Raw genomic sequence first — 72,089 nt, 5'->3', positions numbered from 1 at the left:
GAAATGGTATGTCAACCCCGTATTTACATATCTGCCACTGTGCAGGAGAATCCGTATAGGTGTTCGAGTGTTCGAACCGTAATGCGCAAGAAATGGTATGTAAACCCCGCATTTACATATCTGCCACTGTGCAGGAGAATCCGTATAGGTTTTCGAGTGTTCGAACCGTATTCCGCAAGAAATGGTATGTAAACCCCGTATTTATATATCTGCCACTGTGCAGGAGAATCCGTATAGCTGTTCGAGTGTTCGAACCGTAATGCGCAAGAAATGGTATGTAAACCCCGTATTTACATATCTGCCACTGTGCAGGAGAATCCGTATAGGTGTTCGAGTGTTCGAACCGTATTGCGCAAGAAATGGTATGTAAACCCCGTATTTACATATCTGCCACTGTGTAGGAGAATCCGTATAGGTGTTCGAGTGTTCGAACCGTATTGTGCAAGAAATGGTATGTAAACCCCGTATTTACATATCTGCCACTGTGCAGGAGAATCCGTATAGGTGTTCGAGTGTTCGAACCGTATTTCGCAAGAAATGGTAAGTAAACCTCATATTTACATATCTGCCACTGTGCAGGAGAATCCGTATAGGTGTTCGAGTGTTCGAACCGTATTGCGCAAGAAATGGTATGTAAACCCCGTATTTACATATCTGCCACTGTACAGGAGAATCCGTATAGGTGTTCGAGTGTTCGAACCGTATTGCGCAAGAAATGGTACGTAAACCCCGTATTTACATATCTGCCACTGTGCAGGAGAATCCGTATAGGTGTTCGAGTGTTCGAACCGTATTGCGCAAGAAATGGTACAGAAAACCCGTATTTACATATCTGCCACTGCGCAGGAGAATCCGTATAGCTGTGCGAGTGTTCGAACCGTAATGCGCAAGAAATGGTACGGAAAACCCGTATTTACATATCTGCCACTGCGCAGGAGAATCCGTATAGGTGTTCGAGTGTTCGAACCGTAATGCGCAAGAAATGGTATGTAATCCCCGTATTTACATATCTGCCACTGTGTAGGAGAATCCGTATAGGGGTTCGAATGTTCGAACCGTATTGCGCAAGAAATGGTATGTAAACCCCGTATTTACATATCTGCCACTGTGCAGGAGAATCCGTATAGGTGTTCGAGTGTTCGAACCGTATTGCGCAAGAAATGGTATGTAAACCCCCTATTTACATATCTGCCACTGTGCAGGAGAATCCGTATAGGTGTTCGAGTGTTCGAACCGTATTTCGCAAGAAATGGTAAGTAAACCTCATATTTACATATCTGCCACTGTGCAGGAGAATCCGTATAGGTGTTCGAGTGTTCGAACCGTATTGCGCAAGAAATGGTATGTAAACCCCGTATTTACATATCTGCCACTGTGCAGGAGAATCCGTATAGGGGTTCGAATGTTCGAACCGTATTGCGCAAGAAATGGTATGTAAACCCCGTATTTACATATCTGCCACTGTGCAGGAGAATCCGTATAGGTGTTCGAGTGTTCGAACCGTATTGCGCAAGAAATGGTATGTAAACCCCCTATTTACATATCTGCCACTGTGCAGGAGAATCCGTATAGGTGTTCGAGTGTTCGAACCGTATTGCGCAAGAAATGGTATGTAAACCCCGTATTTTCATATCTGCCACTGTGCAGGAGAATCCGTATAGGTGTTCGAGAGTTCGAACCGTATTTCGCAAGAAATGGTAAGTAGACCTCATATTTACATATCTGCCACAGTGCAGGAGAATCCGTATAGGTGTTCGAGTGTTCGAACCGTATTGCGCAAGAAATGGTATATAAACCCCGTATTTACATAGCTGCCACTGTACAGGGGAATCCGTATAGGTGTTCGAGTGTTCGAACCGTATTGCGCAAGAAATGGTACGTAAACCCCGTATTTACATATCTGCCACTGTGCAGGAGAATCCGTATAGGTGTTCGAGTGTTCGAACCGTATTGCGCAAGAAATGGTACAGAAAACCCGTATTTACATATCTGCCACTGCGCAGGAGAATCCGTATAGCTGTGCGAGTGTTCGAACCGTAATGCGCAAGAAATGGTACGGAAAACCCGTATTTACATATCTGCCACTGCGCAGGAGAATCCGTATAGGTGTTCGAGTGTTCGAACCGTAATGCGCAAGAAATGGTATGTAATCCCCGTATTTACATATCTGCCACTGTGTAGGAGAATCCGTATAGGTGTTCGAGTGTTCGAACCGTAATGCGCAAGAAATGGTATGTAAACCCCGTATTTACATATCTGCCACTGTGCAGGAGAATCCGTATTGGTGTTCGAGTGTTCGAACCGTATTGCGCAAGAAATGGTATGTAAACCCCGTATTTACATATCTGCCACTGTGCAGGAGAATCCGTATAGGTGTTCGAGTGTTCGAACCGTATTGCGCAAGAAATGGTAAGTAAACCCCGTATTTACATATCTGCCACTGTGCAGGAGAATCCGTATATGTGTTCGAGTGTTCGAACCGTATTTCGCAAGAAATGGTAAGTAAACCTCCTATTTACATATCTGCCACTGTGCAGGAGAATCCGTATAGGTGTTCGAGTTTTCGAACCGTATTGCGCAAGAAATGGTATGTAAACCCCGTATTTACATATCTGCCACTGTGCAGGAGAATCCGTATAGGTGTTCGAGTGTTCGAACCGTATTGCGCAAGAAATGGTATGTAAACCCCGTATTTACATATCTGCCACTGTGCAGGAGAATCCGTATAGGTGTTCGAATGTTCGAACCGTATTGCGCAAGAAATGGTATGTAAACCCCGTATTTACATATCTGCCACTGTGCAGGAGAATCCGTATAGGTGTTCGAGTGTTCGAACCGTATTGCGCAAGAAATGGTATATAAACCCCGTATTTACATATCTGCCACTGTGCAGGAGAATCCATATAGGTGTTCGAGTGTTCGAACCGTATTGCGCAGGAAATGGTAAGTAAACCCCGTATTTACATATCTGCCACTGTGCAGGAGAATCCGTATAGGTGTTCGAGTGTTCGAACCGTATTTCGCAAGAAATGGTAAGTAAACCTCATATTTACATATCTGCCACTGTGCACGAGAATCCGTATAGGTGTTCGAGTGTTCGAACCGTATTGCGCAAGAAATGGTATGTAAACCCCGTATTTACGTATCTGCCACTGTGCAGGAGAATCCGTATAGGGGTTCGAATGTTCGAACCGTATTGCGCAGGAAATGGTATGTAAACCCCGTATTTACATATCTGCCACTGTGCAGGAGAATCCGTATAGGTGTTCGAGTGTTCGAACCGTATTGCGCAAGAAATGGTATGTAAACCCCGTATTTACATATCTGCCACTGTGCAGGAGAATCCGTATAGGTGTTCGAGTGTTCGAACCGTATTGCGCAAGAAATGGTATGTAAACCCCGTATTTACATATCTGCCACTCTGCAGGAGAATCCGTATAGGTGTTCGAATGTTCGAACCGTATTGCGCAAGAAATGGTATGTAAACCCCGTATTTACATATCTGCCACTGTGCAGGAGAATCCGTATAGGTGTTCGAGTGTTCGAACCGTATTGCGCAAGAAATGGTATATAAACCCCGTATTTACATATCTGCCACTGTGCAGGAGAATCCATATAGGTGTTCGAGTGTTCGAACCGTATTGCGCAAGAAATGGTAAGTAAACCCTGTATTTACATATCTGCCACTGTGCAGGAGAATCCGTATAGGTGTTCGAGTGTTCGAACCGTATTTCGCAAGAAATGGTAAGTAAACCTCATATTTACATATCTGCCACTGTGCAGGAGAATCCGTATAGGTGTTCGAGTGTTCGAACCGTATTTCGCAAGAAATGGTAAGTAAACCTCATATTTACATATCTGCCACTGTGCAGGAGAATCCGTATAGGTGTTCGAGTGTTCGAACCGTATTGCGCAAGAAATGGTATGTAAACCCCGTATTTACATATCTGCCACTGTGCAGGAGAATCCGTATAGGGGTTCGAATGTTCGAACCGTATTGCGCAAGAAATGGTATGTAAACCCCGTATTTACATATCTGCCACTGTGCAGGAGAATCCGTATAGGTGTTCGAGTGTTCGAACCGTATTGCGCAAGAAATGGTATGTAAACCCCCTATTTACATATCTGCCACTGTGCAGGAGAATCCGTATAGGTGTTTGAGTGTTCGAACCGTATTGCGCAAGAAATGGTATGTAAACCCCGTATTTTCATATCTGCCACTGTGCAGGAGAATCCGTATAGGTGTTCGAGAGTTCGAACCGTATTTCGCAAGAAATGGTAAGTAAACCTCATATTTACATATCTGCCACTGTGCAGGAGAATCCGTACAGGTGTTCGAGTGTTCGAACCGTATTGCGCAAGAAATGGTATGTAAACCCCGTATTTACATATCTGCCACTGTGCAGGAGAATCCGTATAGGTGTTCGAATGTTCGAACCGTATTGCGCAAGAAATGGTATGTAAACCCCGTATTTACATATCTGCCACGGTGCAGGAGAATCCGTATAGGTGTTCGAGTGTTCGAACCGTATTGCGCAAGAAATGATACGTCAACCCCGTATTTACATATCTGCCACTGCGCAGGAGAATCCGTATCGGTGTTCGAGTGTTCGAACCGTAATGCGCAAGAAATGGTATGTCAAGCCCGTATTTACATATCTACCACTGTGCAGTAGAATCCGTATAGGTGTTCGAGTGTTCGAACCGTAATGCGCAAGAAATGGTATGTAAACCCCGCATTTACATATCTGCCACTGTGCAGGAGAATCCGTATAGGTTTTCATGTGTTCGAACCGTATTCCGCAAGAAATGGTATGTAAACCCCGTATTTACATATCTGCCACTGTGTAGGAGAATCCGTATAGGTGTTCGAGTGTTCGAACCGTATTGCGCAAGAAATGGTACGGAAAACCCGTATTTACATATCTGCCACTGCGCAGGAGAATCCGTATAGGTGTTCGAGTGTTCGAACCGTAATGCGCAAGAAATGGTATGTAAACCCCGTATTTACATATCTGCCACTGTCCAGGAGAATCCGTATAGGTGTTCGAGTGTTCGAACCGTAATGCGCAAGAAATGGTATGTAAACCCCGTATTTACATATCTGCCACTGTGCAGGGGAATCCGTATAGGTGTTCGAGTGTTCGAACCGTATTGCGCAAGAATGGGTATGTAAACACCGTATTTACATATCTGCCACTGTGCAGGAGAATCCGTATAGGTGTTCGAGTGTTCGAACCGTATTGCGCAAGAAATGGTACGTCAACCCCGTATTTACATATCTGCCACTGTGCAGGAGAATCCGTATAGGTGTTCGAGTGTTCGAACCGTATTGCAAAAGAAATGGTACGGAAACCCCGTATTTACATATCTGCCACTGCGCAGGAGAATCCGTATAGGTGTTCGAGTGTTCGAACCGTAATGCGCAAGAAATGGTATGTCAACCCCGTATTTACATATCTGCCACTGTGCAGGAGAATCCGTATAGGTGTTCGAGTGTTCGAACCGTATTGCAAAAGAAATGGTACGGAAACCCCGTATTTACATATCTGCCACTGCGCAGGAGAATCCGTATAGGTGTTCGAGTGTTCGAACCGTAATGCGCAAGAAATGGTATGTAAACCCCGCATTTACATATCTGCCACTGTGCAGGAGAATCCGTATAGGTTTTCGAGCGTTCGAACCGTATTCCGCAAGAAATGGTATGTAAACCCCGTATTTACATATCTGCCACTGTGCAGGAGAATCCGTATAGGTTTTCGAGTGTTCGAACCGTAATGCGCAAGAAATGGTATGTAAACCCCGTATTTACATATCTGCCACTGTGCAGGAGAATCCGTATAGGTGTTCGAGTGTTCGAACCGTAATGCGCAAGAAATGGTATGTAAACCCCGTATTTACATATCTGCCACTGTGCAGGAGAATCCGTATATGTGTTCGAGTGATCGAACCGTATTGCGCAAGAATGGGTATGTAAACCCCGTATTTACATATCTGCCACTGTGCAGGAGAATCCGTATAGGTGTTCGAGTGTTCGAACCGTATTGCACAAGAAATGGTACGTCAACCCCGTATTTACATATCTGCCACTGTGCAGGAGAATCCGTATAGGTGTTCGAGTGTTCGAACCGTATAGCGCAAGAATGGGTATGTAAACCCCGTATTTACATATCTGCCACTGTGCAGGAGAATCCGTATAGGTGTTCGAGTGTTCGAACCGTATTGCGCAAGAAATGGTACGTCAACCCCGTATTTACATATCTGCCACTGTGCAGGAGAATCCGTATAGGTGTTCGAGTGTTCGAACCGTATTGCAAAAGAAATGGTACGGAAACCCCGTATTTACATATCTGCCACTGCGCAGGAGAATCCGTATAGGTGTTCGAGTGTTCGAACCGTAATGCGCAAGAAATGGTATGTAAACCCCGCATTGATATATCTGCCACTGTGCAGGAGAATCCGTATAGGTTTTCGAGTGTTCGAACCGTATTCCGCCAGAAATGGTATGTAAACCCCGTATTTACATATCTGCCACTGTGCAGGAGAATCCGTATAGGTTTTCGAGTGTTCGAACCGTAATGCGCAAGAAATGGTATGTAAACCCCGTATTTACATATCTGCCACTGTGCAGGAGAATCCGTATAGGTGTTCGAGTGTTCGAACCGTATTGCGCAAGAAATGATACGTAAACCCCGTATTTACATATCTGCCACTGTGCAAGAGAATCCGTATAGGTGTTTGAGTGTTCGAACCGTATTGCGCAAAAAATGGTACGGAAAACCCGTATTTACATATCTGCCACTGCGCAGGAGAATCCGTATTGGTGTTCGAGTGTTCGAACCGTAATGCGTAAGAAATGGTATGTAAACCCCGTATTTACATATCTGCCACTGTGCAGGAGAATCCGTATAGGTGTTCGAGTGTTCGAACCGTAATGCGCAAGAAATGGTATGTAAACCCCGTATTTGCATATCTGCCACTGTGCAGGAGAATCTGTATAGGTGTTCGAGTGTTCGAACCGTATTGCGCAAGAAATGGTATGTAAACCCCGTATTTACATATCTGCCACTGTGCAGGAGAATCCGTATAGGTGTTCGAGTGTTCGAACCGTATTGCGCAAGAAATGGTATGTAAACCCCGTATTTACATATCTGCCACTGTGCAGGAGAATCCGTATAGTTGTTCGAGTGTTCGAACCGTATTGCGCAAGAAATGGTAAGTAAACCTCATATTTACATATCTGCCACTGTGCAGGAGAATCCTTATAGGTGCTCGAGTGTTCGAACCGTATTGCGCAAGAAATGGTACGTCAACCCCGTATTTACATATCTGCCACTGTGCAGGAGAATCCGTATTGGTGTTCGAGTGTTCGAACCGTATTGCAAAAGAAATGGTACGGAAACGCCGTATTTACATATCGGCCACTGCGCAGGAGAATCCGTATAGGTGTTCGAGTGTTCGAACCGTAATGCGCAAGAAATGGTATGTCAACCCCGTATTTACATATCTGCCACTGTGCAGTAGAATCCGTATAGGTGTTCGAGTGTTCGAACCGTAATGCGCAAGAAATGGTATGTAAACCCCGCATTTACATATCTGCCACTGTGCAGGAGAATCCGTATAGGTTTTCGAGTGTTCGAACCGTATTCCGCAAGAAATGGTATGTAAACCCCGTATTTACATATCTGCCACTGTGCAGGAGAATCCGTATAGGTTTTCGAGTGTTCGAACCGTAATGCGCCAGAAATGGTATGTAAACCCCGTATTTACATATCTGCCACTGTGCAGGAGAATCCGTATAGGTGTTCGAGTGTTCGAACCGTATTGCGCAAGAAATGGTATGTAAACCCCGTATTTACATATCTGCCACTGTGCAGGAGAATCCGTATAGGTGTTCGAGTGTTCGAACCGTATTGCGCAAGAAATGGTATGTAAACCCCGTATTTACATATCTGCCACTGTGCAGGAGAATCCGTATAGGTGTTCGAGTGTTCGAACCGTAATGCGCAAGAAATGGTATGTAAACCCCGTATTTACATATCTGCCACTGTGCAGGAGAATCCGTATAGGTGTTCGAGTTTTCGAACCGTATTGCGCAAGAAATGGTATGTAAACCCCGTATTTACATATCTGCCACTGTGCAGGAGAATCCGTATAGGTGTTCGAGTGTTCGAACCATATTGCGCAAGAAATGGTACGTAAACCCCGTATTTACATATCTGCCACAGTGCAGGAGAATCCGTATAGGTGTTCTAGTGTTCGAACCGTATTGCACAAGAAATGGTACGGAAAACCTGTATTTACATATCTGCCACTGCGCAGGAGAATCCGTATAGGTGTTCGAGTGTTCGAACCGTAATGCGCAAGAAATGGTATGTAATCCCCGTATTTACATATCTGCCACTGTGCAGGAGAATCCGTATAGGTGTTCGAGTGTTCGAACCGTAATGCGCAAGAAATGGTATGTAAACCCCGTATTTACATATCTGCCACTGTGCAGGAGAATCCGTACAGGTGTTCGAGTGTTCGAACCGTATTGCGCAAGAAATGGTATGTAAACCCCGTATTTACATATCTGCCACTGTGCAGGAGAATCCGTATAGGTGTTCGAGTGTTCGAACCGTATTGCGCCAGAAATGGTAAGTAAACCCCGTATTTACATATCTGCCACTGTGCAGGAGAATCCGTATAGGTTTTCGAGTGTTCGAACCGTATTCCGCAAGAAATGGTATGTAAACCCCGTATTTACATATCTGCCACTGTGCAGGAGAATCCGTATAGGTGTTCGAGTGCTCGAACCGTATTGCGGAAGAAATGGTACGGAAAACCCGTATTTACATATCTGCCACTATGCAGGAGAATCCGTATAGGTGTTCGAGTGTTCGAACTGTAATGCGCAAGAAATGGTACGTAAACCCCGTATTTACATATCTGCCACTGTGCTGGAGAATCCGTATAGGTGTTCGAGTGTTCGAACCGTAATGCGCAAGAAATGGTATGTAAACCCCGTATTTACAAATCTGCCACTGTGCAGGAGAATCTGTATAGGTGTTCGAGTGTTCGAACCGTATTGCGCAAGAAAGGGTATGTAAACCCCGTATTTACATATCTGCCACTGTGCAGGAGAATCCGTATAGGTGTTCGAGTGTTCGAACCGTATTGCGCAAGAAATGGTACGTCAATCCCGTATTTACATATCTGCCACTGTGCAGTAGAATCCGTATAGGTGTTCGAGTGTTCGAACCGTATTGCAAAAGAAATGGTACGGAAACCCCGTATTTACATATCTGCCACTGCGCAGGAGAATCCGTATAGGTGTTCGAGTGTTCGAACCGTAATGCGCAAGAAATGGTATGTCAACCCCGTATTTACATATCTGCCACTGTGCAGGAGAATCCGTATAGGTGTTCGAGTGTTCGAACCGTATTGCAAAAGAAATGGTACGGAAACCCCGTATTTACATATCTGCCACTGCGCAGGAGAATCCGTATAGGTGTTCGAGTGCTCGAACCGTAATGCGCAAGAAATGGTATGTAAACCCCGCATTTACATATCTGCCACTGTGCAGGAGAATCCGTATAGGTTTTCGAGTGTTCGAACCGTATTCCGCAAGAAATGGTATGTAAACCCCGTATTTACATATCTGCCACTGTGCAGGAGAATCCGTATAGGTTTTCGAGTGTTCGAACCGTAATGCGCAAGAAATGGTATGTAAACCCCGTATTTACATATCTGCCACTGTGCAGGAGAATCCGTATAGGTGTTCGAGTGTTCGAACCGTAATGCGCAAGAAATGGTATGTAAACCCCGTATTTACATATCTGCCACTGTGCAGGAGAATCCGTATAGGTGTTCGAGTTTTCGAACCGTATTGCGCAAGAAATGGTATGTAAACCCCGTATTTACATATCTGCCACTGTGCAGGAGAATCCGTATAGGTGTTCGAGTGTTCGAACCATATTGCGCAAGAAATGGTACGTAAACCCCGTATTTACATATCTGCCACAGTGCAGGAGAATCCGTATAGGTGTTCTAGTGTTCGAACCGTATTGCACAAGAAATGGTACGGAAAACCTGTATTTACATATCTGCCACTGCGCAGGAGAATCCGTATAGGTGTTCGAGTGTTCGAACCGTAATGCGCAAGAAATGGTATGTAATCCCCGTATTTACATATCTGCCACTGTGCAGGAGAATCCGTATAGGTGTTCGAGTGTTCGAACCGTAATGCGCAAGAAATGGTATGTAAACCCCGTATTTGCATATCTGCCACTGTGCAGGAGAATCCGTATAGGTGTTCGAGTGTTCGAACCGTATTGCGCAAGAAATGGTATGTAAACCCCGTATTTACATATCTGCCACTGTGCAGGAGAATCCGTATAGGTGTTCGAGTGTTCGGACCGTATTGCGCAAGAAATGGTACGTCAACCCCGTATTTACATATCTGCCACTGTGCAGGAGAATCCGTATAGGTGTTCGAGTGTTCGAACCGTATTGCAAAAGAAATGGTACGGAAACCCCGTATTTACATATCTGCCACTGTGCAGGAGAATCCGTACAGGTGTTCGAGTGTTCGAACCGTATTGCGCAAGAAATGGTATGTAAACCCCGTATTTACATATCTGCCACTGCGCCGGAGAATCCGTATTGGTGTTCGAGTGTTCGAACCGTAATGCGTAAGAAATGGCACGGAAAACCCGTATTTACATATCTGCCACTGCGCCGGAGAATCCGTATTGGTGTTCGAGTGTTCGAACCGTAATGCGTAAGAAATGGTATGTAAACCCCGTATTTACATATCTGCCACTGTGCAGGAGAATCCGTATAGGTGTTCGAGTGTTCGAACCGCAATGCGCAAGAAATGGTATGTAAACCCCGTATTTGCATATCTGCCACTGTGCAGGAGAATCTGTATAGGTGTTCGAGTGTTCGAACCGTAATGCGAAAGAAATGGTATGTAAACCCCGTATTTACATATCTGCCACTGTGCAGGAGAATCCGTATAGGTGTTCGAGTGTTCGAACCGTAATGCGCAAGAAATGGTATGTAATCCCCGTATTTACATATCTGCCACTGTGCAGGAGAATCCGTATAGGTGTTCGAGTGTTCGAACCGTAATGCGCAAGAAATGGTATGTAAACCCCGTATTTACATATCTGCCACTGTGCAGGAGAATCCGTATAGGTGTTCGAGTGTTCGAACCGTATTGCGCAAGAAACGGTGTGTAAACCCCGTATTTACATATCTGCCACTGTGCAGGAGAATCCGTATAGGTGTTCGAGTGTTCGAACCGTATTGCGCAAGAAATGGTAAGTAAACCCCGTATTTACATATCTGCCACTGTGCAGGAGAATCCGTATAGGTTTTCGAGTGTTCGAACCGTATTCCGCAAGAAATGGTATGTAAACCCCGTATTTACATATCTGCCACTGTGGAGGAGAATCCGTATAGGTGTTCGAGTGTTCGAACCGTATTGCGGAAGAAATGGTACGGAAAACCCGTATTTACATATCTGCCACTGTGCAGGAGAATCCGTATAGGTGTTCGAGTGTTCGAACCGTAATGCGCAAGAAATGGTACGTAAACCCCGTATTTACATATCTGCCACTGTGCAGGAGAATCCGTATAGGTGTTCGAGTGTTCGAACCGTAATGCGCAAGAAATGGTATGTAAACCGCGTATTTACAAATCTGCCACTGTGCAGGAGAATCCGTATAGGTGTTCGAGTGTTCGAACCGTATTGCGCAAGAAAGGGTATGTAAACCCCGTATTTACATATCTGCCACTGTGCAGGAGAATCCGTATAGGTGTTCGGGTGTTCGAACCGTATTGCGCAAGAAATGGTACGTCAACCCCGTATTTACATATCTGCCACTGTGCAGGAGAATCCGTATAGGTGTTCGAGTGTTCGAACCGTATTGCAAAAGAAATGGTACGGAAACCCCGTATTTACATATCTGCCACTGCGCAGGAGAATCCGTACAGGTGTTCGAGTGTTCGAACCGTAATGCGCAAGAAATTGTATGTCAACCCCGTATTTACATATCTGCCACTGTGCAGGAGAATCCGTATAGGTGTTCGAGTGTTCGAACCGTATTGCGCAAGAAATGGTACGGAAAACCCGTATTTACATATCTGCCACTGCGCCGGAGAATCCGTATTGGTGTTCGAGTGTTCGAACCGTAATGCGTAAGAAATGGTATGTAAACCCCGTATTTACATATCTGCCACTGTGCAGGAGAATCCGTATAGGTGTTCGAGTGTTCGAACCGTAATGCGCAAGAAATGGTATGTAAACCCCGTATTTGCATATCTGCCACTGTGCAGGAGAATCCGTATAGGTGTTCGAGTGTTCGAACCGTATTGCGCAAGAAATGGTATGTAAACCCCGTATTTACATATCTGCCACTGTGCAGGAGAATCCGTATAGGTGTTCGAGTGTTCGAACCGTATTGCGCAAGAAATGGTATGTAAACCCCGTATTTACATATCTGCCACTGTGCAGGAGAATCCGTATAGGTGTTCGAGTGTTCGAACCGTATTTCGCAAGAAATGGTAAGTAAACCTCATATTTACATATCTGCCACTGTGCAGGAGAATCCGTATAGGTGTTCGAGTGTTCGAACCGTATTGCGCAAGAAATGGTACGTCAACCCCGTATTTACATATCTGCCACTGTGCAGGAGAATCCGTATAGGTGTTCGAGTGTTCGAACCGTATTGCAAAAGAAATGGTACGGAAACCCCGTATTTACATATCTGCCACTGCGCAGGAGAATCCGTATAGGTGTTCGAGTGTTCGAACCGTAATGCGCAAGAAATGGGATGTCAACCCCGTATTTACATATCTGCCACTGTGTAGTAGAATCCGTATTGGTGTTCGAGTGTTCGAACCGTAATGCGCAAGAAATGGTATGTAAACCCCGCATTTACATATCTGCCATTGTGCAGGAGAATCCGTATAGGTTTTCGAGTGTTCGAACCGTATTCCGCAAGAAATGGTATGTAAACCCCGTATTTACATATCTGCCACTGGGCAGGAGAATCCGTATAGGTTTTCGAGTGTTCGAACCGTAATGCGCAAGAAATGGTATGTAAACCCCGTATTTACATATCTGCCACTGTGCAGGAGAATCCGTATAGGTGTTCGAGTGTTCGAACCGTATTGCGCAAGAAATGGTACGTCAACCCCGTATTTACATATCTGCCACTGTGCAGGAGAATCCGTATAGGTGTTCGAGTGTTCGAACCGTATTGCAAAAGAAATGGTACGGAAACCCCGTATTTACATATCTGCCACTGCGCAGGAGAATCCGTATAGGTGTTCGAGTGTTCGAACCGTAATGCGCAAGAAATGGGATGTCAACCCCGTATTTACATATCTGCCACTGTGCAGTAGAATCCGTATAGGTGTTCGAGTGTTCGAACCGTAATGCGCAAGAAATGGTATGTAAACCCCGCATTTACATATCTGCCACTGTGCAGGAGAATCCGTATAGGTTTTCGAGTGTTCGAACCGTATTCCGCAAGAAATGGTATGTAAACCCCGTATTTACATATCTGCCACTGTGCAGGAGAATCCGTATAGGTTTTCGAGTGTTCGAACCGTAATGCGCAAGAAATGGTATGTAAACCCCGTATTTACATATCTGCCACTGTGCAGGAGAATCCGTATAGGTGTTCGAGTGTTCGAACCGTATTGCGCAAGAAATGGTATGTAAACCCCGTATTTACACATCTGCCACTGTGCAGGAGAATCCGTATAGGTGTTCGAGTGTTCGAACCGTAATGCGCAAGAAATGGTATGTAAACCCCGTATTTACATATCTGCCACTGTGCAGGAGAATCCGTATAGGTGTTCGAGTGTTCGAACCGTAATGCGCAAGAAATGGTATGTAATCCCCGTATTTACATATCTGCCACTGTGCAGGAGAATCCGTATAGGTGTTCGAGTGTTCGAACCGAAATGCGCAAGAAATGGTATGTAAACCCCGTATTTACATATCTGCCACTGTGCAGGAGAATCCGTATAGGTGTTCGAGTGTTCGAACCGTATTGTGCAAGAAACGGTATGTAAACCCCGTATTTACATATCTGCCACTGTGCAGGAGAATCCGTATAGGTTTTCGAGTGTTCGAACCGTAATGCGCAAGAAATGGTATGTAAACCCCGTATTTACATATCTGCCACTGTGCAGGAGAATCCGTATAGGTGTTCGAGTGTTCGAACCGTAATGCGCAAGAAATGGTACGTAAACCCCGTATTTACATATCTGCCACTGTGCAGGAGAATCCGTATAGGTGTTCGAGTGTTCGAACCGTAATGCGCAAGAAATGGTATGTAAACCCCGTATTTACAAATCTGCCACTGTGCAGGAGAATCCGTATAGGTGTTCGAGTGTTCGAACCGTATTGCGCAAGAAATGGTATGTAAACCCCGTATTTACATATCTGCCACTGTGCAGGAGAATCCGTATAGGTGTTCGAGTGTTCGAACCGTATTGCGCAAGAAATGGTACGTCAACCCCGTATTTACATATCTGCCACTGTGCAGGAGAATCCGTATAGGTGTTCGAGTGTTCGAACCGTATTGCAAAAGAAATGGTACGGAAACCCCGTATTTACATATCTGCCACTGTGCAGGAGAATCCGTACAGGTGTTCGAGTGTTCGAACCGTATTGCGCAAGAAATGGTATGTAAACCCCGTATTTACATATCTGCCACTGCGCCGGAGAATCCGTATTGGTGTTCGAGTGTTCGAACCGTAATGCGTAAGAAATGGTACGGAAAACCCGTATTTACATATCTGCCACTGCGCCGGAGAATCCGTATTGGTGTTCGAGTGTTCGAACCGTAATGCGTAAGAAATGGTATGTAAACCCCGTATTTACATATCTGCCACTGTGCAGGAGAATCCGTATAGGTGTTCGAGTGTTCGAACCGTAATGCGCAAGAAATGGTATGTAAACCCCGTATTTGCATATCTGCCACTGTGCAGGAGAATCCGTATAGGTGTTCGAGTGTTCGAACCGTAATGCGCAAGAAATGGTATGTAAACCCCGTATTTACATATCTGCCACTGTGCAGGAGAATCCGTATAGGTTTTCGAGTGTTCGAACCGTAATGCGCAAGAAATGGTATATAAACCCCGTATTTACATATCTGCCACTGTGCAGGAGAATCCGTATAGGTGTTCGAGTGTTCGAACCGTATTGCGCAAGAAATGGTACGTCAACCCCGTATTTACATATCTGCCACTGTGCAGGAGAATCCGTATAGGTGTTCGAGTGTTCGAACTGTATTGCAAAAGAAATGGTACGGAAACCCCGTATTTACATATCTGCCACTGCGCAGGAGAATCCGTATAGGTGTTCGAGTGTTCGAACCGTAATGCGCAAGAAATGGGATGTCAACCCCGTATTTACATATCTGCCACTGTGCAGTAGAATCCGTATAGGTGTTCGAGTGTTCGAACCGTAATGCGCAAGAAATGGTATGTAAACCCCGCATTTACATATCTGCCACTGTGCAGGAGAATCCGTATAGGTTTTCGAGTGTTCGAACCGTATTCCGCAAGAAATGGTATGTAAACCCCGTATTTACATATCTGCCACTGTGCAGGAGAATCCGTATAGGTTTTCGAGTGTTCGAACCGTAATGCGCAAGAAATGGTATGTAAACCCCGTATTTACATATCTGCCACTGTGCAGGAGAATCCGTATAGGTGTTCGAGTGTTCGAACCGTATTGCGCAAGAAATGGTATGTAAACCCCGTATTTACACATCTGCCACTGTGCAGGAGAATCCGTATAGGTGTTCGAGTGTTCGAACCGTATTTCGCAAGAAATGGTAAGTAAACCTCATATTTACATATCTGCCACTGTGCAGGAGAATCCGTATAGGTGTTCGAGTGTTCGAACCGTATTGCGCAAGAAATGGTACGTCAACCCCGTATTTACATATCTGCCACTGTGCAGGAGAATCCGTATAGGTGTTCGAGTGTTCGAACCGTATTGCAAAAGAAATGGTACGGAAACCCCGTATTTACATATCTGCCACTGCGCAGGAGAATCCGTATAGGTGTTCGAGTGTTCGAACCGTAATGCGCAAGAAATGGGATGTCAACCCCGTATTTACATATCTGCCACTGTGTAGTAGAATCCGTATTGGTGTTCGAGTGTTCGAACCGTAATGCGCAAGAAATGGTATGTAAACCCCGCATTTACATATCTGCCATTGTGCAGGAGAATCCGTATAGGTTTTCGAGTGTTCGAACCGTATTCCGCAAGAAATGGTATGTAAACCCCGTATTTACATATCTGCCACTGTGCAGGAGAATCCGTATAGGTTTTCGAGTGTTCGAACCGTAATGCGCAAGAAATGGTATGTAAACCCCGTATTTACATATCTGCCACTGTGCAGGAGAATCCGTATAGGTGTTCGAGTGTTCGAACCGTATTGCGCAAGAAATGGTACGTCAACCCCGTATTTACATATCTGCCACTGTGCAGGAGAATCCGTATAGGTGTTCGAGTGTTCGAACCGTATTGCAAAAGAAATGGTACGGAAACCCCGTATTTACATATCTGCCACTGCGCAGGAGAATCCGTATAGGTGTTCGAGTGTTCGAACCGTAATGCGCAAGAAATGGGATGTCAACCCCGTATTTACATATCTGCCACTGTGCAGTAGAATCCGTATAGGTGTTCGAGTGTTCGAACCGTAATGCGCAAGAAATGGTATGTAAACCCCGCATTTACATATCTGCCACTGTGCAGGAGAATCCGTATAGGTTTTCGAGTGTTCGAACCGTATTCCGCAAGAAATGGTATGTAAACCCCGTATTTACATATCTGCCACTGTGCAGGAGAATCCGTATAGGTTTTCGAGTGTTCGAACCGTAATGCGCAAGAAATGGTATGTAAACCCCGTATTTACATATCTGCCACTGTGCAGGAGAATCCGTATAGGTGTTCGAGTGTTCGAACCGTATTGCGCAAGAAATGGTATGTAAACCCCGTATTTACACATCTGCCACTGTGCAGGAGAATCCGTATAGGTGTTCGAGTGTTCGAACCGTAATGCGCAAGAAATGGTATGTAAACCCCGTATTTACATATCTGCCACTGTGCAGGAGAATCCGTATAGGTGTTCGAGTGTTCGAACCGTAATGCGCAAGAAATGGTATGTAATCCCCGTATTTACATATCTGCCACTGTGCAGGAAAATCCGTATAGGTGTTCGAGTGTTCGAACCGAAATGCGCAAGAAATGGTATGTAAACCCCGTATTTACATATCTGCCACTGTGCAGGAGAATCCGTATAGGTGTTCGAGTGTTCGAACCGTATTGTGCAAGAAACGGTATGTAAACCCCGTATTTACATATCTGCCACTGTGCAGGAGAATCCGTATAGGTTTTCGAGTGTTCGAACCGTAATGCGCAAGAAATGGTATGTAAACCCCGTATTTACATATCTGCCACTGTGCAGGAGAATCCGTATAGGTGTTCGAGTGTTCGAACCGTAATGCGCAAGAAATGGTACGTAAACCCCGTATTTACATATCTGCCACTGTGCAGGAGAATCCGTATAGGTGTTCGAGTGTTCGAACCGTAATGCGCAAGAAATGGTATGTAAACCCCGTATTTACAAATCTGCCACTGTGCAGGAGAATCCGTATAGGTGTTCGAGTGTTCGAACCGTATTGCGCAAGAAATGGTATGTAAACCCCGTATTTACATATCTGCCACTGTGCAGGAGAATCCGTATAGGTGTTCGAGTGTTCGAACCGTATTGCGCAAGAAATGGTACGTCAACCCCGTATTTACATATCTGCCACTGTGCAGGAGAATCCGTATAGGTGTTCGAGTGTTCGAACCGTATTGCAAAAGAAATGGTACGGAAACCCCGTATTTACATATCTGCCACTGTGCAGGAGAATCCGTACAGGTGTTCGAGTGTTCGAACCGTATTGCGCAAGAAATGGTATGTAAACCCCGTATTTACATATCTGCCACTGCGCCGGAGAATCCGTATTGGTGTTCGAGTGTTCGAACCGTAATGCGTAAGAAATGGTACGGAAAACCCGTATTTACATATCTGCCACTGCGCCGGAGAATCCGTATTGGTGTTCGAGTGTTCGAACCGTAATGCGTAAGAAATGGTATGTAAACCCCGTATTTACATATCTGCCACTGTGCAGGAGAATCCGTATAGGTGTTCGAGTGTTCGAACCGTAATGCGCAAGAAATGGTATGTAAACCCCGTATTTGCATATCTGCCACTGTGCAGGAGAATCCGTATAGGTGTTCGAGTGTTCGAACCGTAATGCGCAAGAAATGGTATGTAAACCCCGTATTTACATATCTGCCACTGTGCAGGAGAATCCGTATAGGTTTTCGAGTGTTCGAACCGTAATGCGCAAGAAATGGTATATAAACCCCGTATTTACATATCTGCCACTGTGCAGGAGAATCCGTATAGGTGTTCGAGTGTTCGAACCGTATTGCGCAAGAAATGGTACGTCAACCCCGTATTTACATATCTGCCACAGTGCAGGAGAATCCGTATAGGTGTTCGAGTGTTCGAACTGTATTGCAAAAGAAATGGTACGGAAACCCCGTATTTACATATCTGCCACTGCGCAGGAGAATCCGTATAGGTGTTCGAGTGTTCGAACCGTAATGCGCAAGAAATGGGATGTCAACCCCGTATTTACATATCTGCCACTGTGCAGTAGAATCCGTATAGGTGTTCGAGTGTTCGAACCGTAATGCGCAAGAAATGGTATGTAAACCCCGCATTTACATATCTGCCACTGTGCAGGAGAATCCGTATAGGTTTTCGAGTGTTCGAACCGTATTCCGCAAGAAATGGTATGTAAACCCCGTATTTACATATCTGCCACTGTGCAGGAGAATCCGTATAGGTTTTCGAGTGTTCGAACCGTAATGCGCAAGAAATGGTATGTAAACCCCGTATTTACATATCTGCCACTGTGCAGGAGAATCCGTATAGGTGTTCGAGTGTTCGAACCGTATTGCGCAAGAAATGGTATGTAAACCCCGTATTTACACATCTGCCACTGTGCAGGAGAATCCGTATAGGTGTTCGAGTGTTCGAACCGTAATGCGCAAGAAATGGTATGTAAACCCCGTATTTACATATCTGCCACTGTGCAGGAGAATCCGTATAGGTGTTCGAGTGTTCGAACCGTAATGCGCAAGAAATGGTATGTAATCCCCGTATTTACATATCTGCCACTGTGCAGGAGAATCCGTATAGGTGTTCGAGTGTTCGAACCGTAATGCGCAAGAAATGGTATGTAAACCCCGTATTTACATATCTGCCACTGTGCAGGAGAATCCGTATAGGTGTTCGAGTGTTCGAACCGTATTGCGCAAGAAACGGTATGTAAACCCCGTATTTACATGTCTGCCACTGTGCAGGAGAATCCGTATAGGTTTTCGAGTGTTCGAACCGTAATGCGCAAGAAATGGTATGTAAACCCCGTATTTACATATCTGCCACTGTGCAGGAGAATCCGTATAGGTGTTCGAGTGTTCGAACCGTAATGCGCAAGAAATGGTACGTAAACCCCGTATTTACATATCTGCCACTGTGCAGGAGAATCCGTATAGGTGTTCGAGTGTTCGAACCGTAATGCGCAAGAAATGGTATGTAAACCCCGTATTTACAAATCTGCCACTGTGCAGGAGAATCCGTATAGGTGTTCGAGTGTTCGAACCGTATTGCGCAAGAAATGGTATGTAAACCCCGTATTTACATATCTGCCACTGTGCAGGAGAATCCGTATAGGTGTTCGAGTGTTCGAACCGTATTGCGCAAGAAATGGTACGTCAACCCCGTATTTACATATCTGCCACTGTGCAGGAGAATCCGTATAGGTGTTCGAGTGTTCGAACCGTATTGCAAAAGAAATGGTACGGAAACCCCGTATTTACATATCTGCCACTGTGCAGGAGAATCCGTACAGGTGTTCGAGTGTTCGAACCGTATTGCGCAAGAAATGGTATGTAAACCCCGTATTTACATATCTGCCACTGCGCCGGAGAATCCGTATTGGTGTTCGAGTGTTCGAACCGTAATGCGTAAGAAATGGTACGGAAAACCCGTATTTACATATCTGCCACTGCGCCGGAGAATCCGTATTGGTGTTCGAGTGTTCGAACCGTAATGCGTAAGAAATGGTATGTAAACCCCGTATTTACATATCTGCCACTGTGCAGGAGAATCCGTATAGGTGTTCGAGTGTTCGAACCGTAATGCGCAAGAAATGGTATGTAAACCCCGTATTTGCATATCTGCCACTGTGCAGGAGAATCCGTATAGGTGTTCGAGTGTTCGAACCGTAATGCGCAAGAAATGGTATGTAAACCCCGTATTTACATATCTGCCACTGTGCAGGAGAATCCGTATAGGTGTTCGAGTGTTCGAACCGTAATGCGCAAGAAATGGTATGTAATCCCCGTATTTACATATCTGCCACTGTGCAGGAGAATCCGTATAGGTGTTCGAGTGTTCGAACCGTAATGCGCAAGAAATGGTATGTAAACCCCGTATTTACATATCTGCCACTGTGCAGGAGAATCCGTATAGGTGTTCGAGTGTTCGAACCGTATTGCGCAAGAAACGGTGTGTAAACCCCGTATTTACATATCTGCCACTGTGCAGGAGAATCCGTATAGGTGTTCGAGTGTTCGAACCGTATTGCGCAAGAAATGGTAAGTAAACCCCGTATTTACATATCTGCCACTGTGCAGGAGAATCCGTATAGGTTTTCGAGTGTTCGAACCGTATTCCGCAAGAAATGGTATGTAAACCCCGTATTTACATATCTGCCACTGTGGAGGAGAATCCGTATAGGTGTTCGAGTGTTCGAACCGTATTGCGGAAGAAATGGTACGGAAAACCCGTATTTACATATCTGCCACTGTGCAGGAGAATCCGTATAGTTGTTCGAGTGTTCGAACCGTAATGCGCAAGAAATGGTACGTAAACCCCGTATTTACATATCTGCCACTGTGCAGGAGAATCCGTATAGGTGTTCGAGTGTTCGAACCGTAATGCGCAAGAAATGGTATGTAAACCGCGTATTTACAAATCTGCCACTGTGCAGGAGAATCCGTATAGGTGTTCGAGTGTTCGAACCGTATTGCGCAAGAAAGGGTATGTAAACCCCGTATTTACATATCTGCCACTGTGCAGGAGAATCCGTATAGGTGTTCGGGTGTTCGAACCGTATTGCGCAAGAAATGGTACGTCAACCCCGTATTTACATATCTGCCACTGTGCAGGAGAATCCGTATAGGTGTTCGAGTGTTCGAACCGTATTGCAAAAGAAATGGTACGGAAACCCCGTATTTACATATCTGCCACTGCGCAGGAGAATCCGTACAGGTGTTCGAGTGTTCGAACCGTAATGCGCAAGAAATTGTATGTCAACCCCGTATTTACATATCTGCCACTGTGCAGGAGAATCCGTATAGGTGTTCGAGTGTTCGAACCGTATTGCGCAAGAAATGGTACGGAAAACCCGTATTTACATATCTGCCACTGCGCCGGAGAATCCGTATTGGTGTTCGAGTGTTCGAACCGTAATGCGTAAGAAATGGTATGTAAACCCCGTATTTACATATCTGCCACTGTGCAGGAGAATCCGTATAGGTGTTCGAGTGTTCGAACCGTAATGCGCAAGAAATGGTATGTAAACCCCGTATTTACATATCTGCCACTGTGCAGGAGAATCCGTATAGGTGTTCGAGTGTTCGAACCGTAATGCGCAAGAAATGGTATGTAATCCCCGTATTTACATATCTGCCACTGTGCAGGAGAATCCGTATAGGTGTTCGAGTGTTCGAACCGTAATGCGCAAGAAATGGTATGTAAACCCCGTATTTACATATCTGCCACTGTGCAGGAGAATCCGTATAGGTGTTCGAGTGTTCGAACCGTATTGCGCAAGAAACGGTATGTAAACCCCGTATTTACATATCTGCCACTGTGCAGGAGAATCCGTATAGGTTTTCGAGTGTTCGAACCGTAATGCGCAAGAAATGGTATGTAAACCCCGTATTTACATATCTGCCACTGTGCAGGAGAATCCGTATAGGTGTTCGAGTGTTCGAACCGTAATGCGCAAGAAATGGTACGTAAACCCCGTATTTACATATCTGCCACTGTGCAGGAGAATCCGTATAGGTGTTCGAGTGTTCGAACCGTAATGCGCAAGAAATGGTATGTAAACCCCGTATTTACAAATCTGCCACTGTGCAGGAGAATCCGTATAGGTGTTCGAGTGTTCGAACCGTATTGCGCAAGAAATGGTATGTAAACCCCGTATTTACATATCTGCCACTGTGCAGGAGAATCCGTATAGGTGTTCGAGTGTTCGAACCGTATTGCGCAAGAAATGGTACGTCAACCCCGTATTTACATATCTGCCACTGTGCAGGAGAATCCGTATAGGTGTTCGAGTGTTCGAACCGTATTGCAAAAGAAATGGTACGGAAACCCCGTATTTACATATCTGCCACTGTGCAGGAGAATCCGTACAGGTGTTCGAGTGTTCGAACCGTATTGCGCAAGAAATGGTATGTAAACCCCGTATTTACATATCTGCCACTGCGCCGGAGAATCCGTATTGGTGTTCGAGTGTTCGAACCGTAATGCGTAAGAAATGGTACGGAAAACCCGTATTTACATATCTGCCACTGCGCCGGAGAATCCGTATTGGTGTTCGAGTGTTCGAACCGTAATGCGTAAGAAATGGTATGTAAACCCCGTATTTACATATCTGCCACTGTGCAGGAGAATCCGTATAGGTGTTCGAGTGTTCGAACCGTAATGCGCAAGAAATGGTATGTAAACCCCGTATTTGCATATCTGCCACTGTGCAGGAGAATCCGTATAGGTGTTCGAGTGTTCGAACCGTAATGCGCAAGAAATGGTATGTAAACCCCGTATTTACATATCTGCCACTGTGCAGGAGAATCCGTATAGGTGTTCGAGTGTTCGAACCGTAATGCGCAAGAAATGGTATGTAATCCCCGTATTTACATATCTGCCACTGTGCAGGAGAATCCGTATAGGTGTTCGAGTGTTCGAACCGTAATGCGCAAGAAATGGTATGTAAACCCCGTATTTACATATCTGCCACTGTGCAGGAGAATCCGTATAGGTGTTCGAGTGTTCGAACCGTATTGCGCAAGAAACGGTGTGTAAACCCCGTATTTACATATCTGCCACTGTGCAGGAGAATCCGTATAGGTGTTCGAGTGTTCGAACCGTATTGCGCAAGAAATGGTAAGTAAACCCCGTATTTACATATCTGCCACTGTGCAGGAGAATCCGTATAGGTTTTCGAGTGTTCGAACCGTATTCCGCAAGAAATGGTATGTAAACCCCGTATTTACATATCTGCCACTGTGGAGGAGAATCCGTATAGGTGTTCGAGTGTTCGAACCGTATTGCGGAAGAAATGGTACGGAAAACCCGTATTTACATATCTGCCACTGTGCAGGAGAATCCGTATAGTTGTTCGAGTGTTCGAACCGTAATGCGCAAGAAATGGTACGTAAACCCCGTATTTACATATCTGCCACTGTGCAGGAGAATCCGTATAGGTGTTCGAGTGTTCGAACCGTAATGCGCAAGAAATGGTATGTAAACCGCGTATTTACAAATCTGCCACTGTGCAGGAGAATCCGTATAGGTGTTCGAGTGTTCGAACCGTATTGCGCAAGAAAGGGTATGTAAACCCCGTATTTACATATCTGCCACTGTGCAGGAGAATCCGTATAGGTGTTCGGGTGTTCGAACCGTATTGCGCAAGAAATGGTACGTCAACCCCGTATTTACATATCTGCCACTGTGCAGGAGAATCCGTATAGGTGTTCGAGTGTTCGAACCGTATTGCAAAAGAAATGGTACGGAAACCCCGTATTTACATATCTGCCACTGCGCAGGAGAATCCGTACAGGTGTTCGAGTGTTCGAACCGTAATGCGCAAGAAATTGTATGTCAACCCCGTATTTACATATCTGCCACTGTGCAGGAGAATCCGTATAGGTGTTCGAGTGTTCGAACCGTATTGCGCAAGAAATGGTACGGAAAACCCGTATTTACATATCTGCCACTGCGCCGGAGAATCCGTATTGGTGTTCGAGTGTTCGAACCGTAATGCGTAAGAAATGGTATGTAAACCCCGTATTTACATATCTGCCACTGTGCAGGAGAATCCGTATAGGTGTTCGAGTGTTCGAACCGTAATGCGCAAGAAATGGTATGTAAACCCCGTATTTGCATATCTGCCACTGTGCAGGAGAATCCGTATAGGTGTTCGAGTGTTCGAACCGTAATGCGCAAGAAATGGTATGTAAACCCCGTATTTACATATCTGCCACTGTGCAGGAGAATCCGTATAGGTTTTCGAGTGTTCGAACCGTAATGCGCAAGAAATGGTATATAAACCCCGTATTTACATATCTGCCACTGTGCAGGAGAATCCGTATAGGTGTTCGAGTGTTCGAACCGTATTGCGCAAGAAATGGTACGTCAACCCCGTATTTACATATCTGCCACTGTGCAGGAGAATCCGTATAGGTGTTCGAGTGTTCGAACTGTATTGCAAAAGAAATGGTACGGAAACCCCGTATTTACATATCTGCCACTGCGCAGGAGAATCCGTATAGGTGTTCGAGTGTTCGAACCGTAATGCGCAAGAAATGGGATGTCAACCCCGTATTTACATATCTGCCACTGTGCAGTAGAATCCGTATAGGTGTTCGAGTGTTCGAACCGTAATGCGCAAGAAATGGTATGTAAACCCCGCATTTACATATCTGCCACTGTGCAGGAGAATCCGTATAGGTTTTCGAGTGTTCGAACCGTATTCCGCAAGAAATGGTATGTAAACCCCGTATTTACATATCTGCCACTGTGCAGGAGAATCCGTATAGGTTTTCGAGTGTTCGAACCGTAATGCGCAAGAAATGGTATGTAAACCCCGTATTTACATATCTGCCACTGTGCAGGAGAATCCGTATAGGTGTTCGAGTGTTCGAACCGTATTGCGCAAGAAATGGTATGTAAACCCCGTATTTACACATCTGCCACTGTGCAGGAGAATCCGTATAGGTGTTCGAGTGTTCGAACCGTATTTTGCAAGAAATGGTAAGTAAACCTCATATTTACATATCTGCCACTGTGCAGGAGAATCCGTATAGGTGTTCGAGTGTTCGAACCGTATTGCGCAAGAAATGGTACGTCAACCCCGTATTTACATATCTGCCACTGTGCAGGAGAATCCGTATAGGTGTTCGAGTGTTCGAACCGTATTGCAAAAGAAATGGTACGGAAACCCCGTATTTACATATCTGCCACTGCGCAGGAGAATCCGTATAGGTGTTCGAGTGTTCGAACCGTAATGCGCAAGAAATGGGATGTCAACCCCGTATTTACATATCTGCCACTGTGTAGTAGAATCCGTATTGGTGTTCGAGTGTTCGAACCGTAATGCGCAAGAAATGGTATGTAAACCCCGCATTTACATATCTGCCATTGTGCAGGAGAATCCGTATAGGTTTTCGAGTGTTCGAACCGTATTCCGCAAGAAATGGTATGTAAACCCCGTATTTACATATCTGCCACTGTGCAGGAGAATCCGTATAGGTTTTCGAGTGTTCGAACCGTAATGCGCAAGAAATGGTATGTAAACCCCGTATTTACATATCTGCCACTGTGCAGGAGAATCCGTATAGGTGTTCGAGTGTTCGAACCGTATTGCGCAAGAAATGGTACGTCAACCCCGTATTTACATATCTGCCACTGTGCAGGAGAATCCGTATAGGTGTTCGAGTGTTCGAACCGTATTGCAAAAGAAATGGTACGGAAACCCCGTATTTACATATCTGCCACTGCGCAGGAGAATCCGTATAGGTGTTCGAGTGTTCGAACCGTAATGCGCAAGAAATGGGATGTCAACCCCGTATTTACATATCTGCCACTGTGCAGTAGAATCCGTATAGGTGTTCGAGTGTTCGAACCGTAATGCGCAAGAAATGGTATGTAAACCCCGCATTTACATATCTGCCACTGTGCAGGAGAATCCGTATAGGTTTTCGAGTGTTCGAACCGTATTCCGCAAGAAATGGTATGTAAACCCCGTATTTACATATCTGCCACTGTGCAGGAGAATCCGTATAGGTTTTCGAGTGTTCGAACCGTAATGCGCAAGAAATGGTATGTAAACCCCGTATTTACATATCTGCCACTGTGCAGGAGAATCCGTATAGGTGTTCGAGTGTTCGAACCGTATTGCGCAAGAAATGGTATGTAAACCCCGTATTTACACATCTGCCACTGTGCAGGAGAATCCGTATAGGTGTTCGAGTGTTCGAACCGTAATGCGCAAGAAATGGTATGTAAACCCCGTATTTACATATCTGCCACTGTGCAGGAGAATCCGTATAGGTGTTCGAGTGTTCGAACCGTAATGCGCAAGAAATGGTATGTAATCCCCGTATTTACATATCTGCCACTGTGCAGGAAAATCCGTATAGGTGTTCGAGTGTTCGAACCGAAATGCGCAAGAAATGGTATGTAAACCCCGTATTTACATATCTGCCACTGTGCAGGAGAATCCGTATAGGTGTTCGAGTGTTCGAACCGTATTGTGCAAGAAACGGTATGTAAACCCCGTATTTACATATCTGCCACTGTGCAGGAGAATCCGTATAGGTTTTCGAGTGTTCGAACCGTAATGCGCAAGAAATGGTATGTAAACCCCGTATTTACATATCTGCCACTGTGCAGGAGAATCCGTATAGGTTTTCGAGTGTTCGAACCGTAATGCGCAAGAAATGGTATGTAAACCCCGTATTTACATATCTGCCACTGTGCAGGAGAATCCGTATAGGTGTTCGAGTGTTCGAACCGTATTGCGCAAGAAATGGTACGTCAACCCCGTATTTACATATCTGCCACTGTGCAGGAGAATCCGTATAGGTGTTCGAGTGTTCGAACCGTATTGCGCAAGAAATGGTAAGTAAACCCCGTATTTACATATCTGCCACTGTGCAGGAGAATCCGTATAGGTTTTCGAGTGTTCGAACCGTATTCCGCAAGAAATGGTATGTAAACCCCGTATTTACATATCTGCCACTGTGGAGGAGAATCCGTATAGGTGTTCGAGTGTTCGAACCGTATTGCGGAAGAAATGGTACGGAAAACCCGTATTTACATATCTGCCACTGTGCAGGAGAATCCGTATAGTTGTTCGAGTGTTCGAACCGTAATGCGCAAGAAATGGTACGTAAACCCCGTATTTACATATCTGCCACTGTGCAGGAGAATCCGTATAGGTGTTCGAGTGTTCGAACCGTAATGCGCAAGAAATGGTATGTAAACCGCGTATTTACAAATCTGCCACTGTGCAGGAGAATCCGTATAGGTGTTCGAGTGTTCGAACCGTATTGCGCAAGAAAGGGTATGTAAACCCCGTATTTACATATCTGCCACTGTGCAGGAGAATCCGTATAGGTGTTCGGGTGTTCGAACCGTATTGCGCAAGAAATGGTACGTCAACCCCGTATTTACATATCTGCCACTGTGCAGGAGAATCCGTATAGGTGTTCGAGTGTTCGAACCGTATTGCAAAAGAAATGGTACGGAAACCCCGTATTTACATATCTGCCACTGCGCAGGAGAATCCGTACAGGTGTTCGAGTGTTCGAACCGTAATGCGCAAGAAATTGTATGTCAACCCCGTATTTACATATCTGCCACTGTGCAGGAGAATCCGTATAGGTGTTCGAGTGTTCGAACCGTATTGCGCAAGAAATGGTACGGAAAACCCGTATTTACATATCTGCCACTGCGCCGGAGAATCCGTATTGGTGTTCGAGTGTTCGAACCGTAATGCGTAAGAAATGGTATGTAAACCCCGTATTTACATATCTGCCACTGTGCAGGAGAATCCGTATAGGTGTTCGAGTGTTCGAACCGTAATGCGCAAGAAATGGTATGTAAACCCCGTATTTGCATATCTGCCACTGTGCAGGAGAATCCGTATAGGTGTTCGAGTGTTCGAACCGTAATGCGCAAGAAATGGTATGTAAACCCCGTATTTACATATCTGCCACTGTGCAGGAGAATCCGTATAGGTTTTCGAGTGTTCGAACCGTAATGCGCAAGAAATGGTATATAAACCCCGTATTTACATATCTGCCACTGTGCAGGAGAATCCGTATAGGTGTTCGAGTGTTCGAACCGTATTGCGCAAGAAATGGTACGTCAACCCCGTATTTACATATCTGCCACTGTGCAGGAGAATCCGTATAGGTGTTCGAGTGTTCGAACTGTATTGCAAAAGAAATGGTACGGAAACCCCGTATTTACATATCTGCCACTGCGCAGGAGAATCCGTATAGGTGTTCGAGTGTTCGAACCGTAATGCGCAAGAAATGGGATGTCAACCCCGTATTTACATATCTGCCACTGTGCAGTAGAATCCGTATAGGTGTTCGAGTGTTCGAACCGTAATGCGCAAGAAATGGTATGTAAACCCCGCATTTACATATCTGCCACTGTGCAGGAGAATCCGTATAGGTTTTCGAGTGTTCGAACCGTATTCCGCAAGAAATGGTATGTAAACCCCGTATTTACATATCTGCCACTGTGCAGGAGAATCCGTATAGGTTTTCGAGTGTTCGAACCGTAATGCGCAAGAAATGGTATGTAAACCCCGTATTTACATATCTGCCACTGTGCAGGAGAATCCGTATAGGTGTTCGAGTGTTCGAACCGTATTGCGCAAGAAATGGTATGTAAACCCCGTATTTACACATCTGCCACTGTGCAGGAGAATCCGTATAGGTGTTCGAGTGTTCGAACCGTATTTCGCAAGAAATGGTAAGTAAACCTCATATTTACATATCTGCCACTGTGCAGGAGAATCCGTATAGGTGTTCGAGTGTTCGAACCGTATTGCGCAAGAAATGGTACGTCAACCCCGTATTTACATATCTGCCACTGTGCAGGAGAATCCGTATAGGTGTTCGAGTGTTCGAACCGTATTGCAAAAGAAATGGTACGGAAACCCCGTATTTACATATCTGCCACTGCGCAGGAGAATCCGTATAGGTGTTCGAGTGTTCGAACCGTAATGCGCAAGAAATGGGATGTCAACCCCGTATTTACATATCTGCCACTGTGTAGTAGAATCCGTATTGGTGTTCGAGTGTTCGAACCGTAATGCGCAAGAAATGGTATGTAAACCCCGCATTTACATATCTGCCATTGTGCAGGAGAATCCGTATAGGTTTTCGAGTGTTCGAACCGTATTCCGCAAGAAATGGTATGTAAACCCCGTATTTACATATCTGCCACTGTGCAGGAGAATCCGTATAGGTTTTCGAGTGTTCGAACCGTAATGCGCAAGAAATGGTATGTAAACCCCGTATTTACATATCTGCCACTGTGCAGGAGAATCCGTATAGGTGTTCGAGTGTTCGAACCGTATTGCGCAAGAAATGGTACGTCAACCCCGTATTTACATATCTGCCACTGTGCAGGAGAATCCGTATAGGTGTTCGAGTGTTCGAACCGTATTGCAAAAGAAATGGTACGGAAACCCCGTATTTACATATCTGCCACTGCGCAGGAGAATCCGTATAGGTGTTCGAGTGTTCGAACCGTAATGCGCAAGAAATGGGATGTCAACCCCGTATTTACATATCTGCCACTGTGCAGTAGAATCCGTATAGGTGTTCGAGTGTTCGAACCGTAATGCGCAAGAAATGGTATGTAAACCCCGCATTTACATATCTGCCACTGTGCAGGAGAATCCGTATAGGTTTTCGAGTGTTCGAACCGTATTCCGCAAGAAATGGTATGTAAACCCCGTATTTACATATCTGCCACTGTGCAGGAGAATCCGTATAGGTTTTCGAGTGTTCGAACCGTAATGCGCAAGAAATGGTATGTAAACCCCGTATTTACATATCTGCCACTGTGCAGGAGAATCCGTATAGGTGTTCGAGTGTTCGAACCGTATTGCGCAAGAAATGGTATGTAAACCCCGTATTTACACATCTGCCACTGTGCAGGAGAATCCGTATAGGTGTTCGAGTGTTCGAACCGTAATGCGCAAGAAATGGTATGTAAACCCCGTATTTACATATCTGCCACTGTGCAGGAGAATCCGTATAGGTGTTCGAGTGTTCGAACCGTAATGCGCAAGAAATGGTATGTAATCCCCGTATTTACATATCTGCCACTGTGCAGGAAAATCCGTATAGGTGTTCGAGTGTTCGAACCGAAATGCGCAAGAAATGGTATGTAAACCCCGTATTTACATATCTGCCACTGTGCAGGAGAATCCGTATAGGTGTTCGAGTGTTCGAACCGTATTGTGCAAGAAACGGTATGTAAACCCCGTATTTACATATCTGCCACTGTGCAGGAGAATCCGTATAGGTTTTCGAGTGTTCGAACCGTAATGCGCAAGAAATGGTATGTAAACCCCGTATTTACATATCTGCCACTGTGCAGGAGAATCCGTATAGGTGTTCGAGTGTTCGAACCGTAATGCGCAAGAAATGGTACGTAAACCCCGTATTTACATATCTGCCACTGTGCAGGAGAATCCGTATAGGTGTTCGAGTGTTCGAACCGTAATGCGCAAGAAATGGTATGTAAACCCCGTATTTACAAATCTGCCACTGTGCAGGAGAATCCGTATAGGTGTTCGAGTGTTCGAACCGTATTGCGCAAGAAATGGTATGTAAACCCCGTATTTACATATCTGCCACTGTGCAGGAGAATCCGTATAGGTGTTCGAGTGTTCGAACCGTATTGCGCAAGAAATGGTACGTCAACCCCGTATTTACATATCTGCCACTGTGCAGGAGAATCCGTATAGGTGTTCGAGTGTTCGAACCGTATTGCAAAAGAAATGGTACGGAAACCCCGTATTTACATATCTGCCACTGTGCAGGAGAATCCGTACAGGTGTTCGAGTGTTCGAACCGTATTGCGCAAGAAATGGTATGTAAACCCCGTATTTACATATCTGCCACTGCGCCGGAGAATCCGTATTGGTGTTCGAGTGTTCGAACCGTAATGCGTAAGAAATGGTACGGAAAACCCGTATTTACATATCTGCCACTGCGCCGGAGAATCCGTATTGGTGTTCGAGTGTTCGAACCGTAATGCGTAAGAAATGGTATGTAAACCCCGTATTTACATATCTGCCACTGTGCAGGAGAATCCGTATAGGTGTTCGAGTGTTCGAACCGTAATGCGCAAGAAATGGTATGTAAACCCCGTATTTGCATATCTGCCACTGTGCAGGAGAATCCGTATAGGTGTTCGAGTGTTCGAACCGTAATGCGCAAGAAATGGTATGTAAACCCCGTATTTACATATCTGCCACTGTGCAGGAGAATCCGTATAGGTTTTCGAGTGTTCGAACCGTAATGCGCAAGAAATGGTATATAAACCCCGTATTTACATATCTGCCACTGTGCAGGAGAATCCGTATAGGTGTTCGAGTGTTCGAACCGTATTGCGCAAGAAATGGTACGTCAACCCCGTATTTACATATCTGCCACAGTGCAGGAGAATCCGTATAGGTGTTCGAGTGTTCGAACTGTATTGCAAAAGAAATGGTACGGAAACCCCGTATTTACATATCTGCCACTGCGCAGGAGAATCCGTATAGGTGTTCGAGTGTTCGAACCGTAATGCGCAAGAAATGGGATGTCAACCCCGTATTTACATATCTGCCACTGTGCAGTAGAATCCGTATAGGTGTTCGAGTGTTCGAACCGTAATGCGCAAGAAATGGTATGTAAACCCCGCATTTACATATCTGCCACTGTGCAGGAGAATCCGTATAGGTTTTCGAGTGTTCGAACCGTATTCCGCAAGAAATGGTATGTAAACCCCGTATTTACATATCTGCCACTGTGCAGGAGAATCCGTATAGGTTTTCGAGTGTTCGAACCGTAATGCGCAAGAAATGGTATGTAAACCCCGTATTTACATATCTGCCACTGTGCAGGAGAATCCGTATAGGTGTTCGAGTGTTCGAACCGTATTGCGCAAGAAATGGTATGTAAACCCCGTATTTACACATCTGCCACTGTGCAGGAGAATCCGTATAGGTGTTCGAGTGTTCGAACCGTAATGCGCAAGAAATGGTATGTAAACCCCGTATTTACATATCTGCCACTGTGCAGGAGAATCCGTATAGGTGTTCGAGTGTTCGAACCGTAATGCGCAAGAAATGGTATGTAATCCCCGTATTTACATATCTGCCACTGTGCAGGAGAATCCGTATAGGTGTTCGAGTGTTCGAACCGTAATGCGCAAGAAATGGTATGTAAACCCCGTATTTACATATCTGCCACTGTGCAGGAGAATCCGTATAGGTGTTCGAGTGTTCGAACCGTATTGCGCAAGAAACGGTATGTAAACCCCGTATTTACATATCTGCCACTGTGCAGGAGAATCCGTATAGGTTTTCGAGTGTTCGAACCGTAATGCGCAAGAAATGGTATGTAAACCCCGTATTTACATATCTGCCACTGTGCAGGAGAATCCGTATAGGTGTTCGAGTGTTCGAACCGTAATGCGCAAGAAATGGTACGTAAACCCCGTATTTACATATCTGCCACTGTGCAGGAGAATCCGTATAGGTGTTCGAGTGTTCGAACCGTAATGCGCAAGAAATGGTATGTAAACCCCGTATTTACAAATCTGCCACTGTGCAGGAGAATCCGTATAGGTGTTCGAGTGTTCGAACCGTATTGCGCAAGAAATGGTATGTAAACCCCGTATTTACATATCTGCCACTGTGCAGGAGAATCCGTATAGGTGTTCGAGTGTTCGAACCGTATTGCGCAAGAAATGGTACGTCAACCCCGTATTTACATATCTGCCACTGTGCAGGAGAATCCGTATAGGTGTTCGAGTGTTCGAACCGTATTGCAAAAGAAATGGTACGGAAACCCCGTATTTACATATCTGCCACTGTGCAGGAGAATCCGTACAGGTGTTCGAGTGTTCGAACCGTATTGCGCAAGAAATGGTATGTAAACCCCGTATTTACATATCTGCCACTGCGCCGGAGAATCCGTATTGGTGTTCGAGTGTTCGAACCGTAATGCGTAAGAAATGGTACGGAAAACCCGTATTTACATATCTGCCACTGCGCCGGAGAATCCGTATTGGTGTTCGAGTGTTCGAACCGTAATGCGTAAGAAATGGTATGTAAACCCCGTATTTACATATCTGCCACTGTGCAGGAGAATCCGTATAGGTGTTCGAGTGTTCGAACCGTAATGCGCAAGAAATGGTATGTAAACCCCGTATTTGCATATCTGCCACTGTGCAGGAGAATCCGTATAGGTGTTCGAGTGTTCGAACCGTAATGCGCAAGAAATGGTATGTAAACCCCGTATTTACATATCTGCCACTGTGCAGGAGAATCCGTATAGGTGTTCGAGTGTTCGAACCGTAATGCGCAAGAAATGGTATGTAATCCCCGTATTTACATATCTGCCACTGTGCAGGAGAATCCGTATAGGTGTTCGAGTGTTCGAACCGTAATGCGCAAGAAATGGTATGTAAACCCCGTATTTACATATCTGCCACTGTGCAGGAGAATCCGTATAGGTGTTCGAGTGTTCGAACCGTATTGCGCAAGAAACGGTGTGTAAACCCCGTATTTACATATCTGCCACTGTGCAGGAGAATCCGTATAGGTGTTCGAGTGTTCGAACCGTATTGCGCAAGAAATGGTAAGTAAACCCCGTATTTACATATCTGCCACTGTGCAGGAGAATCCGTATAGGTTTTCGAGTGTTCGAACCGTATTCCGCAAGAAATGGTATGTAAACCCCGTATTTACATATCTGCCACTGTGGAGGAGAATCCGTATAGGTGTTCGAGTGTTCGAACCGTATTGCGGAAGAAATGGTACGGAAAACCCGTATTTACATATCTGCCACTGTGCAGGAGAATCCGTATAGTTGTTCGAGTGTTCGAACCGTAATGCGCAAGAAATGGTACGTAAACCCCGTATTTACATATCTGCCACTGTGCAGGAGAATCCGTATAGGTGTTCGAGTGTTCGAACCGTAATGCGCAAGAAATGGTATGTAAACCGCGTATTTACAAATCTGCCACTGTGCAGGAGAATCCGTATAGGTGTTCGAGTGTTCGAACCGTATTGCGCAAGAAAGGGTATGTAAACCCCGTATTTACATATCTGCCACTGTGCAGGAGAATCCGTATAGGTGTTCGGGTGTTCGAACCGTATTGCGCAAGAAATGGTACGTCAACCCCGTATTTACATATCTGCCACTGTGCAGGAGAATCCGTATAGGTGTTCGAGTGTTCGAACCGTATTGCAAAAGAAATGGTACGGAAACCCCGTATTTACATATCTGCCACTGCGCAGGAGAATCCGTACAGGTGTTCGAGTGTTCGAACCGTAATGCGCAAGAAATTGTATGTCAACCCCGTATTTACATATCTGCCACTGTGCAGGAGAATCCGTATAGGTGTTCGAGTGTTCGAACCGTATTGCGCAAGAAATGGTACGGAAAACCCGTATTTACATATCTGCCACTGCGCCGGAGAATCCGTATTGGTGTTCGAGTGTTCGAACCGTAATGCGTAAGAAATGGTATGTAAACCCCGTATTTACATATCTGCCACTGTGCAGGAGAATCCGTATAGGTGTTCGAGTGTTCGAACCGTAATGCGCAAGAAATGGTATGTAAACCCCGTATTTGCATATCTGCCACTGTGCAGGAGAATCCGTATAGGTGTTCGAGTGTTCGAACCGTATTGCGCAAGAAATGGTATGTAAACCCCGTATTTACATATCTGCCACTGTGCAGGAGAATCCGTATAAGTGTTCGAGTGTTCGAACCGTATTGCGCAAGAAATGGTATGTAAACCCCGTATTTACATATCTGCCACTGTGCAGGAGAATCCGTATAGGTGTTCGAGTGTTCGAACCGTATTTCGCAAGAAATGGTAAGTAAACCTCATATTTACATATCTGCCACTGTGCAGGAGAATCCGTATAGGTGTTCGAGTGTTCGAACCGTATTGCGCAAGAAATGGTACGTCAACCCCGTATTTACATATCTGCCACTGTGCAGGAGAATCCGTATAGGTGTTCGAGTGTTCGAACCGTATTGCAAAAGAAATGGTACGGAAACCCCGTATTTACATATCTGCCACTGCGCAGGAGAATCCGTATAGGTGTTCGAGTGTTCGAACCGTAATGCGCAAGAAATGGGATGTCAACCCCGTATTTACAAATCTGCCACTGTGCAGTAGAATCCGTATAGGTGTTCGAGTGTTCGAACCGTAATGCGCAAGAAATGGTATGTAAACCCCGCATTTACATATTTGCCACTGTGCAGGAGAATCCGTGTAGGTTTTCGATTGTTCGAACCGTATTCCGCAAGAAATGGTATGTAAACCCCGTATTTACATATCTGCCACTGTGCAGGAGAATCCGTATAGGTTTTCGAGTGTTCGAACCGTAATGCGCAAGAAATGGTATGTAAACCCCGTATTTACATATCTGCCACTGTGCAGGAGAATCCGTATAGGTGTTCGAGTGTTCGAACCGTAATGCGCAAGAAATGGTACGTAAACCCCGTATTTACATATCTGCCACTGTGCAGGAGAATCCGTATAGGTGTTCGAGTGTTCGAACCGTAATGCGCAAGAAATGGTATGTAAACCCCGTATTTACAAATCTGCCACTGTGCAGGAGAATCCGTATAGGTGTTCGAGTGTTCGAACCGTATTGCGCAAGAAATGGTATGTAAACCCCGTATTTACATATCTGCAACTGTGCAGGAGAATCCGTATAGGTGTTCGAGTGTTCGAACCGTATTGCGCAAGAAATGGTACGTCAACCCCGTATTTACATATCTGCCACTGTGCAGGAGAATCCGTATAGGTGTTCGAGTGTTCGAACCGTATTGCAAAAGAAATGGTACGGAAACCCCGTATTTACATATCTGCCACTGTGCAGGAGAATCCGTACAGGTGTTCGAGTGTTCGAACCGTATTGCGCAAGAAATGGTATGTAAACCCCGTATTTACATATCTGCCACTGCGCCGGAGAATCCGTATTGGTGTTCGAGTGTTCGAACCGTAATGCGTAAGAAATGGTACGGAAAACCCGTATTTACATATCTGCCACTGCGCCGGAGAATCCGTATTGGTGTTCGAGTGTTCGAACCGTAATGCGTAAGAAATGGTATGTAAACCCCGTATTTACATATCTGCCACTGTGCAGGAGAATCCGTATAGGTGTTCGAGTGTTCGAACCGTAATGCGCAAGAAATGGTATGTAAACCCCGTATTTGCATATCTGCCACTGTGCAGGAGAATCCGTATAGGTGTTCGAGTGTTCGAACCGTAATGCGCAAGAAATGGTATGTAAACCCCGTATTTACATATCTGCCACTGTGCAGGAGAATCCGTATAGGTGTTCGAGTGTTCGAACCGTAATGCGCAAGAAATGGTATGTAATCCCCGTATTTACATATCTGCCACTGTGCAGGAGAATCCGTATAGGTGTTCGAGTGTTCGAACCGTAATGCGCAAGAAATGGTATGTAAACCCCGTATTTACATATCTGCCACTGTGCAGGAGAATCCGTATAGGTGTTCGAGTGTTCGAACCGTATTGCGCAAGAAACGGTGTGTAAACCTCGTATTTACATATCTGCCACTGTGCAGGAGAATCCGTATAGGTGTTCGAGTGTTCGAACCGTATTGCGCAAGAAATGGTAAGTAAACCCCGTATTTACATATCTGCCACTGTGCAGGAGAATCCGTATAGGTTTTCGAGTGTTCGAACCGTATTCCGCAAGAAATGGTATGTAAACCCCGTATTTACATATCTGCCACTGTGGAGGAGAATCCGTATAGGTGTTCGAGTGTTCGAACCGTATTGCGGAAGAAATGGTACGGAAAACCCGTATTTACATATCTGCCACTGTGCAGGAGAATCCGTATAGTTGTTCGAGTGTTCGAACCGTAATGCGCAAGAAATGGTACGTAAACCCCGTATTTACATATCTGCCACTGTGCAGGAGAATCCGTATAGGTGTTCGAGTGTTCGAACCGTAATGCGCAAGAAATGGTATGTAAACCGCGTATTTACAAATCTGCCACTGTGCAGGAGAATCCGTATAGGTGTTCGAGTGTTCGAACCGTATTGCGCAAGAAAGGGTATGTCAACCCCGTATTTACATATCTGCCACTGTGCAGGAGAATCCGTATAGGTGTTCGGGTGTTCGAACCGTATTGCGCAAGAAATGGTACGTCAACCCCGTATTTACATATCTGCCACTGTACAGGAGAATCCGTATAGGTGTTCGAGTGTTCGAACCGTATTGCAAAAGAAATGGTACGGAAACCCCGTATTTACATATCTGCCACTGCGCAGGAGAATCCGTACAGGTGTTCGAGTGTTCGAACCGTAATGCGCAAGAAATTGTATGTCAACCCCGTATTTACATATCTGCCACTGTGCAGGAGAATCCGTATAGGTGTTCGAGTGTTCGAACCGTATTGCGCAAGAAATGGTACGGAAAACCCGTATTTACATATCTGCCACTGCGCCGGAGAATCCGTATTGGTGTTCGAGTGTTCGAACCGTAATGCGTAAGAAATGGTATGTAAACCCCGTATTTACATATCTGCCACTGTGCAGGAGAATCCGTATAGGTGTTCGAGTGTTCGAACCGTAATGCGCAAGAAATGGTATGTAAACCCCGTATTTGCATATCTGCCACTGTGCTGGAGAATCCGTATAGGTGTTCGAGTGTTCGAACCGTATTGCGCAAGAAATGGTATGTAAACCCCGTATTTACATATCTGCCACTGTGCAGGAGAATCCGTATAAGTGTTCGAGTGTTCGAACCGTATTGCGCAAGAAATGGTATGTAAACCCCGTATTTACATATCTGCCACTGTGCAGGAGAATCCGTATAGGTGTTCGAGTGTTCGAACCGTATTTCGCAAGAAATGGTAAGTAAACCTCATATTTACATATCTGCCACTGTGCAGGAGAATCCGTATAGGTGTTCGAGTGTTCGAACCGTATTGCGCAAGAAATGGTACGTCAACCCCGTATTTACATATCTGCCACTGTGCAGGAGAATCCGTATAGGTGTTCGAGTGTTCGAACCGTATTGCAAAAGAAATGGTACGGAAACCCCGTATTTACATATCTGCCACTGCGCAGGAGAATCCGTATAGGTGTTCGAGTGTTCGAACCGTAATGCGCAAGAAATGGGATGTCAACCCCGTATTTACATATCTGCCACTGTGCGGTAGAATCCGTATAGGTGTTCGAGTGTTCGAACCGTAATGCGCAAGAAATGGTATGTAAACCCCGCATTTACATATTTGCCACTGTGCAGGAGAATCCGTGTAGGTTTTCGATTGTTCGAACCGTATTCCGCAAGAAATGGTATGTAAACCCCGTATTTACATATCTGCCACTGTGCAGGAGAATCCGTATAGGTTTTCGAGTGTTCGAACCGTAATGCGCAAGAAATGGTATGTAAACCCCGTATTTACATATCTGCCACTGTGCAGGAGAATCCGTATAGGTGTTCGAGTGTTCGAACCGTATTGCGCAAGAAATGGTATGTAAACCCCGTATTTACATATCTGCCACTGTGCAGGAGAATCCGTATAGGTGTTCGAGTGTTCGAACCGTATTGCGCAAGAAATGGTATGTAAACCCCGTATTTACATATCTGCCACTGTGCAGGAGAAACCGTATAGGTGTTCGAGTGTTCGAACCGTAATGCGCAAGAAATGGTATGTAAACCCCGTATTTACATATCTGCCACTGTGCAGGAGAATCCGTATAGGTGTTCGAGTGTTCGAACCGTATTGCGCAAGAAATGGTATGTAAACCCCGTATTTACATATCTGCCACTGTGCAGGAGAATCCGTATAGGTGTTCGAGTGTTCGAACCGTATTGCACAAGAAATGGTACGTAAACCCCGTATTTACATATCTGCCACAGTGCAGGAGAATCCGTATAGGTGTTCGAGTGTTCGAACCGTATTGCGCAAGAAATGGTACGGAAAACCTGTATTTACATATCTGCCACTGCGCAGGAGAATCCGTATAGGTGTTCGAGTGTTCGAACCGTAATGCGCAAGAAATGGTATGTAATCCCCGTATTTACATATCTGCCACTGTGCAGGAGAATCCGTATAGGTGTTCGAGTGTTCGAACCGTAATGCGCAAGAAATGGTATGTAAACCCCGTATTTACATATCTGCCACTGTGCAGGAGAATCCGTATAGGTGTTCGAGTGTTCGAACCGTATTGCGCAAGAAACGGTGTGTAAACCCCGTATTTACATATCTGCCACTGTGCAGGAGAATCCGTATAGGTGTTCGAGTGTTCGAACCGTATTGCGCAAGAAATGGTAAGTAAACCCCGTATTTACATATCTGCCACTGTGCAGGAGAATCCGTATAGGTTTTCGAGTGTTCGAACCGTATTCCGCAAGAAATGGTATGTAAACCCCGTATTTACATATCTGCCACTGTGCAGGAGAATCCGTATAGGTGTTCGAGTGTTCGAACCGTATTGCGGAAGAAATGGTACGGAAAACCCGTATTTACATATCTGCCACTGTGCAGGAGAATCCGTATAGGTGTTCGAGTGTTCGAACCGTAATGCGCAAGAAATGGTACGTAAACCCCGTATTTACATATCTGCCACTGTGCAGGAGAATCCGTATAGGTGTTCGAGTGTTCGAACCGTAATGCGCAAGAAATGGTATGTAAACCGCGTATTTACAAATCTGCCACTGTGCAGGAGAATCCGTATAGGTGTTCGAGTGTTCGAACCGTATTGCGCAAGAAAGGGTATGTAAACCCCGTATTTACATATCTGCCACTGTGCAGGAGAATCCGTATAGGTGTTCGGGGGTTCGAACCGTATTGCGCAAGAAATGGTACGTCAACCCCGTATTTACATATCTGCCCCTGTGCAGGAGAATCCGTATAGGTGTTCGAGTGTTCGAACAGTATTGCAAAAGAAATGGTACGGAAACCCCGTATTTACATATCTGCCACTGCGCAGGAGAATCCGTACAGGTGTTCGAGTGTTCGAACCGTAATGCGCAAGAAATTGTATGTCAACCCCGTATTTACATATCTGCCACTGTGCTGGAGAATCCGTATAGGTGTTCGAGTGTTCGAACCGTATTGCAAAAGAAATGGTACGGAAACCCCGTATTTACATATCTGCCACTGCGCAGGAGAATCCGTATAGGTGTTCGAGTGTTCGAACCGTAATGCGCAAGAAATGGTATGTAAACCCCGCATTTACATATCTGCCACTGTGCAGGAGAATCCGTATAGGTTTTCGAGTGTTCGAACCGTATTCCGCAAGAAATGGTATGTAAACCCCGTATTTACATATCTGCCACTGTGCAGGAGAATCCGTATAGGTTTTCGAGTGTTCGAACCGTAATGCGCAATAAATGGTATGTAAACCCCGTATTTACATATCTGCCACTGTGCAGGAGAATCCGTATAGGTGTTCGAGTGTTCGAACCGTATTGCGCAAGAAATGATACGTAAACCCCGTATTTACATATCTGCCACTGTGCAGGAGAATCCGTATAGGTGTTTGAGTGTTCGAACCGTATTGCGCAAGAAATGGTACGGAAAACCCGTATTTACATATCAGCCACTGCGCAGGAGAATCCGTATTGGTGTTCGAGTGTTCGAACCGTAATGCGTAAGAAATGGTATGTAAACCCCGTATTTACATATCTGCCACTGTGCAGGAGAATCCGTATAGGTGTTCGAGTGTTCGAACCGTATTGCAAAAGAAATGGTACGGAAACCCCGTATTTACATATCTGCCACAGCGCAGGAGAATCCGTATAGGTGTTCGAGTGTTCGAACCGTATTGCGGAAGAAATGGTACGGAAAACCCGTATTTACATATCTGCCACTGTGCAGGAGAATCCGTATAGTTGTTCGAGTGTTCGAACCGTAATGCGCAAGAAATGGTATGTAAACCCCGTATTTACATATCTGCCACTGTGCAGGAGAATCCGTATAGGTGTTCGAGTGTTCGAACCGTAATGCGCAAGAAATGGTATGTAAACCCCGTATTTACATATCTGCCACTGTGCAGGAGAATCCGTATAGGTTTTCGAGTGTTCGAACCGTAATGCGCAAGAAATGGTATATAAACCCCGTATTTACATATGTGCCACTGTGCAGGAGAATCCGTATAGGTGTTCGAGTGTTCGAACCGTATTGCGCAAGAAATGGTACGTCAACCCCGTATTTACATATCTGCCACTGTGCAGGAGAATCCGTATAGGTGTTCGAGTGTTCGAACTGTATTGCAAAAGAAATGGTACGGAAACCCCGTATTTACATATCTGCCACTGCGCAGGAGAATCCGTATAGGTGTTCGAGTGTTCGAACCGTAATGCGCAAGAAATGGGATGTCAACCCCGTATTTACATATCTGCCACTGTGCAGTAGAATCCGTATAGGTGTTCGAGTGTTCGAACCGTAATGCGCAAGAAATGGTATGTAAACCCCGCATTTACATATCTGCCACTGTGCAGGAGAATCCGTATAGGTTTTCGAGTGTTCGAACCGTATTCCGCAAGAAATGGTATGTAAACCCCGTATTTACATATCTGCCACTGTGCAGGAGAATCCGTATAGGTTTTCGAGTGTTCGAACCGTAATGCGCAAGAAATGGTATGTAAACCCCGTATTTACATATCTGCCACTGTGCAGGAGAATCCGTATAGGTGTTCGAGTGTTCGAACCGTATTGCGCAAGAAATGGTATGTAAACCCCGTATTTACACATCTGCCACTGTGCAGGAGAATCCGTATAGGTGTTCGAGTGTTCGAACCGTAATGCGCAAGAAATGGTATGTAAACCCCGTATTTACATATCTGCCACTGTGCAGGAGAATCCGTATAGGTGTTCGAGTGTTCGAACCGTAATGCGCAAGAAATGGTATGTAATCCCCGTATTTACATATCTGCCACTGTGCAGGAGAATCCGTATAGGTGTTCGAGTGTTCGAACCGTAATGCGCAAGAAATGGTATGTAAACCCCGTATTTACATATCTGCCACTGTGCAGGAGAATCCGTATAGGTGTTCGAGTGTTCGAACCGTATTGCGCAAGAAACGGTATGTAAACCCCGTATTTACATATCTGCCACTGTGCAGGAGAATCCGTATAGGTTTTCGAGTGTTCGAACCGTAATGCGCAAGAAATGGTATGTAAACCCCGTATTTACATATCTGCCACTGTGCAGGAGAATCCGTATAGGTGTTCGAGTGTTCGAACCGTAATGCGCAAGAAATGGTACGTAAACCCCGTATTTACATATCTGCCACTGTGCAGGAGAATCCGTATAGGTGTTCGAGTGTTCGAACCGTAATGCGCAAGAAATGGTATGTAAACCCCGTATTTACAAATCTGCCACTGTGCAGGAGAATCCGTATAGGTGTTCGAGTGTTCGAACCGTATTGCGCAAGAAATGGTATGTAAACCCCGTATTTACATATCTGCCACTGTGCAGGAGAATCCGTATAGGTGTTCGAGTGTTCGAACCGTATTGCGCAAGAAATGGTACGTCAACCCCGTATTTACATATCTGCCACTGTGCAGGAGAATCCGTATAGGTGTTCGAGTGTTCGAACCGTATTGCAAAAGAAATGGTACGGAAACCCCGTATTTACATATCTGCCACTGTGCAGGAGAATCCGTACAGGTGTTCGAGTGTTCGAACCGTATTGCGCAAGAAATGGTATGTAAACCCCGTATTTACATATCTGCCACTGCGCCGGAGAATCCGTATTGGTGTTCGAGTGTTCGAACCGTAATGCGTAAGAAATGGTACGGAAAACCCGTATTTACATATCTGCCACTGCGCCGGAGAATCCGTATTGGTGTTCGAGTGTTCGAACCGTAATGCGTAAGAAATGGTATGTAAACCCCGTATTTACATATCTGCCACTGTGCAGGAGAATCCGTATAGGTGTTCGAGTGTTCGAACCGTAATGCGCAAGAAATGGTATGTAAACCCCGTATTTGCATATCTGCCACTGTGCAGGAGAATCCGTATAGGTGTTCGAGTGTTCGAACCGTAATGCGCAAGAAATGGTATGTAAACCCCGTATTTACATATCTGCCACTGTGCAGGAGAATCCGTATAGGTGTTCGAGTGTTCGAACCGTAATGCGCAAGAAATGGTATGTAATCCCCGTATTTACATATCTGCCACTGTGCAGGAGAATCCGTATAGGTGTTCGAGTGTTCGAACCGTAATGCGCAAGAAATGGTATGTAAACCCCGTATTTACATATCTGCCACTGTGCAGGAGAATCCGTATAGGTGTTCGAGTGTTCGAACCGTATTGCGCAAGAAACGGTGTGTAAACCCCGTATTTACATATCTGCCACTGTGCAGGAGAATCCGTATAGGTGTTCGAGTGTTCGAACCGTATTGCGCAAGAAATGGTAAGTAAACCCCGTATTTACATATCTGCCACTGTGCAGGAGAATCCGTATAGGTTTTCGAGTGTTCGAACCGTATTCCGCAAGAAATGGTATGTAAACCCCGTATTTACATATCTGCCACTGTGGAGGAGAATCCGTATAGGTGTTCGAGTGTTCGAACCGTATTGCGGAAGAAATGGTACGGAAAACCCGTATTTACATATCTGCCACTGTGCAGGAGAATCCGTATAGTTGTTCGAGTGTTCGAACCGTAATGCGCAAGAAATGGTACGTAAACCCCGTATTTACATATCTGCCACTGTGCAGGAGAATCCGTATAGGTGTTCGAGTGTTCGAACCGTAATGCGCAAGAAATGGTATGTAAACCGCGTATTTACAAATCTGCCACTGTGCAGGAGAATCCGTATAGGTGTTCGAGTGTTCGAACCGTATTGCGCAAGAAAGGGTATGTAAACCCCGTATTTACATATCTGCCACTGTGCAGGAGAATCCGTATAGGTGTTCGGGTGTTCGAACCGTATTGCGCAAGAAATGGTACGTCAACCCCGTATTTACATATCTGCCACTGTGCAGGAGAATCCGTATAGGTGTTCGAGTGTTCGAACCGTATTGCAAAAGAAATGGTACGGAAACCCCGTATTTACATATCTGCCACTGCGCAGGAGAATCCGTACAGGTGTTCGAGTGTTCGAACCGTAATGCGCAAGAAATTGTATGTCAACCCCGTATTTACATATCTGCCACTGTGCAGGAGAATCCGTATAGGTGTTCGAGTGTTCGAACCGTATTGCGCAAGAAATGGTACGGAAAACCCGTATTTACATATCTGCCACTGCGCCGGAGAATCCGTATTGGTGTTCGAGTGTTCGAACCGTAATGCGTAAGAAATGGTATGTAAACCCCGTATTTACATATCTGCCACTGTGCAGGAGAATCCGTATAGGTGTTCGAGTGTTCGAACCGTAATGCGCAAGAAATGGTATGTAAACCCCGTATTTGCATATCTGCCACTGTGCAGGAGAATCCGTATAGGTGTTCGAGTGTTCGAACCGTATTGCGCAAGAAATGGTATGTAAACCACGTATTTACATATCTGCCACTGTGCAGGAGAATCCGTATAAGTGTTCGAGTGTTCGAACCGTATTGCGCAAGAAATGGTATGTAAACCCCGTATTTACATATCTGCCACTGTGCAGGAGAATCCGTATAGGTGTTCGAGTGTTCGAACCGTATTTCGCAAGAAATGGTAAGTAAACCTCATATTTACATATCTGCCACTGTGCAGGAGAATCCGTATAGGTGTTCGAGTGTTCGAACCGTATTGCGCAAGAAATGGTACGTCAACCCCGTATTTACATATCTGCCACTGTGCAGGAGAATCCGTATAGGTGTTCGAGTGTTCGAACCGTATTGCAAAAGAAATGGTACGGAAACCCCGTATTTACATATCTGCCACTGCGCAGGAGAATCCGTATAGGTGTTCGAGTGTTCGAACCGTAATGCGCAAGAAATGGGATGTCAACCCCGTATTTACAAATCTGCCACTGTGCAGTAGAATCCGTATAGGTGTTCGAGTGTTCGAACCGTAATGCGCAAGAAATGGTATGTAAACCCCGCATTTACATATTTGCCACTGTGCAGGAGAATCCGTGTAGGTTTTCGATTGTTCGAACCGTATTCCGCAAGAAATGGTATGTAAACCCCGTATTTACATATCTGCCACTGTGCAGGAGAATCCGTATAGGTTTTCGAGTGTTCGAACCGTAACGCGCAAGAAATGGTATGTAAACCCCGTATTTACATATCTGCCACTGTGCAGGAGAATCCGTATAGGTGTTCGAGTGTTCGAACCGTAATGCGCAAGAAATGGTACGTAAACCCCGTATTTACATATCTGCCACTGTGCAGGAGAATCCGTATAGGTGTTCGAGTGTTCGAACCGTAATGCGCAAGAAATGGTATGTAAACCCCGTATTTACAAATCTGCCACTGTGCAGGAGAATCCGTATAGGTGTTCGAGTGTTCGAACCGTATTGCGCAAGAAATGGTATGTAAACCCCGTATTTACATATCTGCAACTGTGCAGGAGAATCCGTATAGGTGTTCGAGTGTTCGAACCGTATTGCGCAAGAAATGGTACGTCAACCCCGTATTTATATATCTGCCACTGTGCAGGAGAATCCGTATAGGTGTTCGAGTGTTCGAACCGTATTGCAAAAGAAATGGTACGGAAACCCCGTATTTACATATCTGCCACTGTGCAGGAGAATCCGTACAGGTGTTCGAGTGTTCGAACCGTATTGCGCAAGAAATGGTATGTAAACCCCGTATTTACATATCTGCCACTGCGCCGGAGAATCCGTATTGGTGTTCGAGTGTTCGAACCGTAATGCGTAAGAAATGGTACGGAAAACCCGTATTTACATATCTGCCACTGCGCCGGAGAATCCGTATTGGTGTTCGAGTGTTCGAACCGTAATGCGTAAGAAATGGTATGTAAACCCCGTATTTACATATCTGCCACTGTGCAGGAGAATCCGTATAGGTGTTCGAGTGTTCGAACCGTAATGCGCAAGAAATGGTATGTAAACCCCGTATTTGCATATCTGCCACTGTGCAGGAGAATCCGTATAGGTGTTCGAGTGTTCGAACCGTAATGCGCAAGAAATGGTATGTAAACCCCGTATTTACATATCTGCCACTGTGCAGGAGAATCCGTATAGGTGTTCGAGTGTTCGAACCGTAATGCGCAAGAAATGGTATGTAATCCCCGTATTTACATATCTGCCACTGTGCAGGAGAATCCGTATAGGTGTTCGAGTGTTCGAACCGTAATGCGCAAGAAATGGTATGTAAACCCCGTATTTACATATCTGCCACTGTGCAGGAGAATCCGTATAGGTGTTCGAGTGTTCGAACCGTATTGCGCAAGAAACGGTGTGTAAACCTCGTATTTACATATCTGCCACTGTGCAGGAGAATCCGTATAGGTGTTCGAGTGTTCGAACCGTATTGCGCAAGAAATGGTAAGTAAACCCCGTATTTACATATCTGCCACTGTGCAGGAGAATCCGTATAGGTTTTCGAGTGTTCGAACCGTATTCCGCAAGAAATGGTATGTAAACCCCGTATTTACATATCTGCCACTGTGGAGGAGAATCCGTATAGGTGTTCGAGTGTTCGAACCGTATTGCGGAAGAAATGGTACGGAAAACCCGTATTTACATATCTGCCACTGTGCAGGAGAATCCGTATAGTTGTTCGAGTGTTCGAACCGTAATGCGCAAGAAATGGTACGTAAACCCCGTATTTACATATCTGCCACTGTGCAGGAGAATCCGTATAGGTGTTCGAGTGTTCGAACCGTAATGCGCAAGAAATGGTATGTAAACCGCGTATTTACAAATCTGCCACTGTGCAGGAGAATCCGTATAGGTGTTCGAGTGTTCGAACCGTATTGCGCAAGAAAGGGTATGTAAACCCCGTATTTACATATCTGCCACTGTGCAGGAGAATCCGTATAGGTGTTCGGGTGTTCGAACCGTATTGCGCAAGAAATGGTACGTCAACCCCGTATTTACATATCTGCCACTGTGCAGGAGAATCCGTATAGGTGTTCGAGTGTTCGAACCGTATTGCAAAAGAAATGGTACGGAAACCCCGTATTTACATATCTGCCACTGCGCAGGAGAATCCGTACAGGTGTTCGAGTGTTCGAACCGTAATGCGCAAGAAATTGTATGTCAACCCCGTATTTACATATCTGCCACTGTGCAGGAGAATCCGTATAGGTGTTCGAGTGTTCGAACCGTATTGCGCAAGAAATGGTACGGAAAACCCGTATTTACATATCTGCCACTGCGCCGGAGAATCCGTATTGGTGTTCGAGTGTTCGAACCGTAATGCGTAAGAAATGGTATGTAAACCCCGTATTTACATATCTGCCACTGTGCAGGAGAATCCGTATAGGTGTTCGAGTGTTCGAACCGTAATGCGCAAGAAATGGTATGTAAACCCCGTATTTGCATATCTGCCACTGTGCAGGAGAATCCGTATAGGTGTTCGAGTGTTCGAACCGTATTGCGCAAGAAATGGTATGTAAACCCCGTATTTACATATCTGCCACTGTGCAGGAGAATCCGTATAAGTGTTCGAGTGTTCGAACCGTATTGCGCAAGAAATGGTATGTAAACCCCGTATTTACATATCTGCCACTGTGCAGGAGAATCCGTATAGGTGTTCGAGTGTTCGAACCGTATTTCGCAAGAAATGGTAAGTAAACCTCATATTTACATATCTGCCACTGTGCAGGAGAATCCGTATAGGTGTTCGAGTGTTCGAACCGTATTGCGCAAGAAATGGTACGTCAACCCCGTATTTACATATCTGCCACTGTGCAGGAGAATCCGTATAGGTGTTCGAGTGTTCGAACCGTATTGCAAAAGAAATGGTACGGAAACCCCGTATTTACATATCTGCCACTGCGCAGGAGAATCCGTATAGGTGTTCGAGTGTTCGAACCGTAATGCGCAAGAAATGGGATGTCAACCCCGTATTTACAAATCTGCCACTGTGCAGTAGAATCCGTATAGGTGTTCGAGTGTTCGAACCGTAATGCGCAAGAAATGGTATGTAAACCCCGCATTTACATATTTGCCACTGTGCAGGAGAATCCGTGTAGGTTTTCGATTGTTCGAACCGTATTCCGCAAGAAATGGTATGTAAACCCCGTATTTACATATCTGCCACTGTGCAGGAGAATCCGTATAGGTTTTCGAGTGTTCGAACCGTAACGCGCAAGAAATGGTATGTAAACCCCGTATTTACATATCTGCCACTGTGCAGGAGAATCCGTATAGGTGTTCGAGTGTTCGAACCGTAATGCGCAAGAAATGGTACGTAAACCCCGTATTTACATATCTGCCACTGTGCAGGAGAATCCGTATAGGTGTTCGAGTGTTCGAACCGTAATGCGCAAGAAATGGTATGTAAACCCCGTATTTACAAATCTGCCACTGTGCAGGAGAATCCGTATAGGTGTTCGAGTGTTCGAACCGTATTGCGCAAGAAATGGTATGTAAACCCCGTATTTACATATCTGCAACTGTGCAGGAGAATCCGTATAGGTGTTCGAGTGTTCGAACCGTATTGCGCAAGAAATGGTACGTCAACCCCGTATTTACATATCTGCCACTGTGCAGGAGAATCCGTATAGGTGTTCGAGTGTTCGAACCGTATTGCAAAAGAAATGGTACGGAAACCCCGTATTTACATATCTGCCACTGTGCAGGAGAATCCGTACAGGTGTTCGAGTGTTCGAACCGTATTGCGCAAGAAATGGTATGTAAACCCCGTATTTACATATCTGCCACTGCGCCGGAGAATCCGTATTGGTGTTCGAGTGTTCGAACCGTAATGCGTAAGAAATGGTACGGAAAACCCGTATTTACATATCTGCCACTGCGCCGGAGAATCCGTATTGGTGTTCGAGTGTTCGAACCGTAATGCGTAAGAAATGGTATGTAAACCCCGTATTTACATATCTGCCACTGTGCAGGAGAATCCGTATAGGTGTTCGAGTGTTCGAACCGTAATGCGCAAGAAATGGTATGTAAACCCCGTATTTGCATATCTGCCACTGTGCAGGAGAATCCGTATAGGTGTTCGAGTGTTCGAACCGTAATGCGCAAGAAATGGTATGTAAACCCCGTATTTACATATCTGCCACTGTGCAGGAGAATCCGTATAGGTGTTCGAGTGTTCGAACCGTAATGCGCAAGAAATGGTATGTAATCCCCGTATTTACATATCTGCCACTGTGCAGGAGAATCCGTATAGGTGTTCGAGTGTTCGAACCGTAATGCGCAAGAAATGGTATGTAAACCCCGTATTTACATATCTGCCACTGTGCAGGAGAATCCGTATAGGTGTTCGAGTGTTCGAACCGTATTGCGCAAGAAACGGTGTGTAAACCTCGTATTTACATATCTGCCACTGTGCAGGAGAATCCGTATAGGTGTTCGAGTGTTCGAACCGTATTGCGCAAGAAATGGTAAGTAAACCCCGTATTTACATATCTGCCACTGTGCAGGAGAATCCGTATAGGTTTTCGAGTGTTCGAACCGTATTCCGCAAGAAATGGTATGTAAACCCCGTATTTACATATCTGCCACTGTGGAGGAGAATCCGTATAGGTGTTCGAGTGTTCGAACCGTATTGCGGAAGAAATGGTACGGAAAACCCGTATTTACATATCTGCCACTGTGCAGGAGAATCCGTATAGTTGTTCGAGTGTTCGAACCGTAATGCGCAAGAAATGGTACGTAAACCCCGTATTTACATATCTGCCACTGTGCAGGAGAATCCGTATAGGTGTTCGAGTGTTCGAACCGTAATGCGCAAGAAATGGTATGTAAACCGCGTATTTACAAATCTGCCACTGTGCAGGAGAATCCGTATAGGTGTTCGAGTGTTCGAACCGTATTGCGCAAGAAAGGGTATGTAAACCCCGTATTTACATATCTGCCACTGTGCAGGAGAATCCGTATAGGTGTTCGGGTGTTCGAACCGTATTGCGCAAGAAATGGTACGTCAACCCCGTATTTACATATCTGCCACTGTGCAGGAGAATCCGTATAGGTGTTCGAGTGTTCGAACCGTATTGCAAAAGAAATGGTACGGAAACCCCGTATTTACATATCTGCCACTGCGCAGGAGAATCCGTACAGGTGTTCGAGTGTTCGAACCGTAATGCGCAAGAAATTGTATGTCAACCCCGTATTTACATATCTGCCACTGTGCAGGAGAATCCGTATAGGTGTTCGAGTGTTCGAACCGTATTGCGCAAGAAATGGTACGGAAAACCCGTATTTACATATCTGCCACTGCGCCGGAGAATCCGTATTGGTGTTCGAGTGTTCGAACCGTAATGCGTAAGAAATGGTATGTAAACCCCGTATTTACATATCTGCCACTGTGCAGGAGAATCCGTATAGGTGTTCGAGTGTTCGAACCGTAATGCGCAAGAAATGGTATGTAAACCCCGTATTTGCATATCTGCCACTGTGCAGGAGAATCCGTATAGGTGTTCGAGTGTTCGAACCGTATTGCGCAAGAAATGGTATGTAAACCCCGTATTTACATATCTGCCACTGTGCAGGAGAATCCGTATAAGTGTTCGAGTGTTCGAACCGTATTGCGCAAGAAATGGTATGTAAACCCCGTATTTACATATCTGCCACTGTGCAGGAGAATCCGTATAGGTGTTCGAGTGTTCGAACCGTATTTCGCAAGAAATGGTAAGTAAACCTCATATTTACATATCTGCCACTGTGCAGGAGAATCCGTATAGGTGTTCGAGTGTTCGAACCGTATTGCGCAAGAAATGGTACGTCAACCCCGTATTTACATATCTGCCACTGTGCAGGAGAATCCGTATAGGTGTTCGAGTGTTCGAACCGTATTGCAAAAGAAATGGTACGGAAACCCCGTATTTACATATCTGCCACTGCGCAGGAGAATCCGTATAGGTGTTCGAGTGTTCGAACCGTAATGCGCAAGAAATGGGATGTCAACCCCGTATTTACATATCTGCCACTGTGCGGTAGAATCCGTATAGGTGTTCGAGTGTTCGAACCGTAATGCGCAAGAAATGGTATGTAAACCCCGCATTTACATATTTGCCACTGTGCAGGAGAATCCGTGTAGGTTTTCGATTGTTCGAACCGTATTCCGCAAGAAATGGTATGTAAACCCCGTATTTACATATCTGCCACTGTGCAGGAGAATCCGTATAGGTTTTCGAGTGTTCGAACCGTAATGCGCAAGAAATGGTATGTAAACCCCGTATTTACATATCTGCCACTGTGCAGGAGAATCCGTATAGGTGTTCGAGTGTTCGAACCGTATTGCGCAAGAAATGGTATGTAAACCCCGTATTTACATATCTGCCACTGTGCAGGAGAATCCGTATAGGTGTTCGAGTGTTCGAACCGTATTGCGCAAGAAATGGTATGTAAACCCCGTATTTACATATCTGCCACTGTGCAGGAGAATCCGTATAGGTGTTCGAGTGTTCGAACCGTATTGCGCAAGAAATGGTATGTAAACCCCGTATTTACATATCTGCCACTGTGCAGGAGAATCCGTATAGGTGTTCGAGTGTTCGAACCGTATTGCACAAGAAATGGTACGTAAACCCCGTATTTACATATCTGCCACAGTGCAGGAGAATCCGTATAGGTGTTCGAGTGTTCGAACCGTATTGCGCAAGAAATGGTACGGAAAACCTGTATTTACATATCTGCCACTGCGCAGGAGAATCCGTATAGGTGTTCGAGTGTTCGAACCGTAATGCGCAAGAAATGGTATGTAATCCCCGTATTTACATATCTGCCACTGTGCAGGAGAAACCGTATAGGTGTTCGAGTGTTCGAACCGTAATGCGCAAGAAATGGTATGTAAACCCCGTATTTACATATCTGCCACTGTGCAGGAGAAACCGTATAGGTGTTCGAGTGTTCGAACCGTAATGCGCAAGAAATGGTATGTAAACCCCGTATTTACATATCTGCCACTGTGCAGGAGAATCCGTATAGGTGTTCGAGTGTTCGAACCGTATTGCGCAAGAAATGGTATGTAAACCCCGTATTTACATATCTGCCACTGTGCAGGAGAATCCGTATAGGTGTTCGAGTGTTCGAACCGTATTGCACAAGAAATGGTACGTAAACCCCGTATTTACATATCTGCCACAGTGCAGGAGAATCCGTATAGGTGTTCGAGTGTTCGAACCGTATTGCGCAAGAAATGGTACGGAAAACCTGTATTTACATATCTGCCACTGCGCAGGAGAATCCGTATAGGTGTTCGAGTGTTCGAACCGTAATGCGCAAGAAATGGTATGTAATCCCCGTATTTACATATCTGCCACTGTGCAGGAGAATCCGTATAGGTGTTCGAGTGTTCGAACCGTAATGCGCAAGAAATGGTATGTAAACCCCGTATTTACATATCTGCCACTGTGCAGGAGAATCCGTATAGGTGTTCGAGTGTTCGAACCGTATTGCGCAAGAAACGGTGTGTAAACCCCGTATTTACATATCTGCCACTGTGCAGGAGAATCCGTATAGGTGTTCGAGTGTTCGAACCGTATTGCGCAAGAAATGGTAAGTAAACCCCGTATTTACATATCTGCCACTGTGCAGGAGAATCCGTATAGGTTTTCGAGTGTTCGAACCGTATTCCGCAAGAAATGGTATGTAAACCCCGTATTTACATATCTGCCACTGTGCAGGAGAATCCGTATAGGTGTTCGAGTGTTCGAACCGTATTGCGGAAGAAATGGTACGGAAAACCCGTATTTACATATCTGCCACTGTGCAGGAGAATCCGTATAGGTGTTCGAGTGTTCGAACCGTAATGCGCAAGAAATGGTACGTAAACCCCGTATTTACATATCTGCCACTGTGCAGGAGAATCCGTATAGGTGTTCGAGTGTTCGAACCGTAATGCGCAAGAAATGGTATGTAAACCGCGTATTTACAAATCTGCCACTGTGCAGGAGAATCCGTATAGGTGTTCGAGTGTTCGAACCGTATTGCGCAAGAAAGGGTATGTAAACCCCGTATTTACATATCTGCCACTGTGCAGGAGAATCCGTATAGGTGTTCGGGGGTTCGAACCGTATTGCGCAAGAAATGGTACGTCAACCCCGTATTTACATATCTGCCACTGTGCAGGAGAATCCGTATAGGTGTTCGAGTGTTCGAACAGTATTGCAAAAGAAATGGTACGGAAACCCCGTATTTACATATCTGCCACTGCGCAGGAGAATCCGTACAGGTGTTCGAGTGTTCGAACCGTAATGCGCAAGAAATTGTATGTCAACCCCGTATTTACATATCTGCCACTGTGCTGGAGAATCCGTATAGGTGTTCGAGTGTTCGAACCGTATTGCAAAAGAAATGGTACGGAAACCCCGTATTTACATATCTGCCACTGCGCAGGAGAATCCGTATAGGTGTTCGAGTGTTCGAACCGTAATGCGCAAGAAATGGTATGTAAACCCCGCATTTACATATCTGCCACTGTGCAGGAGAATCCGTATAGGTTTTCGAGTGTTCGAACCGTATTCCGCAAGAAATGGTATGTAAACCCCGTATTTACATATCTGCCACTGTGCAGGAGAATCCGTATAGGTTTTCGAGTGTTCGAACCGTAATGCGCAATAAATGGTATGTAAACCCCGTATTTACATATCTGCCACTGTGCAGGAGAATCCGTATAGGTGTTCGAGTGTTCGAACCGTATTGCGCAAGAAATGATACGTAAACCCCGTATTTACATATCTGCCACTGTGCAGGAGAATCCGTATAGGTGTTTGAGTGTTCGAACCGTATTGCGCAAGAAATGGTACGGAAAACCCGTATTTACATATCAGCCACTGCGCAGGAGAATCCGTATTGGTGTTCGAGTGTTCGAACCGTAATGCGTAAGAAATGGTATGTAAACCCCGTATTTACATATCTGCCACTGTGCAGGAGAATCCGTATAGGTGTTCGAGTGTTCGAACCGTATTGCAAAAGAAATGGTACGGAAACCCCGTATTTACATATCTGCCACAGCGCAGGAGAATCCGTATAGGTGTTCGAGTGTTCGAACCGTAATGCGCAAGAAATGGTATGTAAACCCCGCATTTACATATCTGCCACTGTGCAGGAGAATCCGTATAGGTTTTCGAGTGTTCGAACCGTATTCCGCAAGAAATGGTATGTAAACCCCGTATTTACATATCTGCCACTGTGCAGGAGAATCCGTATAGGTTTTCGAGTGTTCGAACCGTAATGCGCAAGAAATGGTATGTAAACCCCGTATTTACATATCTGCCACTGTGCAGGAGAATCCGTATAGGTGTTCGAGTGTTCGAACCGTATTGCGCAAGAAATGATACGTAAACCCCGTATTTACATATCTGCCACTGTGCAGGAGAATCCGTATAGGTGTTTGAGTGTTCGAACCGTATTGCGCAAGAAATGGTACGGAAAACCCGTATTTACATATCTGCCACTGCGCAGGAGAATCCGTATTGGTGTTCGAGTGTTCGAACCGTAATGCGTAAGAAATGGTATGTAAACCCCGTATTTACATATCTGCCACTGTGCAGGAGAATCCGTATAGGTGTTCGAGTGTTCGAACCGTAATGCGCAAGAAATGGTATGTAAACCCCGTATTTGCATATCTGCCACTGTGCAGGAGAATCCGTATAGGTGTTCGAGTGTTCGAACCGTATTGCGCAAGAAATGGTATGTAAACCCCGTATTTACATTTCTGCCACTGTGCAGGAGAATCCGTATAGGTGTTCGAGTGTTCGAACCGTATTGCGCAAGAAATGGTATGTAAACCCCGTATTTACATATCTGCCACTGTGCAGGAGAATCCGTATAGGTGTTCGAGTGTTCGAACCGTATTTCGCAAGAAATGGAAAGTAAACCTCATATTTACATATCTGCCACTGTGCAGGAGAATCCGTATTGGTGTTCGAGTGTTCGAACCGTATTGCGCAAGAAATGGTACGTCAACCCCGTATTTACATATCTGCCACTGTGCAGGAGAATCCGTATAGGTGTTCGAGTGTTCGAACCGTATTGCAAAAGAAATGGTACGGAAACCCCGTATTTACATATCTGCCACTGCGCAGGAGAATCCGTATAGGTGTTCGAGTGTTCGAACCGTAATGCGCAAGAAATGGGATGTCAACCCCGTATTTACATATCTGCCACTGTGCAGTAGAATCCGTATAGGTGTTCGAGTGTTCGAACCGTAATGCGCAAGAAATGGTATGTAAACCCCGCATTTACATATCTGCCACTGTGCAGGAGAATCCGTATAGGTTTTCGATTGTTCGAACCGTATTCCGCAAGAAATGGTATGTAAACCCCGTATTTACATATCTGCCACTGTGCAGGAGAATCCGTATAGGTTTTCGAGTGTTCGAACCGTAATGCGCAAGAAATGGTATGTAAACCCCGTATTTACATATCTGCCACTGTGCAGGAGAATCCGTATAGGTGTTCGAGTGTTCGAACCGTATTGCGCAAGAAATGGTATGTAAACCCCGTATTTACATATCTGCCACTGTGCAGGAGAATCCGTATAGGTGTTCGAGTGTTCGAACCGTATTGCACAAGAAATGGTACGTAAACCCCGTATTTACATATCTGCCACAGTGCAGGAGAATCCGTATAGGTGTTCGAGTGTTCGAACCGTATTGCGCAAGAAATGGTACGGAAAACCTGTATTTACATATCTGCCACTGCGCAGGAGAATCCGTATAGGTGTTCGAGTGTTCGAACCGTAATGCGCAAGAAATGGTATGTAATCCCCGTATTTACATATCTGCCACTGTGCAGGAGAATCCGTATAGGTGTTCGAGTGTTCGAACCGTAATGCGCAAGAAATGGTATGTAAACCCCGTATTTACATATCTGCCACTGTGCAGGAGAATCCGTATAGGTGTTCGAGTGTTCGAACCGTATTGCGCAAGAAATGGTATGTAAACCCCGTATTTACATATCTGCCACTGTGCAGGAGAATCCGTATAGGTGTTCGAGTGTTCGAACCGTATTGCGCAAGAAATGGTAAGTAAACCCCGTATTTACATATCTGCCACTGTGCAGGAGAATCCGTATAGGTTTTCGAGTGTTCGAACCGTATTCCGCAAGAAATGGTATGTAAACCCCGTATTTACATATCTGCCACTGTGCAGGAGAATCCGTATAGGTGTTCGAGTGTTCGAACCGTATTGCGGAAGAAATGGTACGGAAAACCCGTATTTACATATCTGCCACTGTGCAGGAGAATCCGTATAGGTGTTCGAGTGTTCGAACCGTATTGCAAAAGAAATGGTACGGAAACCCCGTATTTACATATCTGCCACTGCGCAGGAGAATCCGTATAGGTGTTCGAGTGTTCGAACCGTAATGCGCAAGAAATGGGATGTCAACCCCGTATTTACATATCTGCCACTGTGCAGTAGAATACGTATAGGTGTTCGAGTGTTCGAACCGTAATGCGCAAGAAATGGTATGTAAACCCCGCATTTACATATCTGCCACTGTGCGGGAGAATCCGTATAGGTTTTCGAGTGTTCGAACCGTATTCCGCAAGAAATGGTATGTAAACCCCGTATTTACATATCTGCCACTGTGCAGGAGAATCCGTATAGGTTTTCGAGTGTTCGAACCGTAATGCGCAAGAAATGGTAGGTAAACCCCGTATTTACATATCTGCCACTGTGCAGCAGAATCCGTATAGGTGTTCGAGTGTTCGAACCGTATTGCGCAAGAAATGATACGTAAACCCCGTATTTACATATCTGCCACTGTGCAGGAGAATCCGTATAGGTGTTTGAGTGTTCGAACCGTATTGCGCAAGAAATGGTACGGAAAACCCGTATTTACATATCTGCCACTGCGCAGGAGAATCCGTATTGGTGTTCGAGTGTTCGAACCGTAATGCGTAAGAAATGGTATGTAAACCCCGTATTTACATATCTGCCACTGTGCAGGAGAATCCGTATAGGTGTTCGAGTGTTCGAACCGTAATGCGCAAGAAATGGTATGTAAACCCCGTATTTGCATATCTGCCACTGTGCAGGAGAATCCGTATAGGTGTTCGAGTGTTCGAACCGTATTGCGGAAGAAATGGTATGTAAACCCCGTATTTACATATCTGCCACTGTGCAGGAGAATCCGTATAGGTGTTCGAGTGTTCGAACCGTATTTCGCAAGAAATGGTAAGTAAACCTCATATTTACATATCTGCCACTGTGCAGGAGAATCCGTATAGGTGTTCGAGTGTTCGAACCGTATTGCGCAAGAAATGGTACGTCAACCCCGTATTTACATATCTGCCACTGTGCAGGAGAATCCGTATAGGTGTTCGAGTGTTCGAACCGTATTGCAAAAGAAATGGTACGGAAACCCCGTATTTACATATCTGCCACTGCGCAGGAGAATCCGTATAGGTGTTCGAGTGTTCGAACCGTAATGCGCAAGAAATGGGATGTCAACCCCGTATTTACATATCTGCCACTGTGCAGTAGAATCCGTATAGGTGTTCGAGTGTTCGAACCGTAATGCGCAAGAAATGGTATGTAAACCCCGCATTTACATATCTGCCACTGTGCAGGAGAATCCGTATAGGTTTTCAATTGTTCGAACCGTATTCCGCAAGAAATGGTATGTAAACCCCGTATTTACATATCTGCCACTGTGCAGGAGAATCCGTATAGGTTTTCGAGTGTTCGAACTGTAATGCGCAAGAAATGGTATGTAAACCTCGTATTTACATATCTGCCACTGTGCAGGAGAATCCGTATAGGTGTTCGAGTGTTCGAACCGTATTGCGCAAGAAATGGTATGTAAACCCCGTATTTACATATCTGCCACTGTGCAGGAGAATCCGTATAGGTGTTCGAGTGTTCGAACCGTATTGCGCAAGAAATGGTATGTAAACCCCGTATTTACATATCTGCCACTGTGCAGGAGAATCCGTATAGGTGTTCGAGTGTTCGAACCGTAATGCGCAAGAAATGGTATGTAAACCCCGTATTTACATATCTGCCACTGTGCAGGAGAATCCGTATAGGTGTTCGAGTGTTCGAACCGTATTGTGCAAGAAATGGTATGTAAACCCCGTATTTACATATCTGCCACTGTGCAGGAGAATCCGTATAGGTGTTCGAGTGTTCGAACCGTATTGCACAAGAAATGGTACGTAAACCCCGTATTTACATATCTGCCACAGTGCAGGAGAATCCGTATAGGTGTTCGAGTGTTCGAACCGTATTGCGCAAGAAATGGTACGGAAAACCTGTATTTACATATCTGCCACTGCGCAGGAGAATCCGTATAGGTGTTCGAGTGTTCGAACCGTAATGCGCAAGAAATGGTATGTAATCCCCGTATTTACATATCTGCCACTGTGCAGGAGAATCCGTATAGGTGTTCGAGTGTTCGAACCGTAATGCGCAAGAAATGGTATGTAAACCCCGTATTTACATATCTGCCACTGTGCAGGAGAATCCGTATAGGTGTTCGAGTGTTCGAACCGTATTGCGCAAGAAATGGTATGTAAACCCCGTATTTACATATCTGCCACTGTGCAGGAGAATCCGTATAGGTGTTCGAGTGTTCGAACCGTATTGCGCAAGAAAAGGTAAGTAAACTCCGTATTTACATATCTGCCACTGTGCAGGAGAATCCGTATAGGTTTTCGAGTGTTCGAACCGTATTCCGCAAGAAATGGTATGTAAACCCCGTATTTACATATCTGCCACTGTGCAGGAGAATCCGTATAGGTGTTCGAGTGTTCGAACCGTAATGCGCAAGAAATGGTATGTAAACCCCGTATTTACATATCTGCCACTGTGCAGGAGAATCCGTATAGGTGTTCGAGTGTTCGAACCGTATTGCGCAAGAAATGGGGTGTAAACCCCGTATTTACATATCTGCCACTGTGCAGGAGAATCCGTATAGGTGTTCGAATGTTCGAACCGTATTCCACAAGAAATGGTACGTAAACCCCGTATTTACATATCTGCCACAGTGCAGGAGAATCCGTATAGGTGTTCGAGTGTTCGAACCGTATTGCGCAAGAAATGGTACGGAAAACCTGTATTTACATATCTGCCACTGCGCAGGAGAATCCGTATAGGTGTTCGAGTGTTCGAACCGTAATGCGCAAGAAATGGTATGTAATCCCCGTATTTACATATCTGCCACTGTGCAGGAGAATCCGTATAGGTGTTCGAGTGTTCGAACCGTAATGCGCAAGAAATGGTACGTAAACCCCGTATTTACATATCTGCCACTGTGCAGGAGAATCCGTATAGGTGTTCGAGTGTTCGAACCGTATTGCGCAAGAAAGGGTAAGTAAACCCCGTATTTACATATCTGCCACTGTGTAGGAGAATCCGTATAGGTGTTCGAGTGTTCGAACCGTATTGCGCAAGAAAGGGTAAGTAAACCCCGTATTTACATATCTGCCACTGTGCAGGAGAATCCGTATAGGTTTTCGAGTGTTCGAACCGTATTCCGCAAGAAATGGTATGTAAACCCCGTATTTACATATCTGCCACTGTGCAGGAGAATCCGTATAGGTGTTCGAGTGTTCGAACCGTATTGCGGAAGAAATGGTACGGAAAACCCGTATTTACATATCTGCCACTGTGCAGGAGAATCCGTATAGTTGTTCGAGTGTTCGAACCGTAATGCGCAAGAAATGGTATGTAAACCCCGTATTTACATATCTGCCACTGTGTAGGAGAATCCGTATAGGTGTTCGAGTGTTCGAACCGTAATGCGCAAGAAATGGTATGTAAACCCCGTATTTACATATCTGCCACTGTGCAGGAGAATCCGTATAGGTGTTCGAGTGTTCTAACCGTATTGCGCAAGAAAGGGTATGTAAACCCCGTATTTACATATCTGCCACTGTGCAGGAGAATCCGTATAGGTGTTCGAGTGTTCGAACCGTATTGCGCAAGAAATGGTACGTCAACCCCGTATTTACATATCTGCCACTGTGCAGGAGAATCCGTATAGGTGTTCGAGTGTTCGAACCGTATTGCAAAAGAAATGGTACGGAAACCCCGTATTTACATATCTGCCACTGCGCAGGAGAATCCGTATAGGTGTTCGAGTGTTCGAACCGTAATGCGCAAGAAATGGTATGTCAACCCCGTATTTACATATCTGCCACTGTGCAGGAGAATCCGTATAGGTGTTCGAGTGTTCGAACCGTATTGCAAAAGAAATGGTACGGAAACCCCGTATTTACATATCTGCCACTGCGCAGGAGAATCCGTATAGGTGTTCGAGTGTTCGAACCGTATTGCAAAAGAAATGGTACGGAAACCCCGTATTTACATATCTGCCACTGCGCAGGAGAATCCGTATAGGTGTTCGAGTGTTCGAACCGTAATGCGCAAGAAATGGGATGTCAACCCCGTATTTACATATCTGCCACTGTGCAGTAGAATCCGTATAGGTGTTCGAGTGTTCGAACCGTAATGCGCAAGAAATGGTATGTAAACCCCGCATTTACATATCTGCCACTGTGCAGGAGAATCCGTATAGGTTTTCGATTGTTCGAACCGTATTCCGCAAGAAATGGTATGTAAACCCCGTATTTACATATCTGCCACTGTGCAGGAGAATCCGTATAGGTTTTCGAGTGTTCGAACCGTAATGCGCAAGAAATGGTATGTAAACCCCGTATTTACATATCTGCCACTGTGCAGGAGAATCCGTATAGGTGTTCGAGTGTTCGAACCGTATTGCGCAAGAAATGGTATGTAAACCCCGTATTTACATATCTGCCACTGTGCAGGAGAATCCGTATAGGTGTTCGAGTGTTCGAACCGTATTGCGCAAGAAAGGGTAAGTAAACCCCGTATTTACATATCTGCCACTGTGCAGGAGAATCCGTATAGGTTTTCGAGTGTTCGAACCGTATTCCGCAAGAAATGGTATGTAAATCCCGTATTTACATATCTGCCACTGTGCAGGAGAATCCGTATAGGTGTTCGAGTGTTCGAACCGTATTGCGGAAGAAATGGTACGGAAAACCCGTATTTACATATCTGCCACTGTGCAGGAGAATCCGTATAGTTGTTCGAGTGTTCGAACCGTAATGCGCAAGAAATGGTATGTAAACCCCGTATTTACATATCTGCCACTGTGTAGGAGAATCCGTATAGGTGTTCGAGTGTTCGAACCGTAATGCGCAAGAAATGGTATGTAAACCCCGTATTTACATATCTGCCACTGTGCAGGAGAATCCGTATAGGTGTTCGAGTGTTCGAACCGTATTGCGCAAGAAAGGGTATGTAAACCCCGTATTTACATATCTGCCACTGTGCAGGAGAATCCGTATAGGTGTTCGAGTGTTCGAACCGTATTGCGCAAGAAATGGTACGTCAACCCCGTATTTACATATCTGCCACTGTGCAGGAGAATCCGTATAGGTGTTCGAGTGTTCGAACCGTATTGCAAAAGAAATGATACGGAAACCCCGTATTTACATATCTGCCACTGCGCAGGAGAATCCGTATAGGTGTTCGAGTGTTCGAACCGTAATGCGCAAGAAATGGTATGTCAACCCCGTATTTACATATCTGCCACTGTGCAGGAGAATCCGTATAGGTGTTCGAGTGTTCGAACCGTATTGCAAAAGAAATGGTACGGAAACCCCGTATTTACATATCTGCCACTGCGCAGGAGAATCCGTATAGGTGTTCGAGTGTTCGAACCGTATTGCAAAAGAAATGGTACGGAAACCCCGTATTTACATATCTGCCACTGCGCAGGAGAATCCGTATAGGTGTTCGAGTGTTCGAACCGTAATGCGCAAGAAATGGGATGTCAACCCCGTATTTACATATCTGCCACTGTGCAGTAGAATCCGTATAGGTGTTCGAGTGTTCGAACCGTAATGCGCAAGAAATGGTATGTAAACCCCGCATTTACATATCTGCCACTGTGCAGGAGAATCCGTATAGGTTTTCGATTGTTCGAACCGTATTCCGCAAGAAATGGTATGTAAACCCCGTATTTACATATCTGCCACTGTGCAGGAGAATCCGTATAGGTTTTCGAGTGTTCGAACCGTAATGCGCAAGAAATGGTATGTAAACCCCGTATTTACAAATCTGCCACTGTGCAGGAGAATCCGTATAGGTGTTCGAGTGTTCGAACCGTAATGCGCAAGAAATGGTATGTAAACCCCGTATTTACATATCTGCCACTGTGCAGGAGAATCCGTATAGGTGTTCGAGTGTTCGAACCGTATTGCGCAAGAAATGGTATGTAAACCCCGTATTTACATATCTGCCACTTTGCAGGAGAATCCGTATAGGTGTTCGAGTGTTCGAACCGTATTGCGCAAGAAATGGTAAGTAAACCCCGTATTTACATATCTGCCACTGTGCAGGAGAATCCGTATTGGTTTTCGAGTGTTCGAACCGTATTGCGCAAGAAATGGTATGTAAACCCCGTATTTACATATCTGCCACTGTGCAGGAGAATCCGTATAGGTGTTCGAGTGTTCGAACCGTATTGCGGAAGAAATGGTACGGAAAACCCGTATTTACATATCTGCCACTGTGCAGGAGAATCCGTATAGGTGTTCGAGTGTTCGAACCGTATTGCAAAAGAAATGGTACGGAAACCCCGTATTTACATATCTGCCACTGCGCAGGAGAATCCGTATAGGTGTTCGAGTGTTCGAACCGTAATGCGCAAGAAATGGGATGTCAACCTCGTATTTACATATCTGCCACTGTGCAGTAGAATCCGTATAGGTGTTCGAGTGTTCGAACCGTAATGCGCAAGAAATGGTATGTAAACCCCGCATTTACATATCTGCCACTGTGCAGGAGAATCCGTATAGGTTTTCGAGTGTTCGAACCGTATTCCGCAAGAAATGGTATGTAAACCCCGTATTTACATATCTGCCACTGTGCAGGAGAATCCGTATAGGTTTTCGAGTGTTCGAACCGTAATGCGCAAGAAATGGTATGTAAACCCCGTATTTAAATATCTGCCACTGTGCAGGAGAATCCGTATAGGTGTTCGAGTGTTCGAACCGTATTGCGCAAGAAATGATACGTAAACCCCGTATTTACATATCTGCCACTGTGCAGGAGAATCCGTATAGGTGTTTGAGTGTTCGAACCGTATTGCGCAAGAAATGGTACGGAAAACCCGTATTTACATATCTGCCACTGCGCAGAAGAATCCGTATTGGTGTTCGAGTGTTCGAACCGTAATGCGTAAGAAATGGTATGTAAACCCCGTATCTACATATCTGCCACTGTGCAGGAGAATCCGTATAGGTGTTCGAGTGTTCGAACCGTAATGCGCAAGAAATGGTATGTAAACCCCGTATTTGCATATCTGCCACTGTGCAGGAGAATCCGTATAGGTGTTCGAGTGTTCGAACCGTATTGCGCAAGAAAGGGTATGTAAACCCCGTATTTACATATCTGCCACTGTGCAGGAGAATCCGTATAGGTGTTCGAGTGTTCGAACCGTATTGCGCAAGAAATGGTACGTCAACCCCGTATTTACATATCTGCCACTGTGCAGGAGAATCCGTATAGGTGTTCGAGTGTTCGAACCGTATTGCAAAAGAAATGATACGGAAACCCCGTATTTACATATCTGCCACTGCGCAGGAGAATCCGTATAGGTGTTCGAGTGTTCGAACCGTAATGCGCAAGAAATGGTATGTCAACCCCGTATTTACATATCTGCCACTGTGCAGGAGAATCCGTATAGGTGTTCGAGTGTTCGAACCGTATTGCAAAAGAAATGGTACGGAAACCCCGTATTTACATATCTGCCACTGCGCAGGAGAATCCGTATAGGTGTTCGAGTGTTCGAACCGTATTGCAAAAGAAATGGTACGGAAACCCCGTATTTACATATCTGCCACTGCGCAGGAGAATCCGTATAGGTGTTCGAGTGTTCGAACCGTAATGCGCAAGAAATGGGATGTCAACCCCGTATTTACATATCTGCCACTGTGCAGTAGAATCCGTATAGGTGTTCGAGTGTTCGAACCGTAATGCGCAAGAAATGGTATGTAAACCCCGCATTTACATATCTGCCACTGTGCAGGAGAATCCGTATAGGTTTTCGATTGTTCGAACCGTATTCCGCAAGAAATGGTATGTAAACCCCGTATTTACATATCTGCCACTGTGCAGGAGAATCCGTATAGGTTTTCGAGTGTTCGAACCGTAATGCGCAAGAAATGGTATGTAAACCCCGTATTTACAAATCTGCCACTGTGCAGGAGAATCCGTATAGGTGTTCGAGTGTTCGAACCGTAATGCGCAAGAAATGGTATGTAAACCCCGTATTTACATATCTGCCACTGTGCAGGAGAATCCGTATAGGTGTTCGAGTGTTCGAACCGTATTGCGCAAGAAATGGTATGTAAACCCCGTATTTACATATCTGCCACTTTGCAGGAGAATCCGTATAGGTGTTCGAGTGTTCGAACCGTATTGCGCAAGAAATGGTAAGTAAACCCCGTATTTACATATCTGCCACTGTGCAGGAGAATCCGTATTGGTTTTCGAGTGTTCGAACCGTATTCCGCAAGAAATGGTATGTAAACCCCGTATTTACATATCTGCCACTGTGCAGGAGAATCCGTATAGGTGTTCGAGTGTTCGAACCGTATTGCGGAAGAAATGGTACGGAAAACCCGTATTTACATATCTGCCACTGTGCAGGAGAATCCGTATAGGTGTTCGAGTGTTCGAACCGTATTGCAAAAGAAATGGTACGGAAACCCCGTATTTACATATCTGCCACTGCGCAGGAGAATCCGTATAGGTGTTCGAGTGTTCGAACCGTAATGCGCAAGAAATGGGATGTCAACCTCGTATTTACATATCTGCCACTGTGCAGTAGAATCCGTATAGGTGTTCGAGTGTTCGAACCGTAATGCGCAAGAAATGGTATGTAAACCCCGCATTTACATATCTGCCACTGTGCAGGAGAATCCGTATAGGTTTTCGAGTGTTCGAACCGTATTCCGCAAGAAATGGTATGTAAACCCCGTATTTACATATCTGCCACTGTGCAGGAGAATCCGTATAGGTTTTCGAGTGTTCGAACCGTAATGCGCAAGAAATGGTATGTAAACCCCGTATTTAAATATCTGCCACTGTGCAGGAGAATCCGTATAGGTGTTCGAGTGTTCGAACCGTATTGCGCAAGAAATGATACGTAAACCCCGTATTTACATATCTGCCACTGTGCAGGAGAATCCGTATAGGTGTTTGAGTGTTCGAACCGTATTGCGCAAGAAATGGTACGGAAAACCCGTATTTACATATCTGCCACTGCGCAGAAGAATCCGTATTGGTGTTCGAGTGTTCGAACCGTAATGCGTAAGAAATGGTATGTAAACCCCGTATCTACATATCTGCCACTGTGCAGGAGAATCCGTATAGGTGTTCGAGTGTTCGAACCGTAATGCGCAAGAAATGGTATGTAAACCCCGTATTTGCATATCTGCCACTGTGCAGGAGAATCCGTATAGGTGTTCGAGTGTTCGAACCGTATTGCGCAAGAAATGGTATGTAAACCCCGTATTTACATATCTGCCACTGTGCAGGAGAATCCGTATAGGTGTTCGAGTGTTCGAACCGTATTGCGCAAGAAATGGTATGTAAACCCCGTATTTACATATCTGCCACTGTGCAGGAGAATCCGTATAGGTGTTCGAGTGTTCGAACCGTATTGCGGAAGAAATGGTACGGAAAACCCGTATTTACATATCTGCCACTGTGCAGGAGAATCCGTATAGTTGTTCGAGTGTTCGAACCGTAATGCGCAAGAAATGGTATGTAATCCCCGTATTTACATATCTGCCACTGTGTAGGAGAATCCGTATAGGTGTTCGAGTGTTCGAACCGTAATGCGCAAGAAATGGTATGTAAACCCCGTATTTACATATCTGCCACTGTGCAGGAGAATCCGTATAGGTGTTCGAGTGTTCGAACCGTATTGCGCAAGAAAGGGTATGTAAACCCCGTATTTACATATCTGCCACTGTGCAGGAGAATCCGTATAGGTGTTCGAGTGTTCGAACCGTATTGCGCAAGAAATGGTACGTCAACCCCGTATTTACATATCTGCCACTGTGCAGGAGAATCCGTATAGGTGTTCGAGTGTTCGAACCGTATTGCAAAAGAAATGGTACGGAAACCCCGTATTTACATATCTGCCACTGCGCAGGAGAATCCGTATAGGTGTTCGAGTGTTCGAACCGTAATGCGCAAGAAATGGTTTGTCAACCCCGTATTTACATATCTGCCACTGTGCAGGAGAATCCGTATAGGTGTTCGAGTGTTCGAACCGTATTGCAAAAGAAATGGTACGGAAACCCCGTATTTACATATCTGCCACTGCGCAGGAGAATCCGTATAGGTGTTCGAGTGTTCGAACCGTATTGCGCAAGAAATGGTATGTAAACCCCGTATTTACATATCTGCCACTGTGCAGGAGAATCCGTATAGGTGTTCGAGTGTTCGAACCGTATTGCGGAAGAAATGGTACGGAAAACCCGTATTTACATATCTGCCACTGTGCAGGAGAATCCGTATAGGTGTTCGAGTGTTCGAACCGTATTGCGCAAGAAATGGTATGTAAACCCCGTATTTACATATCTGCCACTGTGCAGGAGAATCCGTATAGGTGTTCGAGTGTTCGAACCGTATTGCGCAAGAAATGGTATGTAAACCCCGTATTTACATATCTGCCACTGTGCAGGAGAATCCGTATAGGTGTTCGAGTGTTCGAACCGTATTGCGGAAGAAATGGTACGGAAAACCCGTATTTACATATCTGCCACTGTGCAGGAGAATCCGTATAGTTGTTCGAGTGTTCGAACCATAATGCGCAAGAAATGGTATGTAATCCCCGTATTTACATATCTGCCACTGTGTAGGAGAATCCGTATAGGTGTTCGAGTGTTCGAACCGTAATGCGCAAGAAATGGTATGTAAACCCCGTATTTACATATCTGCCACTGTGCAGGAGAATCCGTATAGGTGTTCGAGTGTTCGAACCGTATTGCGCAAGAAAGGGTATGTAAACCCCGTATTTACATATCTGCCACTGTGCAGGAGAATCCGTATAGGTGTTCGAGTGTTCGAACCGTATTGCGCAAGAAATGGTACGTCAACCCCGTATTTACATATCTGCCACTGTGCAGGAGAATCCGTATAGGTGTTCGAGTGTTCGAACCGTATTGCAAAAGAAATGGTACGGAAACCCCGTATTTACATATCTGCCACTGCGCAGGAGAATCCGTATAGGTGTTCGAGTGTTCGAACCGTAATGCGCAAGAAATGGGATGTCAACCCCGTATTTACATATCTGCCACTGTGCAGTAGAATCCGTATAGGTGTTCGAGTGTTCGAACCGTAATGCGCAAGAAATGGTATGTAAACCCCGCATTTACATATCTGCCACTGTGCAGGGGAATCCGTGTAGGTTTTCGATTGTTCGAACCGTATTCCGCAAGAAATGGTATGTAAACCCCGTATTTACATATCTGCCACTGTGCAGGAGAATCCATATAGGTTTTCAAGTGTTCGAACCGTAATGCGCAAGAAATGGTATGTAAACCCCGTATTTACATATCTGCCACTGTGCAGGAGAATCCGTATAGGTGTTCGAGTGTTCGAACCGTAATGCGCAAGAAATGGTATGTAAACCCCGTATTTACATATCTGCCACTGTGCAGGAGAATCCGTATAGGTGTTCGAGTGTTCGAACCGTATTGCGCAAGAAATGGTATGTAAACCCCGTATTTACATATCTGCCACTTTGCAGGAGAATCCGTATAGGTGTTCGAGTGTTCGAACCGTATTGCGCAAGAAATGGTAAGTAAACCCCGTATTTACATATCTGCCACTGTGCAGGAGAATCCGTATAGGTTTTCGAGTGTTCGAACCGTATTCCGCAAGAAATGGTATGTAAACCCCGTATTTACATATCTGCCACTGTGCAGGAGAATCCGTATAGGTGTTCGAGTGTTCGAACCGTATTGCGGAAGAAATGGTACGGAAAACCCGTATTTACATACCTGCCACTGTGCAGGAGAATCCGTATAGGTGTTCGAGTGTTCGAACCGTATTGCAAAAGAAATGGTACGGAAACCCCGTATTTACATATCTGCCACTGCGCAGGAGAATCCGTATAGGTGTTCGAGTGTTCGAACCGTAATGCGCAAGAAATGGTATGTCAACCCCGTATTTACATATCTGCCACTGTGCAGGAGAATCCGTATAGGTGTTCGAGTGTTCGAACCGTATTGCAAAAGAAATGGTACGGAAACCCCGTATTTACATATCTGCCACTGCGCAGGAGAATCCGTATAGGTGTTCGAGTGTTCGAACCGTATTGCAAAAGAAATGGTACGGAAACCCCGTATTTACATATCTGCCACTGCGCAGGAGAATCCGTATAGGTGTTCGAGTGTTCGAACCGTAATGCGCAAGAAATGGGATGTCAACCCCGTATTTACATATCTGCCACTGTGCAGTAGAATCCGTATAGGTGTTCGAGTGTTCGAACCGTAATGCGCAAGAAATGGTATGTAAACCCCGCATTTACATATCTGCCACTGTGCAGGAGAATCCGTATAGGTTTTCGATTGTTCGAACCGTATTCCGCAAGAAATGGTATGTAAACCCCGTATTTACATATCTGCCACTGTGCAGGAGAATCCGTATAGGTTTTCGAGTGTTCGAACCGTAATGCGCAAGAAATGGTATGTAAACCGCGTATTTACATATCTGCCACTGTGCAGGAGAATCCGTATAGGTATTCGAGTGTTCGAACCGTAATGCGCAAGAAATGGTATGTAAACCCCGTATTTACATATCTGCCACTGTGCAGGAGAATCCGTATAGGTGTTCGAGTGTTCGAACCGCATTGCGCAAGAAATGGTATGTAAACCCCGTATTTACATATCTGCCACTTTGCAGGAGAATCCGTATAGGTGTTCGAGTGTTCGAACCGTATTGCGCAAGAAATGGTAAGTAAACCCCGTATTTACATATCTGCCACTGTGCAGGAGAATCCGTATAGGTTTTCGAGTGTTCGAACCGTATTCCGCAAGAAATGGTATGTAAACCCCGTATTTACATATCTGCCACTGTGCAGGAGAATCCGTATAGGTGTTCGAGTGTTCGAACCGTATTGCGCAAGAAATTGTATGTAAACCCCGTATTTACATATCTGCCACTGTGCAGGAAGATCCGTATAGGTGTTCGAGTGTTCGAACCGTATTGCGCAAGAAATGGTACGTAAACCCCGTATTTACATATCTGCCACTGTGCAGGAGAATCCGTATAGGTGTTCGAGTGTTCGAATCGTATTGCAAAAGAAATGGTACTGAAACCCCGTATTTACATATCTGCCACTGCGCAGGAGAATCCGTATAGGTGTTGGAGTGTTCGAACCGTAATGCGCAAGAAATGGTATGTAAACCCCGTATTTACATATCTGCCGTTGTGCAAGAGAATCCGTATAGGTGTTCGAGTGTTCGAACCGTATTCCGCAAGAAATGGTATGTAAACCCCGTATTTACATATCTGCCACTGTGCAGGAGAATCCGTATAGGTTTTCGAGTGTTCGAACCGTAATGCGCAAGAAATGGTATGTAAACCCCGTATTTACATATCTGCCACTGTGCAGGAGAATCCGTATAGGTGTTCGAGTGTTCGAACCGTATTGCGCAAGAAATGATACGTAAACCCCGTATTTACATATCTGCCACTGTGCAGGAGAATCCGTATAGGTGTTTGAGTGTTCGAACCGTATTGCGCAAGAAATGGTACGGAAAACCCGTATTTACATATCTGCCACTGCGCAGGAGAATCAGTATTGGTGTTCGAGTGTTCGAACCGTAATGCGTAAGAAATGGTATGTAAACCCCGTATTTACATATCTGCCACTGTGCAGGAGAATCCGTATAGGTGTTCGAGTGTTCGAACCGTAATGCGCAAGAAATGGTATGTAAACCCCGTATTTGCATATCTGCCACTGTGCAGGAGAATCCGTATAGGTGTTCGAGTGTTCGAACCGTATTGCGCAAGAAATGGTATGTAAACCCCGTATTTACATATCTGCCACTGTGCAGGAGAATCCGTATAGGTGTTCGAGTGTTCGAACCGTATTGCGCAAGAAATGGTATGTAAACCCCGTATTTACATATCTGCCACTGTGCAGGAGAATCCGTATAGGTGTTCGAGTGTTCGAACCGTATTTCGCAAGAAATGGAAAGTAAACCTCATATTTACATATCTGCCACTGTGCAGGAGAATCCGTACTGGTGTTCGAGTGTTCGAACCGTAATGCGCAAGAAATGGGATGTCAACCCCGTATTTACATATCTGCCACTGTGCAGTAGAATCCGTATAGGTGTTCGAGTGTTCGAACCGTAATGCGCAAGAAATGGTATGTAAACCCCGCATTTACATATCTGCCACTGTGCAGGAGAATCCGTATAGGTTTTCGATTGTTCGAACCGTATTCCGCAAGAAATGGTATGTAAACCCCGTATTTACATATCTGCCACTGTGCAGGAGAATCCGTATAGGTTTTCGAGTGTTCGAACCGTAATGCGCAAGAAATGGTATGTAAACCCCGTATTTACATATCTGCCACTGTGCAGGAGAATCCGTATAGGTGTTCGAGTGTTCGAACCGTATTGCGCAAGAAATGGTATGTAAACCCCGTATTTACATATCTGCCACTGTGCAGGAGAATCCGTATAGTTGTTCGAGTGTTCGAACCGTATTGCGCAAGAAATGGTATGTAAACCCCGTATTTACATATCTGCCACTGTGCAGGAGAATCCGTATAGGTGTTCGAGTGTTCGAACCGTAATGCGCAAGAAATGGTATGTAAACCCCGTATTTACATATCTGCCACTGTGCAGGAGAATCCGTATAGTTGTTCGAGTGTTCGAACCGTATTGCGCAAGAAATGGTATGTAAACCCCGTATTTACATATCTGCCACTGTGCAGGAGAATCCGTATAGGTGTTCGAGTGTTCGAACCGTAATGCGCAAGAAATGGTATGTAAACCCCGTATTTACATATCTGCCACTGTGCAGGAGAATCCGTATAGGTGTTCGAGTGTTCGAACCGTATTGCGCAAGAAATGGTATGTAAACCCCGTATTTACATATCTGCCACTGTGCAGGAGAATCCGTATAGGTGTTCGAGTGTTCGAACCGTATTGCACAAGAAATGGTACGTAAACCCCTTATTTACATATCTGCCACAGTGCAGGAGAATCCGTATAGGTGTTCGAGTGTTCGAACCGTATTGCGCAAGAAATGGTACGGAAAACCTGTATTTACATATCTGCCACTGCGCAGGAGAATCCGTATAGGTGTTCGAGTGTTCGAACCGTAATGCGCAAGAAATGGTATGTAATCCCCGTATTTACATATCTGCCACTGTGCAGGAGAATCCGTATAGGTGTTCGAGTGTTCGAACCGTAATGCGCAAGAAATGGTATGTAAACCCCGTATTTACATATCTGCCACTGTGCAGGAGAATCCGTATAGGTGTTCGAGTGTTCGAACCGTATTGCGCAAGAAATGGTATGTAAACCCCATATTTACATATCTGCCACTGTGCAGGAGAATCCGTATAGGTGTTCGAGTGTTCGAACCGTATTGCGCAAGAAATGGTAAGTAAACCCCGTATTTACATATCTGCCACTGTGCAGGAGAATCCGTATAGGTTTTCGAGTGTTCGAACCGTATTCCGCAAGAAATGGTATGTAAACCCCGTATTTACATATCTGCCACTGTGCAGGAGAATCCGTATAGGTGTTCGAGTGTTCGAACCGTATTGCGGA

The sequence above is a fragment of the Camellia sinensis genome, chromosome 10 (genome assembly GCF_055761805.1).
Source record: "Camellia sinensis isolate YWXY chromosome 10, ASM5576180v1, whole genome shotgun sequence".
Taxonomy (NCBI): Eukaryota; Viridiplantae; Streptophyta; class Magnoliopsida; order Ericales; family Theaceae; genus Camellia; species Camellia sinensis.
Note: the sequence above shows the minus strand (reverse complement) of the source record.